General features: G+C 24.7%; 1 protein-coding gene across 1 annotated transcript; it reads left to right on the forward strand.

The window, feature by feature from the left end:
* Nucleotides 1-12,782: 12,782 nt before the first annotated feature.
* On the forward strand, nt 12,783-38,338 carry LOC145832730 (glutamate--cysteine ligase catalytic subunit-like). The gene is made up of 16 exons (XM_082940052.1): nt 12,783-12,959; nt 14,595-14,707; nt 15,627-15,743; nt 16,562-16,627; nt 17,873-17,989; nt 18,265-18,323; nt 19,247-19,452; nt 20,373-20,506; nt 22,706-22,827; nt 23,065-23,177; nt 24,289-24,486; nt 29,550-29,694; nt 30,599-30,678; nt 36,598-36,718; nt 37,185-37,293; nt 37,675-38,338. Exons 1-16 carry the CDS (start codon nt 12,807-12,809, stop codon nt 37,808-37,810), a joined length of 1,989 nt encoding a protein of 662 aa, XP_082796178.1. The 5' UTR covers nt 12,783-12,806; the 3' UTR covers nt 37,811-38,338.
* The last annotated feature ends 33,751 nt before the right edge of the window (nt 38,339-72,089 follow it).

A 72,089-nucleotide genomic window follows, 5' to 3' on the forward strand; every position in this document is an offset into this window, starting at 1 on the left:
ATTAGAAAAAAGTCAGCATAATTCAGCACAGTTTAAAGTCACTTAAGGTCTGATTTTGGTAACTCAAAACAGTACTCAAAGTTACACAACACTTATGTTAAACAAAAAGTATTTACGGATTTTATAAACCGTAAACAGTAAAACTAATTGTGTTTAAACTAACATGAATCTGAAATAGTCATTTATCAAAAAAAAAAAAACTTTTACTTATTCAGCTTTCTGCTTATAATATGTTAAGACTTTTAAAATTGACTATAAATGATACTTTTTGAATACTAATTATACAGACATAATTGCTATTTATTCAAAAGTACCATTTTGAGCACTAATGTAGCTTCTTGCTGATTAAAATCTAGCAGCTATGTATAGAAGCATGTCATTTGTGAACTCTAGTCTTAAATTATGTTAATAAATTGCTCGAACGTGTAAATACAAATCGAAAAACGCTTATTAAGCATTCAGTGTTCAGTTTTCATTGAAACATAGTCATTCTGTATACCCTGTTAAAATATTTACAATAAAAAAGATGCTTAATGTGTTTAATACTTTTATGTCTTACAAATATGGTTTTATTCTGACTTGGATTTTTGTCTATGTTAAACTCAGCCCTACACTAACATATGTTCCATTCTATATTCTTGACTTCCTTTAAGTTATATTCATTTGATTAAAATTATTTATTATTGTTGATCTTAAGTTTATTTAATAGTTAATTGCCAAATATTTTTAATAATTACAATTGTAAAGCTTTAACAAGATTAAAGTATTGAGATTAAAGTTTGTTGTATTTAGACTATTTTGTTATTTGGATATAGTTTTATTAGATGTTTAGTTTTTTTTAGCCAACAACATTGTCATATTATTTAATTTATAATTATAAAATATATAAAAATTTTATTATTATTTCTAATTTAAAAAGAACTAATAGGTAAATTTATTCCTAAAAAAAATTAAAAAATATATAATCATTGTAGGAGATTTTTCAAATTTAAAACATCAATTGATCTAAAAAAACTTTTGTTGTTAAAAATTTCTTTTTACCATAATTTATATCCATCATACTTTTATGATCTTTTTATTATTATTCTCAGTTTTTAAAAATTTCGTTTTAAGTTGTTGATTTTTTAATATGTTCAAGTTAAGCCTATTTATTAAAAAAAAATAAACTGAACAAAATTAATAATGTTGAACACAACTAAAAAATTAGTTATATAATATTTTAAAACTTTTTATTTGTCCTCTAATGGTATTTTCTTCTAAGAGGGTTAAACTAAATCCTTTTAAGGGGAGATAGCAATTAATATTTTTTAAATTTAAAAATTAGAAACAATTTACTAGGTTTGCAAGTTAAACTCTGGTTGCTAGATATTTAACATTTAGTTGTTAAGATTTTTTTTTTGTTGTTTACAACTTTACTAACTTTTTTTTTTAACTGTTTAAATATTCATGTTAATATAATTTCAGCTAGTTTTTTTTTAACTGTTAAACTTCATATGTACCTTGATAAAGTATATATATATATATATATGTATGTCTTTATCAGTATTAAGCCCTACAACAACTTATCTAAATAACATGTAGTATTACAGGGTTGCCACTTTAGCTGGAAAAACCTGGAATTTTGAACAAAAAACCTAGAAAACCCTGGATTTTTAATTTTATTAACATTTTCAATAGTACAATTTCGATTTGACTCAAAAAAGCTATCATATAGGTGAAAAAAAGTTGTCATCATTAAAAATTTTTTAATAAAAAACACATTTGAAGTAGTTTTACATTATCTTTTCAATGTTTTTATAACAATTAACACAGTTTCTTACTTTGAAATTGATTTTAAACTAAAAATAGACCCAAAAAATGTACTTTTAAAAACCTAGAAGAAATGTTGAAAACCTATAAAAAGTTTTTAAAAAGCTAGTGGCAACCCTGTAGTCAAATATAAACATCTGTTTAACCTTTTTTTGATTTTGTATTATAATAAAATCAAAATAAAATATTTTACTAGATTTTAAAATAATTACACAATTTGTATCTTTTAAACTAATTATAAGTCACAAAAAACCTCTCTTAATAATTCTAGACATCATTAAATGTAACAAAAAAGCTGAGTTTAATTTTATAGAACATTTTTGAAGGCATTTTAACTTTTTTTTTAATAACTTTTTAAGAAAAGTAAATTATAAAGATTTTTTTTATAAAAATTGAAAAATTTAAAATGTGTTATTGATAATATATTTTGTGTATTTCTTGACAGAAGTTTTACGGCTACCACACATTAAGAATACTCTGGAAACTCAGGTTATTTTTATTTATTTCTAACTAAGGCTGATTCGGGATTTTTTATTTCTAACTAAGGATTATACCAAATTTTTTTATTAAATCTTAAGGCAATTTTGTCATAGATTTTAAATATAAAACTAATTAATTTAGTTTCAATATTTTTTTTGGATCATTATACTCAGAATAACTCGGGATTTCTTTAAATTATAGAAAATCAAAGGATTATTAATAGTAACTAAAGATAACTAGTTTTATATTAACTTTATTTAAAACTAAGGATAATTAAGATAATTTTAACTTTTGATAACACTATTGGTATAATTTTAATTTTTTTCAATTTCAGGACTTTTTATCCAAGACGTTTAATGAGATTTAGTTGATCTACTTTTAATATTTTATCATTTTATATAACCAATTTATTTTTTGAAGTAATTATTTTTAAAAATCAGAGCTTTGGGGCTAGTTTTTCACTGTCTTTGAACAAATTTCAGTTTTTGTTTCAAGTTTTAAAAAAATATTTTTTACGATTGAAATGTTTCAATTTTTTTTTTATTGAAGTTAATTTTTATGCTAATAAATATGAATCTAAACTGAATCTAAACTTAAAACCATTAATAACAAAAATAAACATGTTGAAAAAGTAGTTTGCAAAGCTATTGAAATTTTCTTACTTTTTAGAATTCTTATATTGTTTGTTTTTCATATAGGATATAATATTTTTTTTTATTTTGCCCTTACCTATAATAACAAGAATAAATGGTATAAAAAGTTTAACTATTATTTTAATGCATTAATTGTTTTAAGATATATATATATATATATATATAGTATTAAAAATATGTATACAGTATGAGATTACACCAAGTATTATATTCTTTTATGAAAACCTTATGACAAATTTTATTTAGTCATAAATTTTTAGTTAATATAGTTACCATATGCTTAGATTTAAAACAAAAAAGTTCTCATTGTAGTTCTATCTAAAATGGACAAGACAGGTTCAAATGAAACTTGTTCAAAACAAGCTGGCGGTTTTGCAATCGAAAATACTCATGAAGACCTGAAAGTTACTCAATGCAACAGTTCAGCTGTTCATGAGTTTTCAAAGTTGAATATCGAAAATGCATCAAATGAAATTGATAGAGAAGCTATGAACATGTTCAATGTTTTCGTTCAATCAAGTTAGTTTGTTTGTATTTTATTGGTTTTTAAGTTATATACATTTTTATACACATTTAAAAATGTTTTCTTTTTTTAATAAACACCCCTCAAAGTGGTCTTGCAAGAAGCCATTAACCGATTTAGTGACTTAACAATTAAACAGAGAGCTTTATTTAGTTAATTAGAGCTTGGCTTTTTCCTTTAAAAACTGGATTTGGTTCTATTCTGCTGTAAGTATAATAAAAGTTTTGTAAGCTCAAATGTAGAAAATTTATGCTGTTTTGAAGTATAAAAATAAGTCAGATAAAAATTAAAAATTATGTCAAGATTAAGGCCTACAGCAACTGCTAAAAAAATACCTTAAAAGCTTTTATACAAATACTATTTAGATCTATTTTTTTCTTTGGTTTGGTGTTATTTAAAACCGTTAAAGTTTTTAGAAAGTTTTAATAGAAAAGTTCATTTTTCTCATTTAAAAATCTGCTTTTTTTTCGAAAATCTAATAAGTGTAATTAGGGCACTTTAAAAAAAAAAACATTTCAATGCCTAAAGCTTAAATATCTTTTTTTTTATGTTTTGGCAAATATGACAAGTTTTACAAATTAAAAAAAAAAAGATCATTAGCCTATGACAATCTTTTTAGATTCATACCAGAATTATTTTGACACCTATTTGCTTACTTTTTAATAAAAATTTTCAACACATAAAAAAGGAAATTATAAGTAATTTAATGCATTGTTCGATACAAAATAAACTAAATATAAGAAATTAAGTAAAAATTTTTCTGTAATAATTCTTACATATATTTTTCTGTAAACTTTTGCAAGGAATTTTTGACAAAAACTATGAAGAATTTTGAGTACTTTTAAAACTGTAAAAAGCAAAAGTGTTGGATTTAAACCTACACAACTTCTTCAATACTTCTAACAGTGAAATAACAAAACCAATTTTGAAACAAAAAAAAAATTTTTTTAATTATTTTTAACACTTAACACAATTTTCTTTGAAGCAAAATTAATTAATTCTAGTCAATGGCTGCTTTAACACCGTTAACAGCCCACTGTGTCCCTAGGCTCGAATAAAAACACTATCCTCTCACAATTAGTTATGGCCCTCTAAAAGCAAAAACTGCCACTAAAGGGGCGATATTGCTAATTGTAGAAAACTCTTATTTAAACCTTGATAATTTAACTAACATACTTAAAACGAATAGAATTATCCCTATCTATCTCACCGATCACTAAAAGTATATCTAAAGATTATAAGATAGTTATAGATTTTATATTTTAGGTAAACTGAAACAAGAAGACAACGACCTATTACGAGTTTTACGGATAAACAAATTTTTTCCGAATAAAAATTTGGAAGGTCTAATAGTCAATCGCATTAAAGAGAAAACAAAATTTCAAAATGGGTGTAGGCATGAATTTATAAGTTTTTTCTACCAGTTATCAAGTCTTCACAATTTGGTAGGTTTCAGAAATGAGTGTTTGAAATACATTTACCGTTGGTTTACAGTGATTGCTAGGACTGAAGACTTTCAACAGTTAGACTTTAACTGTGTTATGAGAATACTGTCAAGTTCTGAACTTAACATTTCTTCAGAGCTTGAAGTTTTTAATGCTTCAGACTTTTGGCTGAGCTACAAAAATTTTGACAGAAGTAAGTTTGCAACAGAATTGTTTTTGGCAACTCGATTTCCGTTATTATCCGATCATGTGACTAAGAGTCTTTTGGAACAACGCAAAGATTCAAGTAATGTTTCTTCATTTCATAAAAGTAAAGAGTGTCTTGTGTTGATAGAAGAAGTATTGAAAAACAAGGAAGAGTTTTACAGAAGCAAGTCAGCAATTTATCACACAAACAGATATTGCAACAGCAGTATGTTTGATATACTGTTATCGTGTGGATATAGATATAGCTCAGATGTCGATTTATGCTTACTTGAAGCAAAAAACTTAGAAATAGTCAAAACGTGCTATAGAAACTATAAGTTGAGTCTAACTGGAAGTGCTAGCATTGCGAATGAAGTATATTTTCATTTTTGCAATGAAGATGGTGACCGCAACGAAAAAAATTTGTTTATAAGACATTCTCCTGTGTTAAAAACTTGGGAAAAGTTAGAGTTCTTTTATGAAAATTTTTTGTACGGATACTGCATGTGCTCTTTTGTAGATAACATATTTATAATAGGAGGGCGTTACGACCACTTTAATAGTAAAAACGATGTACGAAGGTCTTGCGTTGTGTTTGATACAACTACAAAAAAATGGAAAAAAGTTGCTGAAATGAATGATTATAGAATTAATGCAGCTTGCACGGTCTTCGAAGGAAGAGTTGTAATTTCTGGTGGACAAAATGACAATGGACACTTACGCTCTGTTGAGGCTTATGATCATGCAGCCGATACATGGTCGTACATGCCAAATATGAATCATGGAAGCATTGATCACAATTTATTAGCTGTTAGTAATAAATTATTTGCATTAGGTTGTGGTGGAAACTGGGACATTTGTGAAGTTTATGATTCTGTTTGCAAAAATTTTGTTGTTATAAATAGTCATCCCACATTTTTTGATGGAAGAGAAGATCGTGCTATTTCAATCGGTCGAAATATTCTGGTTTTCAGAAGTTTTTCAAAAAAAGTTGCAATTTACGATGTCGATAACAACGAATGGTCTGACAAATCAGTTTACGTTACGGCATGTACTGAAAATTTTCGTTGTTTGAAAATACCTAGCTTAAACTTTTGAACTCATTTACTTTTTTATACTGGAAAAGAATTTAAATAAAACTCATTGACTTAAACGTCTCGTTATCATATTGTTTTATTTAATTTAGCTTACACTATTACACCAAACTTCAAGTTATTATATATAAGTTAAATTTTTACAATTGAATTTTTTTTTAACATTAACATTATTTGTAAAAAAAAAAAATATAAATTTCAACTAACAATAGTTAAGTAAATATTATTTTATAAAAATGCAGGTTTGCTGCTAATAAAAATACTAAGCGTTTAAATACTGACTAAAAAGTATTTTTACTTAGTTCACAACTAATATATTAAAATATAATTTATAGTTTAATAGTTTGTATACTACATTTGGATACTATAGGTATAAGTCTTAATTTGCTGTAAGTAAAATTAATTTTATATTCACTGTGTTTCAGTACTTCGCAGGTTGAAATGTTTGCTATTTATGTGAAATATTCGATAAGGTAATTTTTCAGCTCAACATTTTCATAATTGCTCGGGAACCGATAGGTATTTGTCAATTACTCTTAGAATTTTATTATTAACATTCTACATAAACCACAACATTTTTAACTTAATTTAATTATATTTACTAGGTTAGGGACAGTGCTGTGTAGAATAATAAAGTTAGTAAATTAGCAAGCTAAAAATTTAATATTCAATATTACTATTATTATCATTATTGTTTGTTGAACAATAGAAAATACGCTCAAAGTGTTTGGTCTAAAACCTGGTGTACAAAGGAACCTTTCTGTTGTCGAGTCGTACACTATAAGTGGAAAAAATTTCAAAATCTGCTTTTTTTGCCGCACTACTAGTTAATTATCCCGACTAACAAAATCTTTAAAAGATACCCAATTTCCTCTTTGGGAGACTGATCTAGCGTTTCTAAAATATCTTGCTAGGTTTATTCAAAAAATAATAGTTAAAAGATAAAGGCATGATAAAATTTGATAAAATAAAACAAAATAACTTTAAACAACTACTTGCACTACATAAGTTCATTTTTATTCTTAGAATATTCTATAATTTTTTTAACGGTTTTTTGTGCAAAAATATATTTCTTTGTTACGACTACAAAGCTGAATTACGTGCACCAAGTTACGTAATCCAAAATATAATTCTGTATACAGAAAAAAAATCTTTGTTTGTTTTTACTTAAAATGTAACGCATGGGTATTTATGCTACATTTTGCTGATTGGACTCTGGCAATTATGTGTGGAAGTATCCGTTTGTAAATAAAACAGTTTTTTACTTTTAAACGAAAACTACTCGAGTGTTAAATTTCAAGTAAAAATAAACGCTCGTTAATAAATTAGTGCTCAGTTTTTCAAAACTATAAGCATTCTGGCAACCTTTGTAGAACTAATTGAAAGATTTCAATAAAAAAATATTTTTTAGAACCTTGATGTTTCTTATTAATACTTCTTTGATTCCCTTTTTTGACTTTGAAATTTAAGAATTTAAGTCTAGTATTAACTAAATTCTTTACTAGGTAATATTCTAATTTATATCTTTTTCATTATCTTGAATTCCTCTGAATTAATCATTTTAGTAGTGCTTTTCTTCATTTTGTTAACAAGCATTATTTTTTAGAAACTAAAAAAGGGATAGTTTTTGTAAAACTTTGCTAGGGTTAGATGAGTAAGACGTAGTTACTTTTAAGAGAGTTCTAATTCCTATGGTGGTATACTTACCATTCCCACCATCAAATTTTTTAATTAAATATCGGATATTTTACTATTATTGTGACCCCTGACCCCTTCCATAAGTCGGTAAGCGGTTCTTTTCAACAGTATATAGAAATACAAATTATAGTCAGAATTTGGAGCCGTTAAAGACACAGTACACTTTTGTTTTATTTTAATTTAAATAAACTATGCTAACTTAAAAGAAACGTCAAAGACTTTGTACAGACGATAAAAGCAATATTATTATCGAAAAAAATTTAAACTTCATATAAAAGCTGTCGTCTAATGACTCGGAAAAAATAACGCAAAACTTGTTTTATTTTAGTTTGAAATATGAGTTTATATACTTATAATTTATACAATGCTTATTTTCTGCATAACAAACTCATTTTATAGTTATTGAATTGTACCAATTAATTTTTTTTTATTATAACTAAAACTGTTTTAATTACAAATAGGTTTAAAAAGTAGTTAAGTTAAAATTTGATACTCTTGTTCTTAACGATAAAAAACAAACACAACTTTTTGTTAACATAAAATATGTAACTTGTAAAAATCAAACCAATTTTAAAAAGAATAAAAAAGTTGATGCAGGAAAAAACTTCATTTAAATTTATTTAATAAACTAAATCTATAGGTAGTAGTGCATTCTTACGATATAATTCTTACAATCGTATAAAAAAAAAATATAATCTGTAAAATATTCCATTTAACTGTTTTTATGTACAAATTCTAAAGTTCACCTTAGAGATCTCAAAAAAACTATAGCTGTTAAAAAGCTTTTTACGACGGTTTATGAAGCTATAAAATTTATTATTAGTTTTTTTATTTTATGAACTTGTTTGTCAAAAGATTTGTTATTACTTAAGAATGAGCAGATAATAGTAATACGGACAGCTACATACGAGCAAATATTATTCCGGCAAAGCTGAAACGGATGCGTTCAAAAATTAAATTAAATCTTCATGCATATTGTATACGGTAAAAAATTAAAAATAATTATCTACCTTTTAATTTTGAAAGCCTTTTATAAAGTTTATGACTATTAAATTTATTATACTAAACTTTTTTTTTTAATTAGTAAAATTTTCTAATTGTTAGTACTAGTGACGTCAAAATAAGTATTTCGGTAAAATTTTATAAATTTTGTCATTTAAATTTAAGATTCTTTGGTAAGACTCCTCTGAGCGTGGAAAAGTTGTAAGTTAATTACGTTTTTCTATAAATTGAGCATTTAAATTAAAAAAAAAAAAAGCATAAAAAACTGTGACAATAATCAACTTAAAAAACGATTTCTTATAACGTTAAGTTATAAATGTATATAACCAAACATTTTTGTATTTACTTTTTTTTGTTTCTAATGCAGGCTAATTACTTTTACATGTTTTTTTTTCCAAATTATTAAATACTAAAAAAGAATTAAACAAATAAAATGCTTAGTATATTATTAAGTAAATCTGAACTAAATTTAGAAAGATTTTTATATTAAAAATTGGGAAATATTTCATTATTAACTTAACCTAAGTTATTTCAAAGTTTTAGTCACTAAATAAATATAATTTTTTGTAATTTATAGCTTACTGCTTTTTCAAACAAGCTACTTTTTTAAACTGGTATTAAAATACAACAAATGTTACATTGTTTTTTAATGATGAGATTTTATAAAACTTAGTTTTTTTATATGTTTTCAAAAACGGCCTTTTATATAAAATTTTGTTGCTAAGTATTTTACCTCGCAGTAAATAAAAAACTCCTATTACCTTTTTTGCTTTTTATGTGGTTAAACAACTTTTTTAAGGTTTTTAAAGTTTATACTATCAATTTTGTTGAAAATTCATTACGACTAAAATAATTTCTTTATCTTTATATCTAATAAATTAAAAAAAAAACGAAGTTTTTCTTTACCTAACATTCCCCAACAAGAAACTATTAAAACAAATGTTCTTTTTTCCTATCGCCTGGGCAAAGTTGCAGCTTGTTATATGGTGTAATTTTGAAATTTTAAGACCATTTAGATTGCTCATTTATATTGCATGAGTGCTTCTAATGATGTTTACTTTTTGGTCAAAAGACATAAACAGTGCACAACTGGTTTGCAAATCTTGCATACAAACAATGTAAACAGCAATACAAAATTAATGCATGCATTAGATGTGATAAACCCAAACTTAAATTGTATTTACAGTCTACAATTTAAGCTATTAAGGGCATAGGGGGTTAACACTTTTTTTTTTCGAAATTTGATCTTAATTTATATAGTTTTTACTAAGCTACAAGATGCTTTTTACAGATTTAAAAAACTCAAAATAATTTTTAAGATATAGTTGGTCAAAGTTGGAGGCAACAATAGGATCCTTATGGAAGGCACAAAACTAAAACGGCAAATGACTAGAAATCACTAAAAATCTATCTACTCCTACATTTTTTGAGATAACTACCTCAAATTTTCAAGAAATGTTCCTTGCAATAATCAAAAAATTCTGTTAGAAAAATTTAAAAAAATTATAACAAAAAAACAGAAAATAAAACTTTTTTTTTGTTTATATTTTGTATAAGCTTGACCTTCAAAAATCTTGGAGGGAAGAAAAAGTCTGATTTTTTCACCAAAAAAAAAAATTCAAGTCAACATCAAATGCCAAGTTTTGAGTAGTATGCCACTTATTTTAAAAACCACTTATCTAAAACTAGTTCAATGATTTAAATTTATGTGTGGTTTTGACCATAAACTTCTTTTTTTAGTTTTCAGTATATCTACTACTCTAAATAAATTTATATTGTTTTTTTTCTGAGAAAAGTTCTCAAATTTTAAATAGTAAATTTTTTAGTATTTGTTTAAAATAGATTAACAATGCTAAAGTTTTAAAGTAAAAACAATTAAAGATAGTTGTAATTCAAAATAAAAAGCAACAACTGATTTTGGATTTTATTTTGTTGAAATAGATCCTAAGTTATCAAAAGTATTTTAAAACTGTTAATGCAACAATAAAACTGGCATATCAGGGTTGCTACATTTTACTCCAGGTACTTTAATATTTTGAATATCACAGGCCTGTTTATAACTTATTAAGTTTATTTCCAAAACACAGGCTGCCTCTGGATTGTTTATTAGTTTTTATATTTTAGAGTTATAGAACCGCAAGTTTTCATAACTTACAATTCTTTCTTTTTTTCTTAAAAATCATGATTTTAATTAGTTTTTATTTTTATATAATTTTAACTGTTTAAGATTGATAACAGTTAAATTTGTTCACTTTTTTGACTTATATTTTTTTATTTTAGTTTGCTCAGGATAGTTTAATACTATGTAACTCAAAAAAGTTTTAAATCACTTAAGGTGGCTTTTTTAATGAAATACTGATTTAAGTATTAGATTAGTAAATTTCATCTAAATAACGAGATATATGTTGTTTAAGGTATCAAAGTTGAATTTTTTTACTTAAGATAAAATTAATACACACTTTCATAGTGAGAGTTTTTTATTAATGTCACGACAAAGTTTTGCATGTAGATGGAGTTAGTTGAAAAGTCAGCAGAAGTTACAGAATTCAATTTCTGCTCTAAAAAGCTTGTTTTCAACTCAATCTGTAAGTAGTTGAAGTTTTTTTCACTCAAAAAGCAACCATTAAAAACTATGTAACTAATTTAAACACCTAACACTTTTCTTTTTGCTCTCCAGTGTAAATATCAGAAGAATATTAAGTGTAAATTTCAAATTATGACCTCATTGCCCCCTGTGGCCCCTTTGCTGCTCATGACCCCCTAAATTTTTATTATGGACCCCTAGGGGGCCATTTTGGGAAACCCTGAATTAGAGTCTAAATTAAATGAATATATTTTCAGAATGATATTGGGATCCTAATTAATTATCAAAATTAGTTCTGAGGAATAAAAATAAGAGTAGCAAAAGTAACTTATTTTTTAAATATAAAAGTTTTTTATCATATTGTACTTTTTATTACTGATGTAACTGTTAGGCTAAGCTACCACGTACATTACATTTTATGGCTTTGTTGGATATTGATACAAATTAAAACAAGTTTAAAAATAAAGTTTTAAAGCAAAGAATTATAAACAAAATCCCTTTTATAGATTAAATTTTAATTAAGAAACATTAAAATTTATTTTTTAAATTCTATGGATTATATGTACAAACAGTTTAAACAATTTAAATTTATTTTTGTTGTTCTCAGATTACGTTTTTATTAGCAATAATTATTGTATTTGTTTGATTTTGCTGAATTATCTATAAGAAGCTGTTTTAAATAAGATTAAGAGCAGAGCAATAGAAACTTAGTTGTTGTACAAAAACATTGTTATAGATTAGTTTTAGTTAACAAACATTAAAAGTGAAAAAAAATGGATAATGTGCAAAAACAGTTTAAACAGTTGAATTTTTTAATTATTATTCTCAGGTTTTATTTAAATTAGCAATAATTAGTAGGTTTGTTTGATTTTGATGGCAAGCTACTATGTTGTAAAAAAAAAAGGAACCTAACATACCTTATGTGAAGGAAAACTTATCTAATATTTTTTAATAATTGATCTTTGTTTATCTATCTCAGGTTTTATTTTATCTAAAAGTTTATATCAAATGGTATAACTTGATTTTAACATATGTATAACAGCTCTTTTAAACAACAAAAACCTTCATTATATTTTTAGGCTTTGAAACTAAGTTTTTGCATATTAATATTATATGTGTTTTTTTAGATTTAACTTTAATTAAAAAGAATCAAATTGACTTGTTGGGCTTTGACAGCAAGACACTACGTTGAGAAAAAATTGAACCATACATGACTTATGGGAATAATGTTAATTTGGATAGTTTAATAAGTAAAGCACTTAAAAACTACATTAAATACTGTTGAAACCAGTTTAATTTTTTAGATTAAATTTTGATTAAAATTATCATCAAATGGGTTTGTTGGACTTTGATGGCAAGCCTCTGTCGTGGGAGGAAATTGAACCGCACATACCTTACGTGAAGAAGCACGGGCTGATCCAGTTCATCAACAGTTACAACCAGATGCTTGAGAGGCCAAGGGATGTGCTTAAGTGGGGTGATGAGGTAAATCACTGTTTAATGTGTAGTTTTTTACAAATTTTTAGATGTATGAACAATTCCTGAAAGAAAAAAAAAACAAAATTAGTGGCAATTCTAAGAAATTAAAGTAATAGTTTATTGAAAAAGCAGACTAATGAACAAAGCAACTACAGTTTTATAAAATTTTGAGTCACGTTATTTTATATAATATTTAACTTTTCAAAAATTTAAAGTATTTACTTATAAGCAGTAATATTATCTTTTAAATTTATTTTAAACAATAATAAACAATGGCTTTTTAAACAAGATTTTTAATAAATAAAATCATTTGCTTAAATGTGATGATGAGGTATAAATTAGGGTTTCCCACAAGGGTGGGCCATGATAGAAGTTTAGGGGCCATGAGAAGCAAAGGGAGCTGTAAAGGGCCCACAGGGGGCGTGAGGTCGTGATTTGAAACTTACACTAAATATTCTGGCCATGATGATTAAGTGCAAGAAATAAAAAGGACTTGGTGTTTATAATGGTAGTTTTTTAAGTGGTATTATTGAAGGGGGCCGTAGCTTTTTTTAGTTTCTTTTGAAAGCGTATGTTTAGAATACCCTGGTTTAAATACTAAGTGTATTGGTGATTATGATTTATATATATTTTGTTGCATATTCAGATTTACACAAGATTTTAGATAGTATGAAAAAATCTTAATTAAAATTTGAAAGTTAGTGGAAATTATAAAAAAATATATACAATTATTGAGTGGCCCTAGTTTGTTCTAAATGGGATTATGATTCCAAGTGTTTTGTTTTTCTGGATAGTATTGAAAATTTTGACAAGTAATTTTTTTTCTATGTCTTAAACAGTTTCTGTACACCTGTGCTCATTAGTAATATGTATAGACATTTATGATGATTGATATTTTTTAATATATGAAAAGGATTATTTTTATGAACTTAGTTTTATTTGCAACTGGTGATCACTTTGAGTAAAACCCAGTTTTAAAACTATCTTTGAAAAAATCTTTGATAATTTTTTTAGTTGAAACAATCTTTGATAAAATAATAACATTCTTGAATGTAAGATTTTAAGTTTAGAACTGTAAATGTTTGATATCATATAAAAATTATTATTGAGGCATCACAATGACAACTTCACTTACTTGTTGATTTTTTTAATCATTATCACATACATTTAGGTTGTTAACTTTTAACTATTTTTGTTTGCTACTTTTCTAAACCAAACCTGAGCCTTTCTTGTACAACTACAACAAAATATTTTGTTACTATTTAGCTCAAAAAGTTTAGTAGTAGCAAAGTTTTATATAAAAAAATAAATTTTTTAGAATATATGCTAAATATGTAAGTGTAAGTTTGTGTGTTTATCTCACTTGTGTTTGTGTAAAAAGTACTACTTTTTATATTTGTATGTGAATAAAAAAAAAACTCAAATGCATATTTTTGAATCGATTAAATTGCTAGTGTAATAAATTATATAAAGCAGATAAAATACATATGCATAAGTTTGTGTTTTTAAGATATATGTTTGTTGTATACTTATATTCATTTAAATATGCATTTTATTTTTATATAAAAAAATATCAATCTTATACTGTATGAAAATCTTTTGAAATTATGAGGTAACTCATACTTATCATTTTTTAAACAGATTGAATACATACTTGTCAAGTTTGACCATGAAAATAAAAATGTAACTTTGTCACTGAGAGGCAATGAAATTTGCCACAAACTTCAAGAAAAAGAAAGAGAAAAGATACCAAAGTAAGTACAAATGAAAAATTTGAATTATTTTAGATATTGAGCTTTTTGTTATTAGTAGTTTGTGATTTTAGTTTGTTTTATGATTTATTTATAAATTTTGAAGCAATTTCTGGGTTGCCTAAAAACTTGGAAATTTGGAAAAACCTGGAATTTGACAATTTAGGCTATAAAAGTTGGAAAAAACCGGGAATTTGAGAAATAAAAAAAAACCTGGAATTCTAAACAAATTCTACATGTTAAGAAGTAGAATTTAAATTTTACAAAAATAATAATCTTTTTTAAATCTAAACACAGTTTTAATAATAAATACTAGTAAAATAACAGTAGTAAAACTAGTTTGTTATGTAGCTATAGTTCATAAACTATTTGATCAAAGAAACTTATTACCTGTTGACAAGCAATGTATGTCAACACTGGTTTCGTTAATTAAATTAAATTTTATTCATACTTAAAGTTAACTTTGTTAACTGTAAGTATGATATTGTTATTGGCTATTATTGTATTTGTGTTTGGAAAGTAAAAAAATATTATATGTTATATTAAAAAAACATCAGATGTTTAACATACATGTCATTAATTTAGTTTTATTCAATATTTTTTAAGAACAATAAGTAATGTTTTTGCCAGTTACTAATGAATAATAAAACAGTCTAACGTTGCCTAACAGCTGATTGTGCACATTACAGTATAGTGCAGCCAATGTTTATTGAAATACTGCATTTGTTTAATGATAAAGCAATTTGCCAGGCATAGTTGTTACCATTTAATAAACTGAACTTTAAGCTGAAACGTGTTATATCATTGCTTTATTTCTTATAGCACTCTAATTTTGGTCTTTTTGGCAATCATATTAATTAACAGTACAAATAGATATTACAGATTAATACAATATCAATTAACTACATAACCATGTCAACAGCCTGACATCGCTGTGGCGACCGGAATACGCGGCGTTTGTGGTGGAGGGGACGCCAGGCGTGCCCTACCATGGCTGGATGGACCAGTTCAACGTGGTGGAAGCAAACATGAAAATTAGGTTTGAATATTGATATTAGTTAGTATATTGAATAAAAGTTTTAAATTAATATAAGATTGATTTATTAATGTTAGTTCCACGTGGTGGAAGCAAACATGAAAATTAGATTGAACAGTTATTATCTTTTAGCAGTTAGGAGCATAATATGTATTTTATTATTGGTAATGCATCTTAACTAAAAAAGTCAACTATAAGTTCAATGTAGTGGAAGCTAACTTAAAATAAGGTTTGAAAATTTCTTATTAGTTTAAAATTGAATAAGGTTGTTATATTATTATTAGAAGGTATATTTGTACACAATGTTTTTTTTTAGCTGAATTTATATAAGAAAAATAATGTGTTCTTAATATACAATTAACATATAAACTTATATATTTATTAAGATGATAAAATTCAATGAAAATAAGGTTTCAATAGTTCTTATTAGTTAGTAATAAGTAATTACTTACTTGAAGTATTAGTTTGTATCTTGAAGCTATATAAAAAAGTAAAGTTTGTTTTATTAAAATATGATTGCGTGGTTTAAAATTTAATTATTAATGGTAATTTAAAATGTAATTTTATATTTTGAGCTATCTTTATATAAAAAATAAATTAACGTTGTTAGATTTTTGTAATTTTTCATCAAAATAATGTTGTTATATTTTTATCATTTATAAACAAAATAAGATTGTTAAAATTAAATAATCTATCATAAAAACAAGTTTGCAATATTTTTACTTAATATCATGAAAATTATGGTATTATTTTTTTATGATGAAAATATAAGCATATAACGTTATTTAAAAAAATCTATGTTAAATCTAAATATTTTTCAGGCGAAAAGAAATACAGGCTTGCTTGAAAGACAATGAACAAGTCATGAGCATCACTAACTTCCCATTGTTAGTTTTATTAACTAATTTTATAACAACATTTGTTTGAAAATTAAACATTTAAAAAATAAATTAAGTTATGATATGAACATCACAAATTTCACATTATCAGTTTTATTATTTTATATAAACTAAGTTTAATTTAAAATACAAACTTTTAATCAATTGAGTTAATTTATGAGCATCACAATATTCCCATTGATAATTTTATTAATTGATATTATAATAAAATTTGTTTAAACTTAAAACTTTAATCAACAAAGTAATAAGCATTACTAATACCCATAGTTAGTTTTAGCAATTTAAATTATACTAAAAATTGTTAAAAACCAACCTTTTTGAAACTAAGTGATGAGAATCACTTATTTCTTATTGTTAGTCTAATTGTTTTATATTTAATAAGATTATTTTAAAATAAACTTTCAATCACTTAACTTAAATGATCAGTATTATTAATTTACCCTTGTTGGTTGTATTATTTAAAAATGCCTAAGATATATTAAAAAAATAAACTATTAGTCAATTAAGTGATAAGTATTACTATTTTCCCATTGTTAGATTTGTAATTTATGAGGTCGTTAATCAGTTTTAGCTTTTGATAACTACTCAATTAATATAAAAGATAAAACTGTTGTTTACATATGTAAAAGTTGATACTTTTAATTAATTTGGCTGTTTTATTTTTGACTAAAAAAAAGTTGAATGTTCACTTTATGGTGTTTTGTAAATTAGGCACTTTTAAACACCATAAAATAAATATGTTTTACGTTTAACAAAATATATATATTTGATATACAATAATTTGTGTGAATTTTTTTCTGAAATTAACTAATAATATTGATCGTCTGTCTAGACATGAAGTGGAAAATATTTAATGTAATAGTAAAATAAAATGTTTCATAATATTAAATAAGAGTGCATGTATTTCACATTATTATAGTACAAGCAAACTTATAATAGTTTTATTATTTTTATAGTATTGTTGCTATTTTATTTCAGATTTAAGTTTACAGCACCTTGATACAAGAAAACTTAATAGTTTTTTACTATTTGTATAGTTCAATTAGATATTTATTACAGATTAGGATTTATGAAACTTACAACACCATCATGCATACAAACTTATTAGTTTTTATTAAATGTATAATTTTATATAACATTTTCATCAGATTAGGATGCATGGATTTCACAACACCATCATACAAACTTATTAGTTTTTATTAAATGTATACTTTTATATAACATTTTCATCAGATTAGGATGCATGGATTTCACAACGCCCTCATACAAGCAAGGCAAACAGGAATGCAACCCGGTATCGAGATCACTGTTCTTTCCCGACCAGGCCATAAATCAACATCCCAGATTCTCGTTAGTTTAGCCTTTCTCACTTAGCATTGATAGTTAGGAAATAAGTATAAAAACATGGAGTTTTTTGACTGTCTTTAATATCTTAGATTACTGTTATTAGCTAACAATTATTATAACTCGTTTTTTTGGGTTGTAGATTTTACAAAGTTGTGTTGTTCTTGTCTGTATTTACAAGGCCTAACAGTTTTTCAAACTATAAACTATAAAAATTGCGCATTAAGTTTGTTTATAGATCATTTTTTATTATAGATATTTTAAAACTTATTTCTTTACAGACTGTTAACAAAGAGCATTCGTGAAAGAAAAGGAAGAAAAGTCAGCATCAACATACCAAGTGATTATTAATGTTACATCTATAAATACCTACATTACTTTTTAAAATGTAAATAAAAGTTTAATATAATATTTCAGTATAATGCTTTTTTTTTCTTGGTAGTATCAACATATGTTATAGCACTACACAAATGTTTTTATTACAAACAATATTTTTTTAAATTTTTTACTGTTCTAACAACATGTTTAGGTAGTTTGTTTTTTTAATGAAAATAAAATAAAAACAATCCGCAGTTTTTGAAGACACGATCACACCGTCTCATATAAAAATTTTAATCCGCAGATCAATTTGTACACATATCAAATTGTTTTCAATTACACAACCCTATAACACGCTACTTTAAAAAAGATGATTTTGTTTGAGTAGTCTATATTTTATTCAGCACTCCATCTCTTTTTTTAGAAGTATTTAATTCAAAATTTATTTACTATTACAAGTATTTTATGTCCTGTTTTAAAAGTTTAATTGAAGCCAATTTGTCAAGTGCAAAAAGTTGTGTTTAAATTAAGTACTTTTTTACACTGTTCAAAGACACCAACACACCAAAGTCAAAGAAAAATTTGTACAATTTACAAACATTTTGATTAAAGTCATCTCAATAAGTATACTGATAACTAGTATATTATATAAAAATAAAATGAGTTCATTGAAAATAATTAAGCTTAAATACTCGACGTAGTATTCAATACGAACACAATTTTATTTTAGTAACTTAAACAAGTTTAAACAATTTATAATTTTTTAATATATATTTATTCGAAAAAATTTGTACAATTTAGAAACATTTTTAATTACAGTTATCTTAATAAGTATAATTATAATAAAATATAAAATTAAAATGAGTTCATTGAAAATAATAATAGAAAAATAATCTCTTTTAATAAATTTAACAATATATATATTTTAAACATTTATTCCCACAGTTTTCAAAGACACCAACACGCCTTCCCCATTCGTCGAAAAGTTCGAGGACGAGGAGGCGACGAACGCCAGCAAACCGGACCACATCTACATGGACTGCATGGGCTTCGGCATGGGCTGCTGCTGCCTGCAACTCACCTTCCAGGCTTGCGACCTGAAGGAGGCCAGGCTGCTTTACGACCAGCTGGCCGTTCTGTGCCCCATCATGGTTCGTTGTTGTATTATTATTAATTAATGGTTCAATTAATAAAGCTATATGTGCACCTATCATGGTTCGTTGTTGTTGTATTAGTTGATAAATGATTTAATAGCAATGTTGTAACACGATTATTTTATTTATATATTGGGGATTATTTGTTTGTATACTTTAATGGAGTTGCTGTTGTCTTCAGTTGACGTTTCAAGCTTGCGATCTCGAAGAAGATTATGTTATTATTTGATCAACTTGCTTTTCTCTGTCCAATTATGGCGTGTTGGTGTTAAAATAATTGAAACCATTAAAAAATTCAGTTTTAAGATAATAATATTTTTTTTAGTTTTTCATAATCTTTATTTATTTTGGGAAAACACAAATCACTCTAGACCAAAAGTGTTTGTGTCCAATTGGTCCTCAAATAATTATTATATTGTTAGGTAAAATACAACCTGTTACAGACTGCAGCTCTACTGAGTCAGATTATGTTTAACAGCATTTACTGTATAGGTGGCACTCAGTGCATCTTCACAGTTTTACAGAAGATACGTTTCATTAAAATAAAATTCAAAGTGCACAAGATGTGCTTAAAATTAAGAAAAAAAACTTAAAATGTTTACAGATGGCACTAACTATTTAATTTATTATTTTCACTGTAACCAAAACAAATGCATAATTATATTATTCAGAGGGCGTTCGCCGAGAATACATTCAGATATTAAATAATGTTAGCGTTGAACTTTTGATTTTTTTGTGAGATATTGATATTAATACTGTTTTTTCAGATTTATTATATATGAATATTTGATATAACTTATTTTTTTTTTTATCACACAGATGGCCTTATCAGCATGATGTTACAGGGGATTATAATATTAATATAACAGAAAACATGAACTTATTGTGAGATATTAATATTAAATTTTTTTTTTCAGATGGCACTATCGGCGTCTTCTCCTTTCTACAGAGGTTACATCAGTGATATTGACGTCAGATGGCAGGTGATTGCGGCGAGTGTCGACGATCGAACGCCCGAGGAAATGGGGGAAACACCTTTGAAGAAAAACAAGTAAGTTGATTTGAACAAGTAGTCTTCTGGTTTGGTGAAATAAAAATAAGTTTGTTTTAATTAGATGAAAGTAAAGTGAGATGTTTTGATACCCTTTGAAAAAGTAGGTTTTGTTTTTCTTGTTGTACATATAGTTAGGTTGAGAAATTTTTTCATCTGGAGCTAAAGTAAAAAAAGAAGTTTATTTTATATATATAGTTATACTTATAATATATTTTTTTATAATTATATTTGTAAATGTACGTAGTTAACACGTTGTGAGGTTATTTATTAGCAATATTTTTTAACTCATAAGAGGGTTACTAAAAAAACTTGGAATCCTGGAAAAGTTTATCTAGTTGATTGTATAGTATTTGAAAGTTTCTCCAACAAATTTACATCCAAAATGGTTCAAGATTACGTTGCTTGAAGTATCAGTTTTTCTATCATTTTATAATTTCAATTAAACAATTGGCAAACGTTTATTAATAGAAAAAGGATCAAAGTAGTAAACTGTTTTGTCTATATTTATTTAACTGACCACATCGCAAAAGCAGTTGACAAAATTTAACATAAAAAATTATATATCATTGTTACAATTATAATTTTTATTGCAAGTCATATCCAGCTAGTGTTTAATTTTACATACTAAATACAATGAACTTTAAAAATAAATATTTACAAAGTGTTAAATTTTCGTTCGTATGATAATGCAAATTTAAATATAAACTCACATGATTTAATTTGCAAGTCATATCCGGCAAGCTTTGAGTTTTATACTAAACTAAATGAACTTTTTAAGTTAAATATTCTCAAGGTATAAAATTTCAATATATATGATTATGCAAATTTAATATAAACATTTTCCCCTTAGTTTATCCTTTTCATTGTAAACGGTTTTTTATAATATAAATAATATTGTAAAATGTGTTGATGACTTTTATAAACTACAAACGTAAAACTATACTGATCAAAAGAGTTTTTGTTTATCATTTGTTTGCCACGACCATACTAAGTCATACAATTTGATGCTGCAATTAAAAGTTTATTGCGAAAGCCATACTATACACATTGCATATTACAAAACGGTATTGTTTTACAAATCCTCAATGTTACATTGTAAATATTTATTTTGTAAATAAACTTGACACGCATTTAAATTTGTTTAATGAACTTGCTCCGTTTTTATTGTAAATCAGTTGAAACAACAAAAAAGTTCAAGTAAATAAATATTTGTTGTTTGACATTGTCAATATTTATTTTGTAAACAAATATTTGACAAGAATATTTAGGGTAGGTTTCCGAGAAAATTTGTGATAATTTTTTGTAAATGTCGCAATGAGTCATTTTATATATTTAACAATACACAAGAAAAATTAGTTTTATTAAGTTGTTCAACAAATGTGCTATGTTATGTGAATTTTTTCTATCAATATAAGATGTCTTGCTGTAAAACTAGTTTTGTGTCTAGAAATCGTAAAAATTTTTCTTAAATCTAAAAATTATTTATATCTTGGCATTGGACTGTGAAAATAGTTTGTCTTGTTACAAAAACTAAACTTATTATCTAAATTTAAAATACTTTTATAATAAACTTTTAATATTAAATTTTTTTAAAAATTACTTAATTAAAATTAATAGCAAGTTGATATCTAACTGAACCAAACAAAAAAATCTAAAAAGGATTTAATTAAGACTTATTTATCTGAAAAAAGCTCATTGAAAACGTACTATATTGATAGAATAAAGCAGGGTGGCCGAAAAATCTGGAATCCTGGAAAAACTTGGAATTTAACAATTGAGGCTAAAAAAACCTAGAATTTTGAACAAAAATCACTAAAAAACCTGGAATTTTAAACAACTTTTGAATGTTAAGTGGAAAAATTTCGATTTGACACAAAAATCTGTTATGTAGATAAAAAAATGTCGTCAACATTAGACAAAAGTTTATTAAAAAAACAAATTTAAAGTATCTTTACAGTATTTTCGCAATGTTGTTATACTATTGAACACAGTTTTTTACCTTAGACTTAGCTTTAAACTTAATTGGACCCAAAAACTTGTACTTTCAAAAACCCTAAATAAATTCAGAAAACCTGGAAGAAATTTCTCAAAAACAGTTCGCCACCCTGACAAATATAAGGAAATCAAGATATGATTTTATAGACAGTTACTTATTACCTGAGAACAAATTAACTAAAAATAAATAATATTTAACAGAACAAAGATAAGGAAATCAAGATATGATTCAATTGATAGTTACTTGTCATCTGAGAACAAAGAATTTAATGATGTGGAACTCGAAATAGATCCCGAAGCGTATGAGTTCCTGACCAGTAAAGGTTTGGCATTTATTGTTATTTTTTTATTGTTTATCAATTTAAGTAATATGAAAATATAGGCTTCCACCAGTAAATTTTTATTTTTTACACAGTAGACGACACACTAGTACAAGTTTTTTTATGTTTTTTATCTTAAATTCTTCTTTAAAATTGTTAACTTTTCTTTTTCACCCAAGAACAAATAACGTAGCTTATTTGTTTTAGTATACTGATGATACAAATGTTTTTTTCACACAGGAATTGATGATACACTAGCACAGCACATAGCTCATCTGTGGATCAGAGACCCGTTGACATTGTTTTCAAAAAAAATTGAAATCGACGATCAAAAAGACTACTCACATTTTGAAGTTTGTTTTTTTATTGTTTTCGACTTTTATTTTTTCATCATTTAATTTCAGTTTTAAGTAGATGTCAGTCTTTTTGCTAGTAACTTTGTGCTAATCAGTACTTGACTGTATACTAAGCAGTAAGCTACTACCCATATAAATGTGTAGTTGTAATTTTTTACCTTAAAAACTTGTCTTTTTATTGTTAATTTTAGCTGAGAAGTACTACGCGGGCCGCATATTTTGACTTTGAGGGCCGCATTTGGCCTGCGGGGCGTGGTTTGCCGACCCCTGTACTATACAGTAAAGTTTCAATATAAATGTTATATGTTTTATTGGTTATCTAATTAACAAGTTGTAAATCAGTTCGATTTAAGTCTTGGTATTTGGTATTTTTTTTGTTCCTTTTATAAAAAAAGATTACAAACGTATACATTGCAGTTCTTCTTATATAAAACTTTGTTAAAGCAACTTAGTTACAATATTTTTGTTTTGTGTTCGCAAAAGGATGTTGTAAAAATAAGGTTTAACAAAAAATCTAATTTAATTTTACCTCTTTGCAAAAAACTTACACCCCTGTTTTACCTGCTTTTAAGCACAAAACAACTTATTTATCTATACAAAGCATCCAATAATCTAACTGACAGTCCATGAGGTTCAAGCTTCATAAATACAAATAAATTTAATTTATTTATACAGCTTATATGTCTAGTAAAAATCAACATAATATCCAATCTACAAGTTGACAATCAACGCGTTTTAAGCCTCATAACTATAATAATCTAAATATATGTACACTTATACAGATTTTTATATTATGTATACATAACGCAATATAAGTAATAGAACATCCAGTCAACAAACTGGTAATCCTTGCCTTTTACACCTCCCAACTACTAATAAAAACAACCATATATTTATACAACATTTTATACAATGTATTGAGTGTACCTAGCTTGACACTTAAAATACTTTAAAACCATTTACTTTTTGGCGATTTACAGATTTTTTTAAAACTTTTTAATTTCAGAACATCCACCCAACAAACTGGCACTCGATGAGGTTCAAGCCTCTATAACGACATATAAGACATGCAAACGCATAAAAGTATTAGAATATTTCTCACTAACAGAACATCCAGTCAACCAACTGGCAGTCGATGCGGTTCAAGCCGCCCCCGCCCAACTCCAGCATCGGTTGGAGGGTGGAGTTCAGGGTGCTGGACGCCCAGCTGACTGATTTCGAGAACGCCGCCTACGCCGTGTTCATCGTGCTCCTGACCAGGGTGATACTCACCTACAAGCTGCAGCTCGTCATTCCTATTTCCTGCGTTGGTTTTTGTTGTATAAATTGGCATGTAAAAGTTTGTTCGAGTAATTTTGAAATTAAGCTAGTAGCAGTGAACAATTTACTGGTTTTGAACATGATGAAGTGTTTATTGTATGATTGAAGAGTCATATTTACTTATGATCTACAACTTGTTATTTATATAATTGCGTTATTTTGTTGTTTTTAATTAGTTATTTGTATTTATTTCATTTGTACACAGTTCGGCCGTCTGCCAATGAACACTCTTCTTTTTTCAGATTTTTAAAATTCTGGAAAAAGGAGCACGTCCATTATCACAGTGATTAAGTAGTCTTTATGACGTAACAGAAACGAGTTTAGACGCTTTATTCTATGTGATTTACTAATTATTAAAATATTTGCTGATATCATTTATTGTGACGAGAGTTTAGTTGGTTTACCAGCTTCAATTGCTGTCCGATTCTCAAACGTACTTAAAACCACCCCACTGCGAAAAGTGACGAGATTTCAAAACGTATTTTAAAAATTTTACTACGTTTATATTAATAAACTATAGATAGCTACCCTTAACGACCTCTTTACAATGAAAATATTTTATTGACTAATTAGTTTTCAGTTAACCATACGCATTTAAAAATTTTAATTTGGTATTTGTAAAAGTACGAACGTTTGAAAATAAATTCTGAGAAAACTTTAACCATTTGCAGAGGTGTTTAGTTTTGTTTTAGCCGCAAACATTTATTAGATTCAAAACTGTTCCCAAAAGTTTTACCGTATGAAGTTTTAAATTATATGTTGACCACAGAATGGTATTATAAAAACCTGCTGGAATTTCAAACCAGTTTACTATCTACAGCTATATATCATCTTTAAGCTTAAGTGAAACAAAAACTAGCTTGTGTAGAGCATGCTTAAAGCCTTGTTAAACATATTAGTCTCATCTAACCAGTTGATTTTAAATTTTATTACAGCTTGAATAGCAATTTTAAGGTATTATAAAAACCTGTCGTAATTTCAAATCAGTTTGTTATTTAGAGCAATTTTTTATCTTTAAGTTTAATTGGAATAAAATCAGCTTGTTTATAGCCGTATTTAACATTTAAACTCATCTAACCAATTGAGTTTTAAATATTGAGACGCAGTTTAAGAATTTTAAGATCTTAAGTAGTTAACTTTGCAAACAACATTAAAAAAGATTGTCTGTTATTCAAGCCTTATCCGTTTATGACGCTCGGTAAAAATCTATTGAGTTTTAATATTTTCAAAAAAAAAACAGAACTTTGAATTCGTTTTAAGCATTTTGGTATCTCAAATATTTAGTTTTGCGAACAACAAAACTTTTATTTTTAATCAAATAAAGCTACTAAGGCGTACTGAGGTTTTGTTAGAGATATTTCTATTGTTCGCTTATTATCGGTTTTTTGCAACAATAGAAGTTAAAGCATGACTTGCAAATTTAATATAGGTGTGAACATGTCTGTTATTTGAAAAATATTTGAATTTTTACAAAAACAGCTTAGTTACATAACTTATAATTTTTATGCTTTTTAGTTTAGTCATTGTTAATCAAGGTATTTTAAATTACTTATGTAAAAACTATTTTTTACCACACTTTTATCTATGCATAAAAGCTTTTTGTAAAAATTGTTTTTCAAAGAACATTGTAAAATTTTTTATTAATTGTAAATAAAAGTTCTCAGCTGTCTTTGGGTTTAAAGTGCAACTTGCATTCAATAGTTGTTTTCGAATGCAAAGTGTTTTTATTAATGTAAACCGTGGTGGTGTTTTAAATATATTATTAGCATTCACAGGGTCCCCACTTCAGCTGGAAACCCAAGAAAAACCTGGAATTTGAGAAATTTTGGAAAAAATAAACTGGTAAAAATTTGGAATTTTGAACTAAAATCACTTAAAAACCTGGAATTTTAAACAATTTATACACGTTTAGTAGAAAAATTTTGATTTGACCTAAAAAGTCTATCATATAGATGATATAGATAAAAATGTTTTGGTATCATCAAAGTTTTTTTATAAAAAACAAATTTGAAGTAGCTCTACAGTATCTTTTCAATGTTTTTATACTATATAACACAGAATATACCTTAAACTTAAGTTTAAACTAAAAACAGACCCAAAAATGTCTCCTTTTAAAAACTTGGAGAAAATTTGCTAAAAGTCAGTTGCAACCCTGCATTCATAAACGCATATGTTTCATTTAAATTAAAACACTGTTATAAGTTTATTGCTATATTTTGACATTTAGATTGTACTTTTAATATTTTGTATATTTTTGGTGTCGTTATATATAAATTTTTAAAAACTAAATTTACTTCAATAACATAAAGATTTCACGATTTAAAAGCTAGTGCCTTTAATAATCACCTAAATACACAATAACTAATACATAAATTAAATACTGTATACATTTTATTAACAGACATTGACTTAGTAATAAAGTTTTAATGTTTTATCATTAAGTATGGCAAAAATTTCTGTATCAGAAAAGTAGTAGATTTTTTTAAGCCTGAAGTTTGATTTAAAAAAGGGAAGTTTCAAATATTTTGGTGTTGAAATTTTTTGCACACGATTGAAACGTTGTCTGATAATCCAATTAAAAAATTTATATATTGATTAATTTCAAAAATGCTTTTTGTTCTTGGCTTCTGTTTTAATTTTCGATTTATAATTTAATTATTTGGAAATATTAAAACTGTAAACAAGATTTGTTTTTGCAAAATTTACTTTTCCTATGTTGTTGTTTAAGATTTTAATATTTTCAATCTTTTTTTAAATTATCTATTAGTCATATGTTAGGCTGCTTGTCACTAAACAGTTATTTTTTTAACTAATAAGTATCTTAAACAAGTCTTAAATAAATAAGTTAAAACTCTAGTTTAAAATAAAATTGTAAACAATTTATAGCACGAAAATTTTACTGTAACGTAAAAATTACATTTTTGTTTATTGTATGCAAACTTTTTGACTTTTGTTTCAAAATAATTTAATATTAAACGCAAATAAGATGTTTTCTTGTGTACTTAGTTATCAAAATATAATGAATAATAGTTATTTTTTATAACTTAATAGAATTTATAATTGAACAGCAATGTTTTAAACGTAAAACCCACATATTACTCAAACATAAGGTAAAAATTAATTAATAGTCACTTATGTTTATACTTAAGTATACTATATTTATGTTTAACAAATTTTTTTTTAATAAGTTTGTAACTAAAATTTCGTTTTTGGTTTACATTTTAGTTAACCATAAAGTGTACTCTTTTCATATATAAAGTTTTAAGCATTTATGTATACATGGTAAAAAAGTTGCCAAGTATTTAAACTTTGATCAGAGTCAATACTTAACGTTCGTTGCATGACTTGAAAGGAGTTTGTTTGCTTTATATTGCGTCACCATGGCGTTAGTAGAAAGCGCGGGAATATTGTACCAGTTTGTATTTATTTACGCACGAGTTGTTTTGATAACAGTTTGTAATTTTTAAAGGCTTTAATGTATAAATAATTATTAATTAAATTTTATACAATAATAGATTCTTTTAGATTCTGTTGGACTAAACAGTTGTTCTTGGACTTATAATTAATTATTTTTTTTAGAAGTTATTTCAAATGGCTTTAACGTTTAAACATTAATAGTTTTATTTAAATTCCTTACAATATTTGGAATTCAAATATTCTGTTAGAACAAACAGTTATTTTTAGTTTTATTTTTTTCTTAGTTTTGAAAATTTTAAACATATAGTTATGGTTCCGTTTTTTGTTTTTGTAAGCATGTTATATGTACCTGTGAATTCAAACACATTTAAAGTATCATATAGTTTTTTGTAATATTTTTATCCGACAAGCACTTAAGACGCTTTTTCAAAAAAAATGTTTTTTTAAAACCTTGGGAGAAACTCGGAAAACCTGGAAAGTTTTTCCTAAAACTTTTGGCAACCCTGATTTTACTAATTAATTAAAAAGCAATATTTAAGAAAAAAAAACTTTAAACAAAAGAAAAACCAGTACTACACAAGATAACTTTGTATTTAGCAACTGGGTTCATATTTGCAAAGTATTTAAGTTTCTACTGTGAGAGTTTTTACAATTAGAGTGTTTACCACTGACCAGTTCTACACATATTTTTTTTTTGATTAACTTGGTTTAAAATCTTTTTCCCATGTTTGCAAAGTATTTAAATTATTGCGAACAGTTTCTACAGTGAAAGTTTTTACTAGTGAAGTCATTTTGAGCATAGCTGTAGAGAGAAAATGTACTTTTTCTAGACAAATTGTTTATTTTTTCTAGTAAATTCTGCTAACGAGTGTAGCTTTTCCCTTTATAAGTTTAATTGTTTTTTCTATAATTTTTTTTAACTTACATGTTTTTAGCATACAACTTCCCTTGAGAACTTACTGTTTTGGGAAAACCGTGAAATTTCCCATACAATGCCTAAAAAGTTATGTGTTACAATTTTAAGCGGGAAAGTTCCAATTTATGTTGTAATTATGCGTTTTGAAAGGATAAAAAGTTTATTTCGCGTATTTTTTTGGGTTTGGCTTCTTTGTAATAAATAGTTTTACCATCATTTATATGTATTAAAGTTAGACCAAAATGCTTATAAAAAGTTTAACTTATAAGTATATTGATATTAATTTAGTTTGTTTGCCACATAGTTTACCAGTTATGTTTGTAATAAAATGCACATGAACGTATTTTTTTATTAAAATAAAAACTTTACAACTTGAAAGCCGCTTCTGTGTTTAACAAACATCATCGTAAACACATAATTTACTAAAGAAAAATTACTTACAAGTACGTTGTTTTAGAGTAATGGCTGTTTGTTTTAATGGATCAAAACTTAATTGTAAAACTTAACCTAAAGACTCAGCTTGACAATAAAACAAATTATATTTGTACAATTTTTTATTCTTTTTTTATACAAATGTAACAACATGGATTTCAATTTTAAAGTTATTAATTTGAAAAATTAAAAAATAAACTCACAATGATAATAAATATTTCATATAAATTTAATATCTAATATATTTAAAAAACACAAATAAATAATAAAATTCAAACTCGCAGGTTGACGAAAACATGAAAAGAGCGCAGAAGAACGGAGCGGTGACGAAGGAGAAATTCTACTTCAGAACGAACGTGAACACGTCATCGACCCCTGATTGCTGCAATGATCTGTTCGATGACGTTGCTGCTAATGACAATAAAAATGGTTTGTTGTTTGGTAGTATGTGTTTATATACTGAATTTTTGTTACTTTGTTTAATGATACTATTTTATTAATTAAAATTGAAAATAACATAAAAAAGACAAAATAAATCCTGTTTTTATATATGCAAATTATTTGCAGGCTTTTCAATGCAGTCTTATGCCTCAAACGTTTTTGATATGAATTTTTTGTAACTAGATAGAAAAACGGTTAATATACTGGTTATTGTTGCAAATATTACGAGTGTTGAATATTTATTAGCGTTTATTTAATGATAATGAACAAGATAATTTTAGTTTGATTTTTTCATAAGGTCAGGCTAGTTTGATATAAAAAGGGCTACTTTTTTTTTTGTTTCTATCACTGACTTTTTGGTACTACATAAAAAACATTTAATCATGGTTTTTATTATAGAATCATTGTTTTGCATTATATTTATAGTAAATAGGATAATAACTTGTTATATGTGTATTCCTCTTGCATTAGGCCTAGAAAATTGAAATAACCACAATATTTTTGTGTTGCATTGAAATGCAAAGTATATTGTTTAAAAGGTTGGTATTTTTTGAATTCTGTAATGATTTTTTATATGAAGAAATTACGGAAGCAATAAAAGTTATTTTTCTATTTTTTAAATTGTCTGCTAGTTAATAAGTTTGAAATGGTTTGATGTTTATAGATTTTTCAATTTGATATAACACTACTTAAAAAACCATTTAAATAAAATAAAATGTTTGCCGGTATTCTGTTTTAAGCTGCATTTTAGTTTGTAAATTTGTTATTATTTATCTATTTCAAAGTTTAATAAAGACCTGATTGAAAAAATGCATATCGAATATAATATACATGCTTGTTTAAATTTTTTGATTTTTTTTAAATTTATTGTATGATATTTATTATTTAAAAGAGAGCACATCACCTACTAATGGCGACGGAAAATGTAAAAACTGTCAGGAACTATCTCTGGATACTATTATTAATGGAAAGGTTAGTTTGAGATTAAAATTACCTCTTGAAGTTATTATTAACAAAAAAAAACAGTTTAAAAAATGTATATAAACATCATTAGATACTACTGCTATTGGTTTAAGTTAGTTTGAAATTCATAAATAAAAAAAATATGTAATAAATAGATAAACAAAAATAGATTAAGGGCATAGGGGGCGGTAAACACCCTTTTTTGGTTTTTGATCTTATTTTATATAGTTTTTACTAAGCTACAAGATGAAAAAATTCAAAATATTTTTTGAGATATAGCCGGTCAAAGTCGGAGGCAACAATAGGATCCTTATGGGAGGCGCAAACTCAAACAGCAAATAACTAGAAATCACTAAAAATCTATCTTCTCCTACGTTTTTTGAGATAACTAGCTCAAATTTTCAGGAAATGTTCCTTGATATAATTAGAAAATTCTGTCGGAAGGAATTTTGAAAAAAAATTAAAAATAAAAATTTTATAACAAAAAAACAAAAAAAAACTGTTTTTTTTTTGTTTATTTTTTATATAAAATTTTTATGTTTAATTTTTTTCAAAATTCCTTCAGACAGAATTTTCTAAATATATCAAGGAACATTTCCTGAAAATTTGAGCTAATTATCTCAAAAAACGTAGGAGAAGATAGATTTTTAGTAAAATAGTCTATTTTTGCCGTTTTAGTTTGCGCCTCCCATAAGGAACATATTGTTGGCTCCGACTTTGACCGGCTATATCTCAAAAATTATATTGAATTTTTTAAATCTGTAAAAAGCATCTTGTAGCTTAGTAAAAACTATATAAAATAAGATCAAAAACCAAAAAAGGGTGTTTACCCCCCTATGCCCTTAATAAGTATGCTTTCATACTGTTAATAATTAAAATTTAGTTTAAAAATATTAAAACTAGTTACATAATTTGCTCACCAACATCTAACTTGAACATTTCAGCAAATCAATTAAGTTTTCAGCAACGCTGTTACATTTATCAAAAGTTTAAAATAAAAGGTTCAAGTTGATATTGTTATAAATAAAAATGTTGCTTAAAGTATTACATCAATTCATGTGAATATTTTTTTTATAATATTTTTTATTAAGACTGAATTATTACAATTCACAAACTGGATTGTTTTTTATTACTATTTTTATATATTTTGTTTTGAGTTTTCAAATTGTTTATTAAATTATAAGTGATGCTGTTTTTATTCAAACTTTTACTGAGGAAACCTTTTCAATAAAATTTAAAGAAAATTATTTTTAATCATGCAAGTTCACTTTGTTTTGTATTTATTATTTAAGAAAAACTCAAAATAAAAGTTCTATAGACAATGACTCATAAAGGCAGGGTGGCCACTAAACTTATAATTCTATAATACCCTGGAATTTGAAAAATTCGGCTAAAAAACCTGGAAAAACCTTGGAATTTTAAACAATTTTTACATGTTAAGTAGTAAAATTTTGATCTGACACAAAAAATCTATCGTATAGATTTTTTTTGTCATCATCAATTATTTTTATTAAAAAACAAATTTAAAGTAGCTTTCTAGTATCTTTTAAATGTTGTTGTACTTATAAACACAGTTTTTAACCTTAAACTTAACTTTAAACTAATATAGACGAAAAAATGTGAAATTTAAAAGCCTGGAAGAAATTCAGAAAACCTGAAAGAAATTAATAAAAAACTAGTGGACCCTGTAAAAGTTAACACATAACATAAAACAAATAAATCTTTGTGTGTTTTTAATAATTGAAGTATGTGATTTCTGTAAATGTATCCAAGTTTTACTGTTTCATATTTTCTGATGATTTTTTTTTCTAATAAGTTGTTTAGCATAAATTTTTACATTTTATTTTCACAGTGTATTGTAAACCAAACAATGTTTCACTTTTATATTAAGATATAAGACATCAATAGTTGTCAAAATAATTTGAAACAAAAAATTTAAACACACAAACTGAAGGAATATAAAAAAATAATAAGTAAAAAAAAACAAAAAACAAAGTGTTGAAAAACATATTTTATTTTGTTTGATTAGTTATATTTTAGAATCATTTTAACAACTGATGATGTCTTATATAAAATGAAACATTGTATTGTTTTTGATAAACTGAAAATAAAATATAACTAATCTCCTCAAAGCTACTCAAGTTGAGAACTTTAAATTGTTAAATTTAAAGCAAACTACAATATCATAATTTTTTTTACTACTGGTAATAAAACAATTTTGTGTCCATAAATTTTCTTTTAAAAACATTCAAGTAAATACACGAGAAAACTTATTACAAATTATTTAAAACAATGAATTATTAACTGTTGTATGGTAGATTTTTCTATATTTTCACTATAAGTATTAAACATGACCATATTAATAAATTTTGTTATAGCATGCAAACAAAAAGAAATGTTTAGTATAAAAAAAAACACTTAAATTAAGAATACCTCTTTTTAAAACAATGGCCTAGTTTTACACAGGAGTTTATTAACCTTTCTTGAACAAAGAACCTTCTTTTGAAGTAAAAGTCTATTGACACATTTATTGTATTAAACGGAAAGACCTAACCCCAAAAGGTAAATATATATAAAAAACTGCTGTTAGCATGATTAGTTTGACCAAACATGCTTTTCTTTTTGTGTATCGAAAATGTTGTCCAGTACTTAAATACGAATGAAAGAACAAGTATTTGATACCAACAATACTAAAGTTGGTCAACCTCAAATACAATACATTGTAACCCTTTGTAACCGCCTAGAAATATACAAGTATATCAGCATGTAGGTAATAATGTAACTATAATGAAGAAAAAAATATGTAAATATTAATAATTGTTTAGTAGCTGTATTATATAACAATAGAGCTGTTTGTTTAATAAAGTGTGTGTATAATACACACTTGAAAGTATGTTAATAATAATTTTGTAATAATTAAAACACTTCATATTATTATTCATATAAGCTTGAAATTATTAGTTACTCAGTGGTCTTTATATTAATAAATATAGATGAGAAATTAAACTTCAGTTTTTTTAAGCTAATTTTATTGAGTTTAGATAAACCCGACTGATAACATTTTTTTTACTCCTTTAATATATTAAAAATTGACTAATAATGTTTTCAAAAATGTATGCCTTTTTAATGGAGTATTTTTAAAATACTTTTTTTCAATTAAAACCCTAATTTAAACAATTTAATAATATTAAATTTTAATTTACTTGTTTAGTTTAAAAAATTCGAAATAAGTAAATACACTAAAATAACTAAATACTTCCCTTAAAAGACTAAACGTTATATTACAATGATAAAGAAACCCACAATTTATTTCAAATATTATTACAATAGTATTTCAAATATTATTATAACATAATACTGTTGAATTTTATTCTTATAAAAACTTATCTTTATTTTTTAAAATATATACAAACAAAAGGTCTACAAAAATTTAAAACGGCTAACCAATAAAAAAGTTATAAAATGCTTAGTAAAAAATAATTGTAAAGTTTAAGCAGACGTCACGTATTAAAGTGGTTTTATAAAATAAACAAAATAATAAAACTTAGTAAACAAGTTGTAAAATTTTGTGGTTTTTAAATAAACTTTACAAAAGTTACAGCTCACACAAAATTAATATCTTGTATTTTTTTCAGTCATTTTAATATGGAACTTTACTCTTTGTTGATTTTTGTTATTCAGTAAGTTGTTATCTGTTTATTTTCTGGTTTCATATTTTTGTCTAAACGGCTTATAAGTTTTAGTTCATAAATAACAAACATAAATAAACAAAAGTGTTATAAGTAAAATTACATAGTGTTGTTAAAATTGTAGTCTTTCTGCAACTGAATATTATTGTTTCAGTAATTATACATTAAATAATCATAAAATACCATTAGTTCGCAAACTACAATCAAAAATAAATGTTTTTAATTAGTAAAGTGTAGTTTACTAAAAATAAATTATAATATTTAAGGTAAGTTAATTTAAACTGGTTGATTTATGTTTTTTTGACCATAAATAACTTGTTTATTGAATAAAAAATTTTGTATCATTTCTGTTAATTAATGTGTCAACTTTATTCCACCGCGCAGTACTGTAAAAAGCATCACTAATAAACGTTTTTTTCAATAAACCTTCAAAAATAAACGACAAATAGTTGCATGATTTCGATACGGGACATTTTATTTAATTTATTTTTACATTTGAACAAAACTATAATCTTGTTTGATGTCATATACAACGTTTTGTTACGTAATAATGTAGATATCATGTCATAATAGTTATTATAGTTGTTAAGTAATTGATAGTAGTCATGAATTTATACACAATGATATATGAGACATTTATTTACGTTTAAGAAAAACTCTTTGACGTAGTATAGACAAATATTTATTACGTCATTATGTTCATATTAAGTAATAGTCGTGTAGTTAAATAATAACAGTCATGAATATAAATGCTAAAGACAGCCTTACTTTTGTCTACAAAGACTTACAAAATAAATATGACTAACTAAAAAATTTGAATAAAATTTGTAAGTGTTAGATTGTTTTCATTGGATAAAAATAAATTATTTCCGTCTCACTATATATTTTAAAAGTTAAAAAAAATAGAAGTTTAATACGTTACTGTTAAGCTGATTATTGTATTGCATTAAATTATTATTTAAAAAAATATCTAAATACTTGAAGTATGTTTCTTTTTTTAATTGATCACATTGTAGCAATAACTTCAATAAGCATATAATATTAAAACCAATAATTTTAGGATTAGTTACTTTGGACAACATAGCCAATTTGACTTGAATCAAAATCAACTATTATCTTTAAGACTTTAAATTTAAAACGTAGATTTTGTGCTAGTCACACAACGTTTAATGGTATTTGTTAAAAAAAATAGGCGTGTGCTTTTATCATGTTGATATCATGTTATAAAATGTTTATTTGTCATTAAACAAACAAAAAACATTATTTTCATGCTGATTAAGCGAATTTGCTACTGCTGAGTCATAATTTTAATGATTTTCTGGGAAGTTATAAAATCCAATAAAGTTATAAAATTTCTCTCAAATTTCAAAGTAAACAATGATGCGATAAAAGTTTATTCTGGTTCAAAATTATAGGTGACTTGGTTTTTTATAGTTCAAAACTACCTGCACTGAGAAGTATAAGTTTTTATAACCGTTAGAAATAAATAAATAGAAAGAAAGTTAGTCTTCTAAAGAAGTTCATCTTTAAAACTTAACTTACTAATAGATTAACACATTATAGTTGTAATCTAATGAACATTTTGTAAGTTCTACTATTTTTTGATTCAGACTTCTGACAAGCTATAAACACCTTGAAATTTAAATACTAATTTTATCACGCAAGGATCAAGAAAAACCTCAATCTTTGAAATTTTTATCTCTGTATATTCAAGTACTTTTAATGATATTTGAAAGAGATGTGCTAAACAATACAAGTTTGTAAAATTTATGCTAACCTTTCTTTCATCCTTGAGTTAGTTATGCAAAAAGTTGTATCTAGGGATGTTCACTTGTGTTACCCAAGAAATAAATATACCAAATTGTTGAACTTCTTCTTTCTAATAACAACTATGAAATGTTATAAACTATTAAATCCTCTCAGAATTGAGTTATCATATGACTTTTCCCACTTATGGTAAACATAATTAAATTGTTTTAATATATAAAGAATTTTTTTTTATAGAAGGGGGTTTTTATAGGAATAATTCCACTAACGGGAAAAAATTTAGACATTGATCGAATATATAAAAATCATATCATAATTTATTAATTCAGTACGTATAAAATCAAATTATTTATAAAATCACGGAGTATCAATAGGATTAATTCCACTAATGGAGAAATATTTTGACGCTGTTGAAATATATAAAATCATATCATAATTTATTAAATCAAAATTTATAAAAACAAATAAACAGAATGGAGTGTTCATAGGATTGATCCCATTGATGGAAAAATATTTAGACACGGTTGAAATTGGCGTGAGAGCTAGGTGTAGCATGAAAGAGTACATAAAACTCATCAGTAAGAGAGCTAGTGGTTAGTTTGATGTTTATTAATATAATTATATTATTTAGTTTTTATATATAGTTTGATTTAATTGTTTAATGAAAGAGTATATTAAACTCATCAGTAAGAGAGCTAGTGGTTAGTTTGATGTTTATTAATATAATTATATTATTTAGTTTTTATATATAGTTTAATTTAATTGTTTAATGAAAGAGTATATTAAACTCATCAGTAAGAGAGCTAGTGGTTAGTTTGATGTTTATTAATATAATTATATTATTTAATGTATATAGTTTAGTTTATTTATACTATGAGATAGCACATAAAACTCACCAGTAAAAAAGCAAGTGTTTAATTAACAGTATTATTATTGTTTTTTTAATATATTTTTGCTAAATAAATCTCATAAAAAAAGTTAGATTGCATTTTGAATTTAATTTGAACAAATATAATCTCATTTCCTTGATATACAACTAATTTTTGTCTTTCAATTTAGGGGAAATCCCAACAGCGGCGCAGTGGATGAGACGGCTCGTCCAATCACACAAAGATTACAAGCAAGATTCGAAAATTCCCCAAACTGCCGCGTACGATCTGCTTGCTAGGTATTGTTTGTTTGATTTTTGCGTTTAGAGAGTTGTATTTAGCTTAATTGATTTTCTTAACAAATTTAGTTTTTTTTTGAAAACGTAAATAGTTTTATCATCCTTATCGTTGTGTAAAATTCATGAAAAGCTTTATACTTGATAATTAATTATATAGCTAAATTTACGCAGCATTCAATTGTATTGTTTTCAATTTGATAACTGGTGATCCAACGAATCTATGAATTCAGGGACCGGCCGGGTTATTTTATCAGCAAATTTTTGTATACTACTAAATACATATATATCAAAAAATAACTGACTGATTAATTGTAATTTTTACTGTTCAACCATCTATTTTAAAAATGTACCAAGTAACAAACAAAGTCCCCCATGTTACAGATGCGACAGGTTACCGGTGAACCCATGCCCCACGTTGCTAGGCAACCACTCGACCAACCACAATTCAGAATACAAGTTGCCATGCAACGAAATACTGAAAAACAAGAATAAAGTTGATGTTCATTCCAACCAGTAGAAAATAGTACCCGGGTTTTAAAAATACAATTTTTACTAATTATATAGCGAGTATACAGAAGTTTTTACAATTTTATCTCATAAATATTAAGTTAAGTATAGTTTTTAAACAAAAAAAGTCCTCGATTTTAACTTAACTGTTTTTAGCACAGGTAATTTTTAATGTTTAAGTAGTTACACTTACTAAAAAGTATATAAACTAGACTACAAAGTAGACGTAAATAAAATTTTTACTTTATATTGTCTTAAAAACTATGATTTTTTTACATGTGCTAAAATTTTCCTTTGCTTTAAAGAATTTTAAAAGCAGATATTATAAATACTTACTTTTAAAATATAATTAAACACTTCAAAAAGTAGTTTTGAAGAAGTTTTGTTAATCGAATTACTTTATACCAACACTAATTACATGAGATTATTTACATTTTGTTTATTTTAGTTAACTTTATACTGTAATTGATTATTCATATCTCCCACAAGTATATTTTTAAAATTATCGATATATTAAGGTTTAATGTTTTTAGATATTTCAAACTAACATTTTTTTATTTTTAGTGCATTTTAGAAGTTTTTCTTTACAAATACAACGATATTTATATATCTTCAAAGTTTCATATTGTTTTTTAATAGTTTTCCGTTCAACTGTAGGATTATAGTATGTTTTAAAATCATATTAAGTAATTTAGATTTTGTCAATTTAGTATTTATTTAATTTGCATATTTTTTAGAATTGTATACATTGTAATTTTCACATTTATTATAGCTTTGCTTAAAAACAAACTTAAAAACTTTTTAAATACTTTTTATGATTCGCTGTTGTTTAAAGGTGTGTTTTATAAAAACAGTATTAAAAAGTTCGACTTCAACAAAACAAGTGTTTTAATGCATTTTTTAATCTTTTATCTTCTTATTTAATTTCCTAGATGTTTGTTTTTGTTTGAAAAAGAAAATTAATATTATAGTTTTACCTTAAACAGCACGACAGGATATTAGAAAAATATAATTATATTTATTCTATTATACTTAAAAAAACTGTTAAGTTACCTTTTATTTCTTTTATGCATTAAAAGTAGATTTTTAGCTATAGAAAATAATATTTAAAAATGGGCTATCAATTAAAAGTTAAGGTAGTTTTGAAGTTATGGTAGATGATAATCATAAAAGAAATAACTTAAGAAAAATTTGTTTAAATTAATTTATTTCAATTTTATGAAAATTTATCAGGTTATACACTCTAGTAGTTATTACAAATATTTGCTATAAAAATAAAAAATAGTTATCAAATAATTTCTCTTGTAAGAGTTTCATTTTAAAAATGAAATAAGCTGAAAATTGTGATTATAAAATTTACTTTTAAATAAGATGACGGCTGCGCAAAACGAAAAAAAAAAGTTTAAATTTTAAATAACAAAAGAAAATTAACTTAATTTCTTGTAATACCGTCGTATTAATTACTTTAAAAATACTTCATCCAAATAGTATACTCCTTTTTAATTATGTATAAAAATGGACAAACAGTAATATCTAACTTTATTTAATTACTTAACACGTTTGTTTTAAATTTCTTAGTATAAGTTTTAAGAAGTACTCACAAAGTTTTTATTAGACATCCATAAATATTACTGACCATAATAGTTCATGCATTGTTTGTCTTGATAAAGTTAATTGCTTATTTTTAAAAACCTATAACGCCATAAACTTTTTATTGTTTGCTTTAACAATTATGAACATGCATAAATTACTTGTTGTATAACTGATAAATCTTATAAAGTTCACAGTGAAAATATAAGTTTATTAGAAAAATAACCAAAGTATATATAGTTGAAAATAATATTTGGAAACTATTATTCAGGATAGTTTAAGTATTATCATTTCAACTGCAAAAAATCTTCAGAAGTAGTATTTTCATTATTAAATACATTTAAACTCATCAATAAATAGACATATAGAGACGAAAGTGAAAAAAAATAACTTAATAAATCTTTAAAAACTGTATGTAATAAACAGAAATATTTTCAAACAACGTTCAACTTAAACGTCTCGCATATTTACAAATGTCCAATAAGCTCGAAATTTAAGTCTGGTTCAAGTTTTAGAAACTGATGGTTTTATAGTTATCATAACTATTTATATTTTATTTTAACAATATCAGTTTAAATTTCTTATCTTAGCAAAAAAAGAATTTTCAGGGTCAAGAGAATAAATATTTTTGACCCTAAGTAATTTATATTCAATAAACTAAAAACGTATCTTAAATTAATTCTTGGCTGAATGTCATATCGAAGTTTTACCCAAGGTTAAATGTAAAACTGCAAAGCGTTAGAATATTGAAGTTCCGAAAATCAGCTGTTAACGCTACAAGTAAAAATAGACAAACAAACTTTGTGATCATTAAAATAAATCAATATCAGTTGTTGTCAGTACATACTAAAGTAGTGCTGAAAAAAATTTATAAGACTAACAAATAGAATAAGCATTTTACTGTAACGACACAAAAATATATACAGTTTTAAACACGCAACAAAAACTACAACTAGCTATGTAAACATGGTTTATTAAAAAGAAAAAAAACAATTTCTAAATGTAGGTAGACTTGTAGGTTAAACTAGAAAATCTGTTATCTATATTTTTTTAAGCTTTAAAGAGAGCCATTCCAATTGTTACCAGCGAAAATGTTTTAACTGAAAATATTTCACTCACGTATGGGTGAGTTATAATCTTCTCATGCAAAGACATGTCTTCTCTGAAAGATCCTTTTATATTTTGAGTTAGCAAAACTTAAAAAACCAATTATATTTAAAAAAGTTTTGCTTTTAGTATGTATAGCTCAAATAATTAATGCTCAAAAACAAGTATTAAGATAACGGTAATACTTTAAAGTCAAAAATTATTTTCCTACTTTAAAAACACACAAATTTAACAAAACTACATAACGTAAAACATTTATATGTTATGAAAAATACTTTTTAATTATTTTTGAAGATATTCTAGTTATAAAAATTTTAAAAATTTAAATCAACGAATATTATAAGTTAAAAATTTTGAAATTAAAACATTAAAGTAACTTTAAAATATACACTTTTTAAAACAACTTACTGTTTAAATCATCATAAAGGCTTTTATACATTCCATACATGGCGTCTCTGTAAAAAAATTTGTGATTTTAATATTAATATACTTATTGGTTTTGCATAATAAATAATAAAAAATGTCAATAAATTATTATAAAATTGCTTTATTAAAATTATTTACTCTTCACAGTTACACGTCTGAATGTAACTTAGTTTCGCTTATTTTGTCAGATGACCACTTTGATGCACCCATAGCGTTTACAACAACTAGCTTTGTAAACGCAACTTGTAGTAGCTACGCTGTTCATCTAGTTTTGCAATAATTATGTTTACAGAATGTACTAATTTGCATTTCTGCAACTTTACTTCTGCAGTTAAGTGTGTAAGATCTTTAATGATTTTAACGTATAGTTTAGGTCATAAGATGCCATTGAAATTTATAGTTTCTTTTTGTTATTCAGCATAAAAATTTCATCATTTTAGTTATATTCATAATGTGTTTTTTTTTACTATATAAATATAAGCTGTAAACATATAATTGTTTTACTAACAAGTCACAATGATCAAGGTTAGACATTTCATCTCCAAAAACGAATTCCACACAACTTGAAGGAAATTTTTCAACTGTAAAAGTATAAATACATTGATAAATAGACTCGCAAAATGATTTTTTTAGATTAAACTCCATTTGACTTCAAAAAAACTTTTCATTTAAAAAAAATTGCGTTTACTTTTACTTTATATATTATAAAAAGTTAAAACACTAAGAATTAAAAAACTTTAAGTTATACATATTAAAAAATAAAAATTCAATAATAATAACTAAAGATTAAATTTTTTTAATCTAAGTTATTATAAAAAAAAGCTATTTATAAATTGACTTTTGTAGTTATATTTTCTGTAAAAGTTGTTATTTAATTGAAATTAATTTAAAGTAGAGTAAAAAGTAAACTACATCCATATATATTATTTAATACTATTTAAGTTACTGTAAAAAGTAACTAGTTTAAGGAAAATTAACAAAATCTGAATCCTTAAGTTGGTGCAAAAAAACAAAAATTTTAAACTCACAAAGTTTTTCTTTTATAATTTTCTGTATCTCAACTCCCTGTTTATACTCCAATTCTCCAGTATAATTCTTAGCAAAAACTCCTACTAAAAAGGAAATATACATTCGTATTTCATACAATTTATATATATTTTTTTCCATTCTTGTTTTATATATTTTATAAACAATCCCAAATATTTTGATTTTAAAAAGGGTTTACATCAAAAAAAAATTATCTGTTACTTTATTTTTAAGTAATTTTTTTTGGACATAGGTTTTTAAAGTTTTGTTAGCATAAAACTTATACGTTTATCATCAACAATATAATGTAACATAAACTCACCACCCACGAAAATACAGAATCTGTAAAAATCATAAAAGTTAATTTTATTTAAAGAATCAATTTAGCATTTTTAAAATGAATGTTAGCGTTTTAAAACAGTTATTTTATATTTTTAAAAGTATTTATAGTCAATTAAATGTTTAAATACTATTCTTATTAGTATAATAAAAATAAAATTATTTTAACTTTTTACATTTAAACCTTAATTAAAAGTAAAAGTACAACTATATAAATAAAATTTAGAACAGAAATGTTTTTGATAAGTTGTACTTTTTTATTTCAGTTTGTATAAACCATTAATAAAGTAATTGTTTTAAAACTTACAATAAGAGAAGGAGAAAAATTGTTTTACTAAAATTTCCGAGCCTGTTACTTTTCTTAGTTTTTCTTTCACTTGACTTAATAGTTTGTTTTTCCATCATTTTGTTTTAAATAACTAATCTAAACACTGTATTTAACAAGTTTACTATGTTACAATCACTTTAACCGAGAATGGTTAATTATTTTCAATCTAAAATAATAAAAAAATATATTGAAAGGTATGGGTGTTGGTACACTTAATTTGTTGGTACTACTCATCATAATTTAACCCTACCTCATTCAATTATCATCTTATAATTACTATATGCTATTATTATTATAATGTTATACTTTAAATAAATCAGACAAGACAGTTTCAACATTGTATCTATTATATAAAGAATCACAAAACACTATTTATTACAACAATACCATTTCAAAAACATAAGTTACTTTAAAAAGTTACTTGGAATAAATAAAACTTAACAACAATTTAAGTTTAAGACAAAAACACTTTAAAACTTCAACTAATTTGAATTATAAAATGCTTATATATTTCTAAAATAATTAAACATTGTTTAAATATACTTAAACCATTAAAATACACTAATAAAATTACATGCAGATTTCAGTCTCTAGGTCTTATCAACAACTTATCCCATAATAATTAGAACATTGCCTAAGGTACTTGCGTTGTGGTTGACTGATTTTTGACACTCAACATTCAGGTCAACACTTGAGCGAATGAAAGATGCATTTAATTACAATATTTTTTTTTAAACATACCAAAAGTTTACTTTAGTAGTTATTTAGGTATAATAAAACTCAGACTAGACTGTATACTATAGTATAGAAAAAAATTTGTATGGAGCTTTATGCTATCTGTTAATGCATTTTTAGTGAAAATATACTGTACAGTTTGTAGTTTCAATTAAGTATCTTATAAAATATTGAAGGTGTTTTCTTTTCGTCAAATAGCTATAAAATAGTATACTTTTAAAACCTGCTTAAGTTTGCTGTTCAAGGTATTTTGAGTCGTTAACTGCTTAAACTTTAGTAGCTAAATAAGGTAAATTGTTTAGTAAGACTGAACATAATAGAAATTTAACAAGAACTCAATTATATAACAAGATTGATTTAAAAAACCAGAAAAAGTAGTTCATACTTAAAAAACTTTATATCTAAGAAAAATTTGATAGGTTTTGTTTTTTTTAATTTTTTTTCCATTTTTTGTTAACAAGTTTTCATATGTTTTACAAAAGTGCTTGATACTGTTTTAGTGTAACAATTTCTTTGAAAACTTAACACCCAAAATTAGGAGTTCAAGTATTTAAACTATTACTGAGTAAAATGAGATCTAAAACTGAAAAATATATGTTTTAATCATAAGTACTTTTTTTTGTTTTCTTAGTAAACGTTAGTAGCTTTAAAACAAATAAAAATAACTTTTTTAGAAATTATGTCCGGAAAATAAGTTGTATAAAATCAAACTTTAGCTAATACTTTTAATTTTTTGTTTTAGTATAAAATTAAAATACAAAAATTAGAAACTGAAACTTAGGGCTATTAGTTATTGAATGAAATATGATACCTAAAAACAACTACTATATACAAAAACTATCATAGTTGTTTAAATATTCTAACAACAAAAAACTTTATAAAACATTTATGATGTAAAAAAGACGTAGTTAAATTATTTTACTTTTAATAAAAACCACTTTATATCACCAAACTAAACTTGAAGTAGTATTATTTGAACTACAAGAACAAATGGTTACAAATTTGGCTTAAACAGCTGAAAAAGACCATTTTTGTAAAAAGAAGAAGCATTAATAAGTTATATCAAGGTTAAAAGTAGTATTGTTAAAAGTTATAGCCAAAATCTTATAACGGGTAACCTAGCATAACTCTTTAATCCCTTAGAAATCTACAAAAAGTTTGCAAGTTGAAGCTAAAATTGTACTATTTAAGATAGTAAACAAATATAGTAATAAAAAATAATGGTCTAAATTTATTTTGACACATTATAAAATCCATAGTATTTTAAAATTTAAGTTAATTAGAAACAAATTGTTTTAGTTTAAACTATGCCTGACTTGTATAAAACTTATTTTGTTTTAAATCAGTCTTAAGTAATATGCTGTTACTCCTAGCTTTCATAGCTACAACTGATTTTATTGTATGCCTTCTGTTTAACCTCAGTATCATTTCCAGAATGTTTCGATTAAAGTTCCTATTTAGTTTAATTAATAAACAATTAAAAGAATTTAATATTTTTATTAATTTCATTATGTTTCATATAGTACTTCATTGTTATGGCAACACTTAAAAAAAAGCAAGCCTGAGATTTATTGTTTAAATAGTTTGTCCAAAAATAAACAATCCAATATTAATTACGCTTAAGTAGTACTTGAAAAATCAAAAATAAAACAAATTCACTTTATTGAAAAAAATGTGTATACACTTGAGAAAAATAAAATGAGTTTTATAGCATATCCAATACAACCAGCATAATGAATTATATGAAAAATACTTTTTATAATAAATGACCTGAAGTATATTAAAACAGACACTAGCTTGCATGTAGTTTCTTTAACTAAGTCCAATGTTTTCTAAATATTTATTTGTAAAAAAATTTTCCTGAATTTTCAGCTTATTTGAAACTAACCAAGCATAATAAATAAATAATTTTATGACTCATTTTCCTGCACAAATACGTATTACTCTTAAAGTCATATGACTTTAACTTTTTCATAAGTTTTAGCAATTCTAAACTTAAATGACTCAAGAATAAAATGTTGATGTTTTAAGATAAAATCACAAACCAATTTAAACCATAGATGTAGGTTACTTAAATATTAAACTTGTATGGTTATAGTTTCGTGTACAACCATAATTAAATAAAAAACTTAAACTATACTAAATGCTAATTTTCAAAAATACTTAGGGCTACTCTATATAAAACTAGGCATGACAATGAATGAACATACTTTATATAAAAAACAACTGCAAAGACTAACACATATATAAAAAACATCATACTTTTAAAAATACTTTAAATATGGTCAAAACTTTTACTCAATATTTAATCTAACAGAAAAATACTTTAAAAACGTAAAAAAAAACAAGAATTAACTACTTAAAATGTAAATAAAAAACACTTATTAAAAGTAACATTACTAAAAAAACTACTTTACATAACTCAAGAAAAAAATATAAATGTCTATTCTGAAATGTCATGTTTACTGCAGCAGACTGTGGCTAGAATTCTCTATGACTGGTTTATACAGCATTGTTCTTAACTTTGTTCAACATTACATCAGTAATTTCTTGTCTGCTCTTTATTTTCTCTTTATATTAACTATATTAAGCTTGAATTAGTAAAACACATGACCTTGCGAGCTTTCTCTTAAATGCTTGGATGAACAAGGAATTTAGCTCGAAACTTTCCATTAATTTAAACAATTATCAAATGTAGTTTGATATCCTGTTACACCAAAGCAATACCATATATTTTTCTACAATTTTTTTTGTGAAAGTTATAATATATAAATTGTTTATATATTATATACAACTGTTAGTTGACGAAAATTACAAGTTTTTGGCCTTAGAAAACAAATAAGCCATAGGAAATTTTTCATAAAATGAAGTAAATTATAACTTAAGAAAAAATACATTCTATTATAAAACTAATATTTTTTTGTACTATTCCCATCAACTACAATTAATACTATAATATTTTAAATACTTAATAAGTTTAGCAATTACACAGCAGTCTAAATTTAAATATCTTAACTCTAACACATTTAAAGATTCATAGAATTAATACTTAAATTGATTAGAACAAGTTACTTTAGTAATTTAAAAAATACTTGCATAAATGAAACACTTTATTTTTAAATATTTCAGCATCTTAAGCTGTTACTCCTAGCTTTCTTTGCTACAACTGATTTCATTACTAGCCTTAGGCTAACATAAAGTTTTAGATTCCATAACGTCAATGGAAATGATAGAATTAGTATAAGTTTTAAGATGAATCTGTAGTTTGTTTGTAATAGTTCTGTAGGGTTCTAATGTAGTGTACAACCACACCGAAAACAATTATTAAATTATTCTTTATTTTTAATAGTTTCTGATATTTAATATTGCTTAGGGCTACTGTATACAAAACTAGGCATGAAAATGAATTAACATGTTGCATTAAAGAACGAATGCAAACACTAACAAATATGTAAAGAACATCAAATTTAGAAAATACTCTTAGTGTATTCAAAACTTTTACAAAAGAATTTTTTTAAGGTAAAAAAACATCAATCTCAAACTCTACCCCTAATTAAATCTAAAAGTAATTATACTTTGAGAATGTTTAAATTTAAATGACAACTATTTGCTTGAAATTATAATTATGAAAATATTTATATGAAGAAAATATTGTTAAAAAAATTTTTACTTGAGAACAATCAAACAATATAAATGTCTAATCTTCAAAGTTCATTGTTTATTATCGATGGCATAAAGCATCTCAACTTTGTTGATGGTGGCCGAAATAAATACTGGCTAAAACTGATCAAACGAGCGCAGACTATAATCTCACAAAAAGCTGACAATGTCTGAGTCGTTTGGCTGTGAATGATTAAGCTGTGTAATTTTTCAACTTTACCCACAAACAGTCCCTTCAGTACTTTGTACTTAAGCCCGCTTGTTTAAGATCACAATAGTGGTTTCTCGCGACTATTCCTGCCTGATGAGTCCTAATAAGGACGAAACCGGTCGTAGAATTGTCTCGGATGCTGTTGTTGTTGTTGATCTTGCGGTAAAGTTCATTGTTTATTATCGATGGCATAAAACATCTCAACTTTGTTGATGATGGCCGAAATAAATACTGGCTTTATAAACAAGAAATAAACTTATCATATCAAATTTAAATTGGTGATGAATTACTACTATTAATGTTTTCAAAAAAGATTTAAGGTAAACTAGGAAATAAAATAACTAAACAATTTTTAACAAATGGTCTTCTAGTTCTAAATTTTTTTATTTTTAATGATCAAAAAATATTAATGTGTTTACCAAGCTTAAAAAATTCACTTTAACTTCTAAAATAATATTAAACATGTGTCACAACTATCTATATAGATTGCAGCAATTGAAAATTTGATACATAACAAAAATACAAAGACAAATTATTCAAATGTCATACCTATGCAAACCTTTATGGAACAAATTCCTAAAATTTCAGTATGTTATTGATATTTGCTGTCTTAGTTAGTAATAAATATTGCTTTCTTTTTTGTATGCTATCAATATTTAAGATCCTTACATAAATTTGATATGACTCACTTTAACTTAAAATTGGTCAACACTTTTTGTGACTTATTTATACTTATATTTTTTCTGTTTTACTTTGACTTTTTGGACTTAATTTTGTCAGTTTAATTTTAACTTTGTGGACTTTGAATTTGTCAGTTCTACTTTGAATTTTTTAACTAAACTTTGCCAGTTCTTCTTTGACGTTTTTGAATAAACTTTTTCAGATCTACTTTGACTTTTTTGACTAAATTTTGACAGATCTATTGTGACTTTGTAGACTAAAACTGAAACAAAACCCTTTGTAACTTATTTGACTTAAACTTAGTCACTTACTTTCTGTGACTTTTGAACTTAAATTGTGTCTTTGTACCTTTTTGGTTTACTTTGACTAAAAAATTGTCACCAATATTTTGTTACTTAAAAGCTTAATTTGTATGAATACTCTTTGTGGCTTAATTTGACTTAAGCATAGTCACCAACTTTCTGTGACTTAATAGGACTTACTCTGTTAACACCTTCTTACTTATTACTTAATGTCCCTATGATACTTTGTTCAATATGATCCATATTGCCTATTGGTTTTTCTAAATTCCATTTTTTTTAATTATAGGTATAGACTTAAAGTTTTTAAATTGGCATATAGTAAATGTGAGTTTTGCTTTTCAAAATTAAATGCAAGCTTTATTGGAAAATTTCTGTAAATCTACTGTTAGATACAATGCACTATATAACAAAAATGACAAAAATATAAGAATGTGAGTTAGAAATGTGAAAATACTGCCTTCGAAACAAAAGGTAATATAATAGTAAGACTTATATTCATTCAAGTAAAGTACTGTCTTGATAATATTTAACTGTTACCTAAAATAATTTTTATTCTTTACCCCGAGGACGCCATATGTAGGGTTCTATTGTAGTGTACAACCACATAAATAGTACTATACTATATTCTGATACTTAATAATACTTGGGGCTATTATATATAAAACTAGGCATGAAAATGAATGAACATATTGCATTAAAGAACAATTGCAAACACTGACAAATATGAAAGAACATCAAATTTTGAAAATACTCTAAGTGTACTTAAACTTTTACACAAGAATTAAATCTAAAAGTAATTATACTTTGAGAATGTTTAAATTAAAATTACAACTAACTGCTTGAAACTAAAATTGAAAAATATTTATGAGAATAAAACACTGTTAAATGAAATTTTTACTTAAAACAATCAAACAATATAAATGTCTAATCTTGTGTAACATGTTAACTGCAGTAGGCTATGGCTAGGATGTCCCACTACTCTCTGTGGCTAGTTTATATGTTATACTATCAAAATCCACCCACGTCCAAAATCAACCCGATCTTTTTTTATATTTTCTTTATTTATAAATTTATTTTATAAATTTTTTGCACTTTTTATTATTTTTACTTTTCTTATTTTTCTCACTATCACTGTTACCCCTAACCCTTACCTTCGATAGGTAAGCGGTTCTCGAATTCGACTTGGTGGATTTTGATCGGCAGGATTTTGATTGCGGGTGGATTTTAAAGGTGTCCTCGTTTATATAGCAATGTTATAAACTTTATTCAAAACTGCATCAAAAATTTCTTATCTGCTCTTTATTTTCTCTATATTTTTACTTGCACGAGTATAACACTTTACCTTGCGAGCTTTCACTTAAACGCTTGGATGAACAGGAACATTAGCTCAAAACTTTCCATAAAATTTTAACACTTATTAAGTACAATTTCATATTCTGTTACAGTTTTTTCGTCACAAAAGTATTTTTATACAGTTATATTTTACTAATAGCCAAAAGCACTAGTTACACATAAAAACTACTTAGTTTGAATTATGAAAATTAGTTTAGTAGCTTAATAAGAATGTATGAAACTGAAAAAAAATCAAGCTAGCTAGAATATGAAATTTTAAAGCCGTAAATTTTAAAATTAATCATTCTCAACAAATCATTTCACGTTCATAAGCAAATAAGTTTTACTTTATCTGCATAGTTGATAAAAAGTTGAAATATAAAGTTAATTAATGTAATTTTATGTGTCCATTTTTAGAAAAAACACTTTTTAACAGTATTCATGGTTGTAATTAATGAATTATTAAAAGCTTGTTGTATAAATACTTTCAAAATATAAATATGTTTAAAGTTTGATATTCAGCATTTTGTATAAAAAAAAACATGGGAAGTTCGTAGAAGTTTTCAATTGAAACAAGCTTATCTATTTGTGCTAAAAGAACTTAAGCGTTTCCCAGATTTTGCACCAAGTAACTATATATAAATTTTGTTTGTAAATAGTATTAAACCGCTACTGATGTAAACCCTTAAAAAATAATTGATAAACTATCATCTAATAAAATTTGGACGGAAGATCTTTAAAGTTTTATACAAAAAAAAATCACCAAAAGTTTACTTCAAATACATTTTTTATGAAAATAAGTTATGAATACTATTTAGTCCTTTTTATTAATAAAACTGTATTAATGCTCTTTCATTTAATCAAAACTACGTTTTTTAAAATATTTAAATAGACAAATTAATAAAAAAACAGGTACTAAAAAGTTCTAGATATTTGGTTTAAAAATCCATAGTAACTTTAACTGATCAGAATATACAGAAACTAAACTATTGAAGTCTATTGGTGTTTCTAATAAAACAAAGTACTTTTAGATAAAATCACTTTTTTAGGAGCCAAACTAGTTTTGTGTTGGTATAGATAGAATAAAGCTAAACTAAAGAAATTAGTAATAGACTCCAAAAATACTCAATATAAAATTAATCGAAGTTAAAAGATATCCGAAAATAATTGAAGATGTTTTAACCTTTTAAGAACACGATAGTAAAATATCAAAAATAACTTATTGCCAGCTTATTTACAGTGTTGTTTTTTTTTTGAACGAGAAAAAAAAAACGCTCATAGTACTTAGTTCTTGGACCTGGTGTACGAAAAAACCTTAAGACTGTAGAATCTCGGTTCAAGAACTAAATTTAAATAACTTTTTAATCTAAATAAAACAGACATATAAGTAACTTATTACCAGTTTATTTTAGTGTTGTTTTAAGACTGAAGAATCTTAAATTAAAAAATAAATTATAAAAAAAGACTTTAGTTAAAATAAAGACAGTTTATGATAATGACTTAAAAGATAAGTTTAAAAACGTTTATTTTAAAACATATTATGAATTTTTTAAGGAAATGTATAGAATTTAACTTTAACTTTTAAATTAAATGAAAACAGCAATAAAAGTATTAAAAAAAACAGTAAACGCATTTTCTCATTACATTTAAAAATATATTGTTTATAAACATTTATGAAAAGTATTTATCCATTTTTTTTAATAAGCTTAATGATTATAATAATTTCTTTTTTAAGTTTCCAAATTAGATATTTTTCATAAGAAGCTTACCGTAAATCATGATTAAAAATTCTTAAAAAATTAGTAAATTTTAATCCGTATACTTCTGCTTTTATGCCTTTTAAAAGCTGGGAGGTTTAAAAATAAGAATACTAAGCTTTTAATAAATTTAAAAAAGTTTAAAATTTAAAATTATACTAAATATAATGACAAAAAAATTTTAAAGTTAGAGGGATATAAATTTAATAAAAAACACTTTACTAATATGTTGTAACTCTTTAAATGTTTTGTAAACTAAGCACTAAGGCTTTTATTTAGCTAATAAAAAAGAAAAACTAAGAACTAAGTTTATTAGAAATCACAATAAAAATCTGGTTGTTTATCTAAAACACTAGTTATTACTATCTTAAAATTTAACTTATTTATGTGTTTTGGTCTTTTGTTATAGTTATGAAAAAAGTTAATTACTTAAGCAAAACTAAATTTACAAACTTTAAGAAAAATCCTAAAAGTAGAATAAAGAAAACAAGGATTTTTGTTTTTTTTCAAATTTTAGTAACTTTTAGTTCATAGTACTAAACAAGAAATCTATTGCAATATACTAGCATATAGTTGTTTTTCTTAAAGATTTCAAAAGTTTTTGAATCTTTTGAAAAAAAGCGTGAAAACAAGGTTTAACAAGAAATAGAAAAAAAAACGTTCTTAGCTTTAGAAATATTTTAACTTTTAAGACAAATTATATGGTTTGTATTAATAGTTCAATATAATACTGATCTTCTACTCAAATGGTTTGTTCTGTTTCTGTTAACTTCTTGCAATTCTTGTTCAACATCAATGTTTGCGACCGCGTAAAAATCTTGCTTTTTCTTAAACTTCAATTTGTGTCTGAGTCTAAGAAAAATTTAAATAACATACTTTAAGTTATTGAAAGTAGTTAATTGTTTATACAAAAAACATCGGCGAAAGTCAGCAGAGCAGAAGCCTGGACTTTCGTTTGCCGTGAGACAAGCTCAAGTTTAACAATAGGGTTGATCACGCCAATTCGATCATCAGACCACAAGTTTCGGTAGACTGAGACCGGTTTCGTCCTTATTAGGACTCATCAGTCAGTCACAACCGAAAAACTTGTAGTCGTCAATCTACAAACGGTTTATCATGCTTTCACATGAATCAACCGCTTGCTAGCAATGATCAGTGACGTCAGCATTGTCGTTTGCCGTGCAACGTTCAAAACATTGTCCACTAGGCAAGACATCTGGCACGCTCGTTTTAGTACGATCAACAAAAAACATTATGTTAAACAAACAAACCGTTTGTAGATTGACGACCAGTGGCGTCGCGTGGTATTTTTGTTAGGGGGTGCTGCAGATTGAGTTGTCAACTTAAAAAAATCCCCTAATTTGAAACACTAAAATAAAGCTCAAGGAGTTAGAGAGAAATAGGGAAATTTTCAAGCTAAAAGTCTTTAAGATATTAGCTTAAATACTTCTTAATATTAATATAAAAAAAACATGATATATGTACTTAAAAACATATATTTTATACTTAATTTTTAATATACGAGAAATTTGTTTAAAAGTACTTAATGAAGGAAATAGATTACTATGTTGCTAAAAAAGTTTATCATAATACAGTACATAAATTTACAATATATCATACATTGATAAAAAGTTTATATGTATTAACATAACTTAATTATAAGAGCAAAATAAGTTTTTTTTTACAGATTAAAAAAATATTTATTTTTCGTGTTTAAATAACTTCTTACAATACAACTTTTAAAAAAATTAAAAACTACGTATTTAACTATTTAAGTATCAATGCTTTCATTAACAAAAAGAAGAAAACATGTTTAAAAAATTAAAATTAAGGATCAAAAAGTTTCATTAATAACTTTTTTGTAGATTATAAAGTTAACTCAAAAAGTAAAGTAACTTTTAAAGCAAATAAAAACAAATTGCTTTAAACAGTAACTTTGTTTCTTTTGAGTTACTTACTTATTTTTCAACAGTAAAAAAAAACATTAAAATTGAAAAAAAAATCACACGAGAAGGAATTTTCTATTAAAACTTTTACAATGCAACACAAAGGTCTTGAAAAAGTTATAATTATTACAGCAGTAAAAAAAAATTGACTTTATTATTAAAATAGTTTTATACACTAAAAAATTAAATAAAATTCTACATACGTTTTGAAACATATATAATTTTAATATCACTTATAAAAAACTAAAAAGAAAAATTTAGTCAGAATTAGCTTTCATATAGATAATAAACAAATGAAGCAAAATTTGTTTAAAAGGTCTTTGTTTGCAAATTAAATAACTACAAGTTGTAAAATAACCTTTAAAAGTTTATATCTAGGATCAAAAAATAATTATCTAAAACAACTAACTTTTACTAAAAACATAATTGAAGTTAAGTCAGAATTAGTTTTCATATACAAAATTAACAATCAAAGCAAAATCTATGTGATAGTTCTTAATTTGTTGACTAAAAAAATAAAATTTGTAAAATAACCTACAAGCATTAGCATCTATTTAATGAAATACTAACTATAAACATATAATGTATCTGAAAAAAAATAAAATATAAAGTTTAGTCAAAAGTAGCATTCAGTACAGAGAATTAAAAATAAAATATTTTAGGTAGTTCCTATTTGCAAACTATAAAAATTAAAAGTTTGAAAGTAACATATAAACTTTAATACTTAATAACAATAAATATTAATCAAAAACACAAAACAAACTAATCTTAATTAATCTCAGCTAAAAAATATATTAGGATGAAACAATGTTTCAAATATACCTTAGCTCTAAAGACTTTAAGTTATAAAGCTAATATTTTAGTTAAAACTGCAACAATCTTTGTAAACATAATAACTTTTTCCTCATAATATATTTTCTTTTTAAAGTAACAAACACATATATAAAATAAAATATTTTTTTCATATAGTTCAAACTTTTAGCTTAGTCACATAATAAACTTCAAACCTCTTGATGTACACTCTTGGGTAATTGAAATATCTGGTGTTGGTCTGCTGTTTTTTAACTTGAGCTTTTCAACCTCATACAAAGCATTTATATCAAGGCGTTTAAGCTGATCCACAGTCCATTCTTTATAATTTGTAGTTTGCATGTTGTTATTTTTTAAAACAACCTAAAAAATTAATTATGCCCGTGTTGAACTATTTGTGAAAATCTTTACACGGTACTGATATTTCAAAGCTAATTATTTTTTTTAATCTGAAAACTATCTTGTAATATATAAGTAACGCTTTAATACAATTTCTAATGCTAATTTTTGTTATAAAAATATGATAGACCCCCTATGTCCTTTGTATTAAACAATTTTTTCATTTAAATTAAATAGATGAAACTTGTTAGTTTTAAAACAGGTTGATATAAGTTTAACTATGAGAATTGTCTTTTGTTGTGTAAGTAAGTTTATCTAAAAACTTTAATGTATTTGCCTAAAAAATCAAATTGGAGATAAACAATTAGTTTTTCTTTTGTTAAGTCAGTTTGTACTTTCCTCTCTTTATAAAATTTTAGTGCTCTCCAACTTTAATTAACTATATGTCAAAATTCAATTCAAAGAGCAATTCAAAACAATTTATAGTTTACTTAAAAGTCAACAAAGTAAGCTCAAGCTGTATTAACCTATTTTATAAATGCTTTGTTATCAATTTAAATTTCATGTCAAACCATACAGAAATCATGGAGTGGTATTAGAGTTCTTTTTAAAAAAATTTTTGTTATTTTGATCAGAATCAAATAGATGCTTAAAATAAAACTAGGGCAACAACAGGTTCTTTATGTAAGCAATTTTACAGAAAAAAAAATATTTAACTATATCTTACCTTTTCCTTTATTTTCAGCAATTGTTAACAAAGTTTTTAGCAAAATAATTAAGATTTTTTGAAATTTTTTAAGAATAGAGTTTTCAATTTTTGAGCGGTATTTAGTTTAAAATAATTTTTTTATATCTTTAATCATAATCTTGTTCTAAATATTTTTACATTAAGTTGAGAAAACTTTAGGTTGTAGATCTAAACTTGAAAATTTTTATTTTTTACACAAATTTTATTATCAATATAAGGCAGTTACATTTAAAACTTGCATGTAACTTGTTAGCTACATATTGCTTATTTCAATACTAAAAATTATCAAAAAACAAAGTTAATTATATTTAAAAGAAATTCAATCATTTTATGTAAATAAGATAGGTAGTCTTTGTTTTCTTTGACTTTAAGGTAATCTGGAATAAAAAATTATGATATATAAAAAAAAACTTAATGACCATTTTTTAAAGAATTATCAATAAAACACACACAAATTTATTGAGTTTTGAATTTTTTTAATAATATCCTTTAAAAACTTGTTAGAACTTTTGGCTTATATAGATTTTTTTGTATATGTGTTGACCACTGGGTTTTGATCTTGCAACTTTCACCTCAAAAACTAAACTTTGCTTTCACTGTATTCAAGTTGTTTACATTTAGTAGTTTTTTCAATGTACAATGTTCAAAAACTAATTAGCAGTATATTCATATTCACTATATTCTTTATATTCAGTTTAATTCACATAGCGCTGCATTGAATGCAGCTCCAAAAATAAGCTTTTTAACAACTTTTTGTATAGGATATTTGTATATGTTTAAAATGCAGCACACACAGTTTTATCTTGCAGCGCCAGCCATTTAACGAATATTTGAAAATTGAATGTAAAATTTGAAAAACTAACAAATTTATCGTTAAGTTCAATTAAAAAAAAGCAGGAAAACTGAAACAAAGGGAAATTTTCTTTTTTTTTTTGAATAGGTGGGACTGCAGCTCCAGTGTGCCACCCCACGCGACGCCCCTGTTGACGACTACAAGTTTTTCGGTTGTGACTGACTGATGAGTCCTAATAAGGACGAAACCGGTCTCAGTCTACCGAAACTTGTGGTCTGATGATCGAATTGGCGTGATCAACCCTATTGTTTATACAATTTTTTTCTTTTGAATTGTTTTTTAAACGTAAGAGTTAGGCTATATTTAAAAATGTGTGTATTTAAAGCGTATGTACAACTTTAAACATGTTTAAACTTGTAACCAAGTCTGAAGGAAATTTACTAAATAATATTTCTTAGTTATTTATTTACCTTAAAGTTACAAATTTATGAGATTCGTTTTTTATTTGCGAAGATAGCTTGATTTACTATTTTGTCAGCAGTAAAAACTGTTTGCATTTGTTAAACTCAGATTAGTATAAGCGTTTATTAAGCTAGTAAAAACTTTTTTTTACTTTAAAAATAAACTTGCTATAAAAGTAAAATCAATAAATAAAAATGCAATTTAAAGTTAAAAAAAGTTTGTTAGCAACTTTTTTTAAAGCTATAAAAACCACTCAAAAACTTACTTAAAAATAAAAAAAACCGACAGTACACTTATATTAAAAATTCAAATTACATTAAACACAAAAACATAAGAACACTTATAGAATATCTCACGCGAAACTAAAAATCAGCAGCAATCTAACAACTATTAAAGAAATAGGAACCCATACAAAGAAATTCAAATCTGCATAAAAAAAATACAATTAGTTAAGTTTTTATTAAATAACAAAACATTTTCAATTTAGTAAAAAAAAAGAAATTCGTTAAAAATGTTATTGAAATCATCATGTTCTAACAAGTTTGAGTAAAATGTATTTACTATTTTTTTTGTTAAACTATTAATATTTGATTTTAACTTTGTATCACATACTTCAGTTTTTTACTTACGAGTTTCAGGAAATTTTGTTGTTTTAAGGTTATTTTATTAATGTTATTAAAACTTAACTATGACTATCTTTATTCAACACTAAACTATTAATGATCTAATTCAAGGTCTTTAAATTAAAGTGATGTAGTTTAAGTAAACAAAAACTGTACTGTATAACATAAGTTTTGATCATTTATAAAGAGCTTAAGTATAAACAATTATTTTAACTTTTTTCAACAAAAAAAAGTTCATAAATGTTTTAAGCTTATAATAATGTATAGCTCTACATCGTACTGCTAAAGTCACCATTGCTAAATTTTGTATATATATGCAGATAGCTAAAATATGAATGCGTTGAAAAAATTTTAATACTGCTTACAATACTGTCTTCTTCCTTCGCTGAATTATTTTCTTCGTTCGGGTTTTTTTTTTTCTGTAACATTTTTAACCGAGTTAGATGTAGTTTGATTACCTGCAAAACAAATTAGTTTTTTAATGTGTATCATCGAAAAAAAATACTGAAACTGAAAACAAAATTACTGCTATTGATATACAGTAATTAACTATGTGACTTAGCGTGCTAAACTGTGGCAGGTAAAAGTTTTTTTTTTTTTAAGTGCAAAGCCACTCGACTTTACAAAAAGTAGATATCTATTTGGTTTACTATCAAAATCCCTCCTTGTTAACAAACTTTTACAGCTCATAAATAGATTGATTGTTAAATTAAACTGGTCCAAGTAAAAATTGATTATTTGCTTTTTTTTGATGAAAACTCACAAAATTCAACGTTTTTCCCGTGATGACATCACAAAGAACTTCACAGCGCGATGAAACTTTCAAGCAAAGAAATATTCGTTTACTATTTTCGTTTTTTTATATTAAACAACTTTTTTTTATGTTTGATTGTGCGTAGTTACACAGAAGGTGATTTAAAGTTATTATAACTACTTAAATTGCTTTGTCATTACGTTTTAAATTTTGTATTGATAGTTTTTTAATCGTGCAAAGCCACAAAGAAAATAAAGATCCAAAAAGTTTATCAACTTTAACAGATTATTTTATAACTACTTTACAGAAAATCTCAATAGCAACTTGCTTTAAACTAAGATTTTTTATAACACAAACGAGTTCGATTAAGCGTAGGTTGTACCATTTTTTATTGTAAAGTAAAAGTATTTAGTTAAATTTCAAATGCTTGAAAATAAAACTTCAAACTACTGAACAATGTTCAGTTTTGAAAGTTTACATTAAATTTTTTTAAAAGTGCGAAGTTACTCGGCCATTTGTAGATACATTTTTATACTTAAAAAACCTAATCTAAATCGTTAAAAATAAATAAGCAAACTGTAGTATTTATATTTAAATAAAGTTTTCTTAAACATATTATTAAAAGCTGAACGTAAAAAGTTTTAATCAGCTTTTAAATGAATGTTTTTATAATTAATAAATAATAGCTGTAAAGTATTACAGCTTACAAATAATTGTCAAATTCCAGGTTTTTCTTTTCCAGGTAATTTTAATGGCAAATTGTTTTAGTATATATGCATGATAAAATAAAAAAATCAACCTTTATTTACTACATGACGTCAAAAAGCCTTTTTAGCGCGGTAAAGTTTCAGATTACAAAATCTGTTTGAGTAACTAATTAAATTCAATTAAAAAACTGTTGTTTAAAACTTGTCGGTATGCTTTACTAATTACAATAACAAATAAAATAGTAGACTTAAAAAATTTTTATCAAGTTCTGCAGAAACTAATTGTACAATAGACATATTAGGTCAAATTATATATGCTTATATTAAAACTTCAAAAATATTGAACGGATATTCAGTACTGAATGTTCACATTTGTTAAACGTATGAATTTTCAACGATACACGTCTATAAAGTAATTTTAAGTTTCACAATAACGTATTTTTTAAGTTTTTTTGCGGCTGGTATTTTAACACTAAATTGCGTACTTAGTTGTAGGTTAAAGCTTAAATGAATTAAAGTAAAACTTAATTATAACACTTTTTTAACTAGGGGCTTTTAAAAATATCAAGTTTAAAGTTATTTGATTATAGAAAATTATTTAATATTGAAAGCTGTTAAGCTTGATAAGATAGTATATTAAATTAAAGAATTATTTTTTTTAACTACAACAAGCCTGTTTTATCAATAACATAATAGTATAGTATAATGATAATAAGTTCTCTACAGTATTTTAATAATTGTTATGTATAACTAAACCTAAAACACAACAAAAAACATCAAATATAAAATAGCTAACTTTGTTTAGTGTCCAAAGTAGCTTGAACAGTCGAATCATTTTGAGATAGTGTTTTTTTTTAATTATTGTTGAATAGTTCGAGTTTTTGAATGTTTGATTTTCAGCATAGTCTGTAGAAGCTTTAGTTGTTTCAAAATAATAGCTTGAGTTTTTATTGTAAGAATTTTTACCTGCATTTTCGCTCGCTGTTAACCCAACATATTTAATTGCTTTGTAATCTATTTGAGTTTTTTTTTGTGTTATTAAAATAGATGATGTAAAAAAAAACCAGTTCAGGTTCACCAGCTTCTCTTTTTGAGATTTCAGTTGTCGAAACAGGAGTAGTTGTGGGTTTAGCAGTTCTAGTTTTTGATGATGCTGTGACTGTAGTAGAAGTTATTGTTGCATTAGTCAATTTTCTAATACCAGTTTGGTACATATCAGTTTCTTCAATTGAAGTTACAGTCGTCAAAACGCTGATGGATTTCTTGGTGATTTTTTTCAATGTTGCCGATTTTGCAGTAAAAATGTGATCAGTTTCATTTTTAGTTTGGTTTTCAATTGTTGAACCAGTAGAAACTTGCAACTTATTCATTGTTGTTGTAACGTCAACGAACTTTGTATTTTGTATTATTTCAACATCATTTGTTATTATATCTTTATTTGCTGAAATTACTTCACTTTTTGTAGTATTTTGATCATAAGTTGGCTTTTTACTGTCATTTTGAGCTTTTAAATTTATTGTTTTATTGTATAAAAAGTTTGTGTTTGGTTAGGTTCTGTTGTTATTTGCCTTATTATGTTGACTTGTTGAAGTTTTGTTGTTCCTTGTAGGACCCTGATCAGTGTTACGGATGTTTGTAAACAACTGTTTTTTGTTGACTTTCTTTTGTGGTTGTTTTTTTAACACTTGATAAACGTGTTGTTTGTTTGAAGTTTAATTGGGTTTCGATTCATCTAAAAATGTTTAATGTTTTTTTTAAGCACTATTTTTTTTAGATTAAAATAAAACTATAACACATATTTCTCCATTTAAAACGATCCTTTTTTTATAGAGTAAATTTTTACGTTTTATATTTACTATATGCATACTCTACTATCTAAGAAATAAAAACATGTTGATCTTGTTTAAAACATATATTAATTTACATTATTGTTTAGTTCTTTACAGATTTTGTGTACATTTCTAAAGCTAACTGTATTGATTATTTGTTGACTAATAGAAAAAATTGTTTCTAGTTTTCTTAAATAAATTATACCAAAACTATTTAGATTATACTGTAATATTTAGATGCAGGAATTCAACTAATTAGATATACATAGTTTTTGAGACTTAAATGAAGCTAATATTAACTTTTGTTTAATTTACTACTACTTATAAACGTTCATTTAATAAATTTTCTGTATAAACAATTATATTTATAAATAATATAATTAACACTAAAAACGATCACTCTATAATATCTGAACAAAAACTAAGTTTTACTCAAGTTAACCTAACTAACAATCTAAAGCGTTGTTTCCTCCGTTTGAAAAGGAGACGAAAATAATTGTTAAAAATAAAGGATAAACCTTCATTTTTACATAAATCTAAAAGATTAAACTGGTGAATATGTTTATTATTTGAATCATAATTTTACAGTCAATTAAGCCCTAAAAAAGTAAAATAATAAAATATTTTTAACTACATAAGATACTCGTAATCTTTTAAAAACACAAAAAAAAAAGATTATTCATAACCATTAAAGCTTAACGTTTAAGTATAATAAAACAAAGCTAAAAAAGGATTCATTTAAAACGTTTGTTAAACTAACTTGAGCTTAATTAAACATTATTACTACTTTTTTCAAACCACTTTTTTAAACTTAATTAGAAAGCATGTATCATTTAATTTTTTAGTTTTGTTTTAAACTTTTATTAAATCTGCATGTTTTGAGACATATTTTATGTACAACAAATTTCTCAAAACATGCAGATTTAATAAAAGTTCAAAACTAAACTAAAGAGTTAAACAACACGTGCTTTCTAATTAAGCTTAAAAAAGTGGTTTGAAAAAAGTAGCAATGATATTTAACATTAATAAAAGTACTTTAAAAACATTCTTTTGTCTTTCACATGAAAAATAACTTTAGACAATAAATTTTTTTATTTATAAAAAAACTTTAAAATAGACAACATAACAGATTAGAAGTACTTCTTAGTTTAATGAAAGCATTTTTATTTTCGAATTTCTTTCTGTTTATTACATTTTTTTATGTATTCATCTCGTATGTGACTCACGTACTTTATATATATGGTTACTAAACCTTCTTTAGAGAATGGTATATTAAGTGGTTCTATTTTAATTTTTCTTAACTATGAACAAAAGGAGCAAAATAGTTATTTTTTAAGTTTATATATTGCTGTTCTAGACGGAATTTAGTAAAAATTGACATTAAAAGTAAAAATTAATACTTGTTCAAACTTTTTTAAAACACTTGTTTAGCAATAAAAGTACTTTTTGTTTGAATTTATAGTTTTCTAATTAGTAGCATAAAATGCTAAACAAAATTAAAAAACTATTAGTAAGGATTACACTAAATTTTCTTATGGTAACTCTTCTTAATTTAAATATAAATGTATTTTGCTTACTACAATAAGAAAAGGTGTTTGCATAATTTTTTTCAGCGCATTTATAATTTAAGTCTAATAAAATGCTGTCCTAAATTGCGTTCTAAATGATACAAAAATTTTTTATAATTAAACAAGATTTAGGTTTTTTAAATTTGTTTTTATTTTTCGGTCAAAAATAAAACTTGATAAAGTTGTAGTTATCCTATGCACTTTTAAACTATGAGTATACATAATAAACAAAGGTTTACTAATTTTAAAGCTAGAACTGTATTCAAAAAAGTAAAATACCTTTTATTTTTGTATATCTAGTTACCAAACTTGTAACGCGAATACTATCGATTTTAATAATTGAAAAAAAAACATGCATTTTAATATTTTATATTTAAGTTTTTTTAATGCAGTTTAATGTTCATAACTAAGTTAAAGTTCTTAACTAAATGTGTTTTCCTATATACATACTAAACTACCCTTAAAAAAGGCTTTCATTAAAAGCTAACAATTTATTGAGAATTATTAAAATCTAGTAAAATTTGTGAGAGTTTATTTGTAAACTACTTAAGTAATACTGTATGAAACATGAATCATAAATAATATATTAAGACTGTTCGTACACAAGTTTTTATATTCATACAAAAATAAATAAAACAATAAACCTGTTTCGTTGTTAAGTCTAAATTACTATTAATCCTAATACACTGTGATAACAAGAAATAACGATATCCTAACAATCTTTAATGAACTGCCTTAATTTAAAAGCATTACAGTATTTTCATTGGCAGATATTGTACAAAGTTTTACGTTAGCTAATACCAGATTATCTATATTGTACTTACGTACAAAGGTTATTGCTGTAGAAAAGTTGTTCCTAACTTTGAAATATAAGTTTATTATCCAATTTGAAATAGATGAAAAATTATTGCCAAAAAATTGAAAAAAAAATTAAAATAGTTTATCAAATAAAAATAATAATGATACTTTTATTTTAAAACTTTTGATATATTTATACTACACAAGTAAAATAAGTAACCATATAACAGTAATAAATTACTAGTACATAGTCGATCTTCTACTCAAATGGTTTTTTTCTGTTTTGTTAATTTCTTGCAATTCTTGTTCAACATCAATGTTTGCAACCGCGTAAAAATCTCGATTTTTCTTAGACTTCAATTTGTACCTGAGATGTTTTATTTAAATAAATAAGTTATAAACAATGAATCAAACTCATTATCTTAAACTCCCCATAGTTTGTTTAAATATACTATAAAAGCTAAATGAATATTTTAAGGTGCAGCTATAATTTAGCTTATTTAGACTTGATTTAAAAAAATTCAAAACTGGTTCAGTTTGGCAAACATAAATACTTTGTTCCGGTAAATTTAAACTTAATATTTCAAATTAGTCGAGTTCATGCAATAAAAAAACATTCGTTATTAACATAATATTAAAAATAGATTTGTAACTTAAAACATAACACTACAAATAAGTTTGTAAAATATCACTTAAAACATAAAATTAAGAGTACTCCGACAACAACTAATGATACAGAAACCGTAATGAAAATGTACTCTGAAATTAAAAATCTGAAATTATTCTTTTTTAGAATTCATCCGCAAGTTTTAAGTATAACTTATTTTAAGTAAGTAATGCTTAACGACAGTGTAAAATTAAGTTTTTAAATGCTTAAATGTATCTTTAAACAAATATTTTTTCGATTTTTTATTTAGAAGCTTTGTATAATTATGAGTTTTTTTAGTTTGTTTAAGTTTTGTAATGTATTCTTAAATACACATTTGTTATAATCAAAAGATAAATTATATCTTGCATTTATCTTCTATTATTACATGTACTTTCACAAATAAATAAGAAAAAACTCGTACACATTCTAGATATTAAAAAAAAACTATTGTATCATTGAATCAAAGCAATATTCAAATTTAACTCATGAGCTTTAGATTCAAGCTTTGATTTTGAAAAAAAAAATTTTAAAACAAACAAAACTATTTGATTTACAATAAGTAAATATAATTTGCGTGCTTTCAATTATAAAATATTCATGAAAATTGTAAAATATAAACCGGTTATGTGGAAGCAATTTTTTGTTAAATGATTTGTTGATAGCTGTAACGTTTACAGCTTACAAATTGTTTAGTATATTTTATGTAGTGTTATAGAAAGTAGTTGAACTACAAAAATCAATTGTGATTTATTCATGAAAACTCACAAAGCTCAACGTTTTTTCTATTCATAAAGTCATAAAACACTTCACAGCGTAGTAAAATTCCAAGAAAAATACTCGTGAAAGGTTTTTAGTTTCTCAAATTAAACAACTTTTTTTATGTTTGATTGTTTGCGTAGTTACACAACGGGTGATTTAAATTTTTTTAACTGCTAAATATTTTGTCATTTTGTAGAAAATTTTGCATTTAGAAAATGTTAATAATCCTGCAAGTAATAAACATAAACACAAAAATAGTTCAAAAAGTTGTTTTAATTCAAAAAAGTTTTTAGAACTACTTCACAGCAAATATCGTAAGAAATTTTCTTTAAACTGAGATTTTTTATAACACATACAAGTTTAATTTAGCATAAGTAATATTTTTTATTGTAAAATATACGTATTTTTATATTTAAACCGCTTAAAATTAAACTTCAAACTTCTTTATAATGTTCAGTTTTGAAAGTTTACAACAAAAATAAATTAAGTGTTAAGTTACTCGGCTTTATATATATATATATTCTTACTCTTAAAAACGCTAATCGAAATCTTAAATCATAAATAATCAGTTTCTAAATGATAATTTCTTAAATAAATTATTAGTAACTGAATGTCAATAATAAATGATCAGTTTTAAAATGTATGCTTATAATGAATGATTAATAGCTGTATCGTATACAGCTTACAAATAATTGTCAAATTCTAGGTTTTTCAATTCCAGGTAGTTTAGGAAGCAAATTGTTTTGCTATATATTTATGTGAAATTAAAAATTTCAACGTTTATTTATCTCATGACGTCACAAATCATTTTTAGCGCGGTAAAAGTTTCATATTACAAAAATATTTTAGTAAATTAAATTCAATTAAAGAACTGTTGATTATAACTGCTATAACAAATAAAATAGTAGACTTTAAAAATATTTTCAAGTTGTTGAGAAATAAATCAATTGTACAGTAGAAATACTCAGTCAAATTATAAATGCTAAAAATTAAACTTTAAATTTTTAAACAATATTCAATAATTATAGCTTACATTTGTTAATTGTAATAATTTTTAACGATACTCAATAACTATTATTTTCATAGTTTCACAATTTACATATTTTTTAAGTTTTTTTTTTACGGCAGGTAAAAATAAACTACAATGCGTACTTGACGTTGTAGGTTAATTTAGCTTAAATGAATTGAAGTAAATACCAACTAAACTAGTTTTGTAATTAGAAGTTTTAAAAAGTATATTCTAACTTTACTTGATGTTGAACAAATATCTAATATTAAAAGCTGTTGAAACGTAATAGTTTTGTTTTTTATAATAATTAAAAATTTTTCTTTTCAATTACTTAAAATATGTTTTGTCGTTAGAAAACAGTGCTCTACTGTATTATTTATAGATTTTTATACAAAAAACCTTAAATTACAATAAAACGTTACAATTACGTAAAACTATCTTTCTTTAGTATCCATAGTAGTTTGAACAATGTTTGTCGAAACATTTTGAAGGAACGTTTTTTTAACCACCTTTAAATGTCTCGAGTTTTTAAACTTTTGGTTTTGAACATAGCCAGTAGTTTTAGTTGTTTCGTTGGCTTGCATTTTTAGTGTAAGAGTTTTTATCTGTACTTTCTTTCGCTGTTAAGCCAGCATGTTTGTAATCTCCAAAAAATGTTGATTTTTCTTGAATGAGAGTTTTAAATAGTAGATGGTGCATAAGAAACCTGTTTGTATTCAGAAGTTTCTGTACTTTAATTATCAATTGTCAAAACAAAAGTTGTGGTGGGTTTAGCAGTGCTGGTTTTTGATAGATCTGTGATTGAAATAGAAACTGTTGTTGTATCGGGCAGTCTTTTTGTACCAATTTGAGGTTAGTCAGTTCTTCTAATTGAAGTGTCAATAAAATTTGTTGAAACATCTATGGGTTCTACAGTCATGGTTTTTGATGTTGCCGATGTTGAAGTAGAAATTTCTTCAGTTTCTTTTTTAGTATAATTTTGCACTGTTGAATCTTATAAACCTTGCGACTTATTTGTTGTTGTTATACCAACAACAAACTCTGTATTTTGTGGTAGTTCAATATTGTTTGTTGTAATATCTTTATTTGCTGAATATTTGTAATTATTTGTATTATCTTATTCATAAGTTGACTTTTTAAAACAATTTTAAGCTTTTGAAATTATTCTTGTTGTTTCTTCGTAAACATACTTTTATTATTAAACATATTTTTTATTAAACCCTGATCAGTATTACTGCCAGAGCTGGTGTTTCTAACCAACTGTTTTATAGTTGAATTTTCTATTGTGGTTATTTTCGTAAGGATTGGTGAAGTTGCTACATTACTTGTCATTATGTGAGCATCCGGCTCATCTAAAGATACAAACATTTAAAAGATTTGTTTTTGAAAAAAGACTTTTTATAGATTTAATTGAAATTATAATATTTTTTCATTAATTGAAAATTTTTCATTATTTTTGTACATACTCATACTAAATAAAATATAAACAATATATTTTGTTTAAAATATTTATCAGCTTACATTATTACTTTGTACTTTTATAGACTTTGTGTACAGTTCTAAAGCGAATTGTTTTAATGAAATTTTTAAACTAACTTAAATAAAGTTAACATTTTTGTTATTTATATAACTATCTTTTAAAATAAAACGATCAGCTAAACAAAAAAAAATTTTATCAAATAATATTTATTATAAAATATAGAAACAAATCAAACTCACAATCTAAAGCGTTAGTTGCTTCGTTTCCAGGAAAAACAGAAATAATTGTTAAAAGCAAAAAACAAATCTTCATTTGTATGTTAATGTTAAACTGTCAAATATATTTGTTGTAAAAATCATAAGTCAAAAGATTTTTACAACCATTAAGCGTTAATAATTTTTTTTTAATTAATTTTAACTACATAAGGTATCCGTACATTTCTAGAAAAGAAACAATAACATATTTTACAACTATAAAAGCTTATACCATAGTATACAAACAAGGCTATAAAAATAAAAAAATTAAAACATTTCTTAAACTGACTTAAGCTTAAAGGTTTTTTTTGTAAAACAAATTTCTCAAAGATTTCAGATTTAATGTATCAATAAAACTGTAAGACAAGACTAAAAAGTTAAACAGTACATGCTTAAGAATTAAGCTTAAATATTAGTTTTTAAAAAACTACTACATTTATAATCAGATTTAATATTAACCAAAGAACTTAAAAGTAACTATTGTCTTTCACCTAAAAGATATCTTTAGATTTAGATAATAAATAAACATTTTAAAACTATGATTTTTAAACAATCAACGTAGTAGATTTAGAAATACGATATATTACTTCCTAACTAAAGGAAAGTTTTTATTTATTTTCGGATTTCATTTTGTTTATTACGTTTTTTATATATTTATTGTATATGTATCTGACATACTTTATATGAATACTTTCTATAACGTTTTTAAGAGATTGACGTTTTAATTTATTTTTAAATTTTTAGCATTTATGGGAAAGGAGTAGCGAAGTAACTTGTTTTTTTAAGCTTATGTATTGCTTTTCTTAGCAAAATTAAGTAAAAGTTGACATTAAAAATAAAACACTAGCACACTTGTATGTTAACAACTAGCTTATATTCAAACTCTTTTTAAACGGTTGTTTAGTAGATGTTGAAGTACAATCTATCTTAGAATTTAAAGTTTTTTAGTTAATATTGTGAAATTATTTAGAATGCAAAAAGTATAAAAAATATAAAGTAGTAGAGTCTAAACAAAACATCTTTATGATAACTGTTTTTAATTTGAATTGAAAATTTTACTCTGCTCACTACAACACAAACATTTTTGCATAATTTTTTGTACTACATTTATAATTTAAATATTTAAATAGATATGAAACCTTATAACTGCGTTCGAAATAATACAATTATTCAAACATAATTAAACATAACAGTTTGAGTTTATTTGTTTTTGTTGAAAATAAAACTAAATAAAGTTGTAATTATCCTTAGAACTTATAGTTTACGAGTAAGCATGTTAAACAAAAATTTACTATTTTTAGAGCTAGAATAGTCTTCAAAAATATAAAATAGCTTTTACACTTGTAAACTTGTAACACTAAACTTGTACCTTGCTTACTTTTGGTTTTAATCGTTTAAGAAAACTGAATTTTATGCATATACGCTATACTTAAATTTTTTTTTTTAATACAGTTTAATGTTTGTAACTAAGTTAAGGTTCTCAATTAAATGTGTTTTAATTTTATTTCTATATTGAGTTGCCCTTAAAAAAAATCATTAATAGCAAGCAACTTAAAAAGTTTGATTAAATCAAACTATAGTAGAGGTTAAATTTTGTTCGTAAATTTAACGTGAAACAATTAAACGTACAATTAAATATAACTGCACTAAACGTTAAACAATATTTTAATCATAATTTCAATGCTAATGCTGTTTATACATAAGTGAGAATGTTCTTACAATAAAAAATACAATAAAATGATAATTATAAAACAATAAACTTGTCTCGTTGCTAATTCTAAGATTTTATTGATCCTTTTTAAAAGTAGAAATAAGAAGGTATTATATCGCATAATATTAAATGAGCTGCAACAGTTAAGAAAAGCATTACAGTTTTCTCAATGTCAAATATAGTATATAATTTTATGTAAGCTAATACCAGGTACAATTTTTTCTAATACTTTTAAGTAGGTGTGAATTTTAAAACATAACTTTTTATAAAAAGATTCTTTTTTTCATTGTAATATGATCTCCAAACTTTTCAAAACACATCGCGTGTTTTTATTGTTTAGTTATACTAATATTTAAACTTTAAACTATGAAACATATATTAATTTTATATTATTAACTATTGTTATTGAGTTATAACTGTCTATTATAATTTTACAAGAAATAAGAGGTTAAACAACTAGTACCTACTGTGCAGAATATTTTGAAACATTTTGTAACTGTTTTAAAGTACCTTTTAATAAAAAATTTAATAATTTAGTATTGAAACTTTTTGTGCCTAACAACAAAACTTCAATGATAAATCACTACTGTACTTTTTGAATGACTTCTATTGAGATTTAGTATAAAAATTGTTTCTATTTTGTAAAACAATTTATGTCTTATTGGTACATTTTACTGTGACTTATACAATAGTCTAGGTATCTTTGTTTTATACGTTGTAGAATAGAAAAACTAAATGCTTCATTTTTTTATGCTAAATATTAGAGCTATTTGTTATTTTTGTTTTTGTTACGATTTTTTTTTGCTTTATTTAACTTAATACTTGAATAAAAAATTGTACTGTGTTAAAAAGATACCAACATTCTCTCAATAAAACTTTCAATACAAATATAAAACTGTTTTAGTATATGTATATATAATTTGAATAAAAATATTTAAGTATCATCGTTTTTGAGCAATACAAACATTTTAAGTTATGAATTAAATTTTTCAGTTTCCATTAAATTAAAAAACTTTTTATCGTATTTACACAGCAGATGACTAAAAATTGTTATAACTAGTTAACTTTCTTTCTCATTTTGTTTAAAAGTTTGTTTTATTTAAATATTTTTAATAGTGCAAGTTATAAATATAAATAAAATTCAAAAAGCTTGTAAAGTTTAAAAGGTTTTTTTATAAATACTTTACAGAAAATAGCGTAAAAAACTTGCTTTAAACTAAGATTTTTTATAACACAAACGAGTTGAATTTAGCAAAGATAAATCTTTATTGTGTAAAATAAAAGTTTTTAGTTAACTTTCAAATGCTTGAAAACAAAACTTCTAACTACTGAATTATGTTCAGTTTTGATAGTTTACATTAAAAAAAATATTTTTTTAAAGTGCGAATTTTCTCAGCTTTTTATAGATATATACTAAGCTTATATTTAAAAAGGCTAGAGGAAATTGTAAAGAATAAATAAGCAGATTTTAAATGAAAGTTTTTATAAATAAATGAGTCATAGCTGTAACGTGTACAGCTTACAAATAATTGTCAAATTCTAGGTTTTTCTTTTCCAGGTAATTCTGGTAGCAAATTGTTTTGGTATATATTCATGAAAAAATAAAAAAAATCAACCTTTATTTACCACATGACGTCACAAAGCCTTTTTAGCGCGGTAAAAGTTTCAGGTTACAAAAAATGTTTAAGTAACTAATTAAACTTAATTAAATAACTCTTGTTTGAAACTTTTTGGTATGCTTTACTAAATATAATAACAAATAAGAAAGTAGACTTGAAAAAGTTTATCAAGTTCTGCAGAAATTAATTGTACAATTTAAATTAATTGGTCAAATTATAAATACTTAAAATTAAAATTCAAAAATATTGAACGGCTATTCAGTACTGAAAGTTTACAGTTGTTAAACGTATGAACTTTCAATAGTACTCTATGAGTATAAAGTAATTCTCACAGCTTCAAAACTTACGCATTTAAAAAAACTTTTATACGGCAGGTAAAATTATACTACAATGAGTATCTAACGTTGTTTAATTTAGAATACATGAATTGATGGAAAACTTAATTATAACAATTTTTTTCTAACTAGAGGGTCTAAAAATATTGAGTTCAAAATCATTTCATTGAAGAGCAAGTATCTAATATTAAAAGCTGTTAAACTTGATAAGATAGTCTTTTAATCTAAAGAAAATGTTTTAACTTTCAATTACTTCAAGCATGTTGTATTAATAACAAAAATTAATAATATAATAAGTTCTCTACAGTAATTATTATAACTGTTTATATAATAAAACCGAAAACACAACAAAATACACCAAATATAAAATAACTAACTTTGTTTAGTCTCCAAAGTAGCTTGAACTGTCGAATCACTTTGAGATAGTGTTTTTTTATTTACTGTTGAATAGTTCGAGTTTTTGAGTGTTTCATTTTCAGCATAGTCAGTGGAAGCTTTAGTTGTTTTTAAATCTTGGCTTGAATTTTTAGTGTAAGAATTTTTACATGTATCTTCACTCACTGTTGAGCCAACATATTTAGTTGCTTTGTAATCACTATGAGCTGTCGTTGGTGTGAGAATTTTTAAGGTAGATGTTGTTGAAGTATCCAGTTCAGATTCACCATTTTCTTATTTTGAGTTTTCAGTTGCCAAAACAGGATTAGTTGTGAGTTTAGTAGTGCTGGTTTTTGATGATGCTGTGACTGTAGTAGAAGTTATTGTTGCATGGGTCAATTTTCTAATACCAGTTTGAGCTTTATCAGTTTTTCTAGTTGAAGTTACAGTCGCCGAAATGCTTGTGGATTTATCGGTGGTTGTTTTTAATATTGCCGATATTGCAGTAGAAATGTGATCAGTTTCATTTTTAGTTTGGTTTTCAATTGTTGAACCAGTAGAAACTTGCAACTTATTCTTTGTTGTTGTTACGTCACTAAACTTTGTATTTTGTATTATTTCAACATCATTTGTTGTTATATCTTTATTTGCTGAAATTCCCTTACTTTTTGTAGTATTTTGATCATAAGTTGACTTTTTACTGCCATTTTTAGCTTTTAAATTTATTGTTTTATCGTATAAAAAGTTTGTATTTGGTTGGGTTGTATTGTTATTTGTTTAATTTTTGTGGTTCCTTGTAGGACCCTGATCAGTATTACGGATGCTTGAAACCAACTGTTTTTTGTTGAATTTTCTTTTGTGGTTGTTTTTTCAACACTTGATAAACTTGTTGTATTATTTGAAGTTTAGTTGGGTTTCGATTCATCTAAAAATAAAAATATTTAAGGTTTTTTTTAGCACTAAATATATTTAGATTATGATAAAACTATAACACATTTTTCACAATTCAAAAGGATGCTTTTTTGAGAGTAACGTTTCTACGTTTTATACTTACTATATGCTTACTCATACTATTAGAGAAATAAAAATATGTTGATCTTGTGTAAAACATTAATAATTTACATTATTTTTCAGTTCTTTACAGATTTTGTGTACATTTCTAAAGCTAACTGTATTAAGTATTCGTTGACTAATAGAAAAAAATTGTTTCTAGTTTTCTTAAATAAA

Source organism: Thalia democratica, chromosome 3, assembly GCF_965202585.1.
Source record: "Thalia democratica chromosome 3, ktThaDemo2.hap1.1, whole genome shotgun sequence".
Classification (NCBI taxonomy): Eukaryota; Metazoa; Chordata; class Thaliacea; order Salpida; family Salpidae; genus Thalia; species Thalia democratica.

Excerpts from the sequence above, each read along its gene's own strand:
- LOC145832730 (XM_082940052.1), top strand. The coding sequence starts at position 12,807 with ATGGGTTTGTTGGACTTTGATGGCAAGCCTCTGTCGTGGGAGGAAATT. Across the intron at positions 14,708-15,626 it reads GAAAGAGAAAAGATACCAAA|CCTGACATCGCTGTGGCGAC; the intron begins GTAAGTACAAAT and ends CCATGTCAACAG. Across the intron at positions 24,487-29,549 it reads TCGTCATTCCTATTTCCTGC|GTTGACGAAAACATGAAAAG; the intron begins GTTGGTTTTTGT and ends TCAAACTCGCAG.